At 42.8% G+C, this 72,089-nt stretch overlaps 3 protein-coding genes across 4 annotated transcripts; 1 reads left to right on the top strand and 2 right to left on the bottom strand.

Annotated features, from left to right (window-relative positions):
- Positions 1-5,371: 5,371 nt before the first annotated feature.
- On the bottom strand, positions 5,372-11,499 carry PIGX (phosphatidylinositol glycan anchor biosynthesis class X). Of its 2 annotated transcripts, none has more exons than XM_072142954.1 (7): positions 11,346-11,499; positions 10,039-10,114; positions 8,356-8,419; positions 7,434-7,575; positions 7,040-7,250; positions 6,209-6,309; positions 5,372-5,617 (listed from the first exon to the last, which is right to left on the bottom strand). In XM_072142954.1, exons 2-7 carry the CDS (start codon positions 10,106-10,108, stop codon positions 5,483-5,485), a joined length of 723 nt encoding a protein of 240 aa, XP_071999055.1. In that variant the 5' UTR covers positions 10,109-10,114; positions 11,346-11,499; the 3' UTR covers positions 5,372-5,482. The 2 variants fall into 2 exon arrangements, with proteins under 2 accessions (XP_071999055.1, XP_071999057.1); XM_072142956.1 differs by having other exon boundaries at positions 11,308-11,481.
- A 16,718-nt stretch (positions 11,500-28,217) lies between these two features.
- On the bottom strand, positions 28,218-43,018 carry SLC33A1 (solute carrier family 33 member 1). Its single transcript, XM_072142953.1, has 7 exons — positions 42,828-43,018; positions 40,521-41,285; positions 35,305-35,495; positions 31,333-31,517; positions 31,074-31,191; positions 30,066-30,281; positions 28,218-29,010 (listed from the first exon to the last, which is right to left on the bottom strand). Exons 2-7 carry the CDS (start codon positions 41,239-41,241, stop codon positions 28,837-28,839), a joined length of 1,605 nt encoding a protein of 534 aa, XP_071999054.1. The 5' UTR covers positions 41,242-41,285; positions 42,828-43,018; the 3' UTR covers positions 28,218-28,836.
- Positions 43,019-43,248: 230 nt separating this feature from the next.
- On the top strand, positions 43,249-63,944 carry GMPS (guanine monophosphate synthase). Its single transcript, XM_072142952.1, has 16 exons — positions 43,249-43,443; positions 47,983-48,164; positions 48,937-49,051; positions 49,366-49,463; positions 49,655-49,758; positions 53,345-53,538; positions 53,630-53,795; positions 55,733-55,884; positions 56,811-56,984; positions 57,072-57,177; positions 57,482-57,597; positions 59,249-59,374; positions 60,459-60,574; positions 60,733-60,863; positions 62,020-62,192; positions 63,387-63,944. Exons 1-16 carry the CDS (start codon positions 43,417-43,419, stop codon positions 63,486-63,488), a joined length of 2,082 nt encoding a protein of 693 aa, XP_071999053.1. The 5' UTR covers positions 43,249-43,416; the 3' UTR covers positions 63,489-63,944.
- Positions 63,945-72,089: the final 8,145 nt, after the last annotated feature.

Below are 72,089 nucleotides of genomic sequence, written 5' to 3'. Positions count from 1 at the left end.
CAAATCATTCTGAAGGCACCGTTCGGTTTTTTTATTAAGAAGAGGGGGGAGTAGTGTCCCTCTCTTAACTGTTTTTGAGCTACCGGGATGATGACGTCCAGTCGAATTAGTTTTTGTATCTCCAACCATAATGAGTCTGAGAGATTTTCTGAGGGCTGCTTGGTCAGAACAAATTTTCTGGGAGGAAGAGAAGTCAATTCTAAATGGTAACCTTCCCGAAGAATACTTAGTATCCAGGGGTTTGATGTTATTTGAGTCCATTGAGAGTGGAACTTTAACAGTCTTCCCCCCACCCTGGCGTCATTGTTTTCTATAAGCCGGGGCAGAGTTGCTGGCACTGAGTAGGAAGCCTCTTCCTTTCCCTCCTTTAGGGTAGCTCCATCTACCTTGCTTGCCTTTCCCTCTAAAGGGCTGTTTTCTGTCCTTAGCGTCCCGAAAGGGCTGTTTCCTGGGGTTACTCCTGGACTCCGGGAACCCCTTTTTCCTATCCGCCGCCTTCTCCAAAAGCGTGTCGAGTTCCGAACCGAAAAGATATTCCCCCTCGAATGGAATTCCACATAACTTTGATTTTGACCTGAAATCACCGGTCCATTGGCGAAGCCAGAGTGACCTTCTAACCGAATTTGACAGTGCCCCTTCCTTGGCACTTATCCTTACTCCCTCCGCTGAGGCATCTGCAATGAAGGCTGTAGCTGCTTTTAAGGTGGAGAATGTGCCCAATAACATTTCTCTTGGAGTGCCGTCTCTAACATGACCTTCCAATTCTGAAATCCAATGAAACAGAGTGCGCGCCATGGACGTCGTAGTAATATTAGATTTTAGATTCAACATGGCACATTCCCATGTCTTTTTTAGAAGGCTGTCCGCCTTCCTATCCAGAGGATCCCTTAGCTGAATTGCATCCTCGAATGGAAGATCCGTCTTTTTAGTCATTTTGGTGACTTGAACATCGACTTTGGGGGTAGAGTTCCAAATTTTTGCTTCTGTTTCATCAAAGGAGAGACGGTTTTTAAACTCTCTAGAAATGGAGATTCTACTCTCCGGTTCTCTCCATTCTTCAAGTATCAGCTCCTTAAGAGTGTTATTTATGGGAAACACTCGCCTCTTCTTAACCTTAAGGAGTCCAAATAACTCATCTTGAATGGATTTAGTTTCCTCTATCTCCTCGATCTTGAGGGTATCCCTCATAGCCTTTAGAAGTGGTTCCAGATCTTCTGAAGCTAGTAAATATCTAGATTCCATTTTACATGCTGAATTGGATGGTCCTGGCTCCATATCAATAGATTCCTTGGTCCCTTCCGAGTCCGATGCGGAGTCTGACATGGATTCCATAACTCGTTGTCTTTTATGCAGAGGCTCTTGAGGTATAAGAGCTGTTATAGATGAGGCTATAGATGTTTTAACCTCATCCCTTATAAAACTGCGCATTTCATCCACAAAAGAAGACCTCTCTTCTCTGAGTAGGTTATCCACACAGGTTTTACAGACTGGTTTTTTGTAGTCTGCAGGGAGCTTTTCTGAGCACATGTTGCACTTCCTTGAAGCGGCTCTTTTCGCGCTCGACTGATCTTTAGCTCTCCCTTTATCCTTCTCCTTTTCCCTGGGCTCCTACCAAGGAGAAGGAGAAGTAATTAGTCCTTAACCGGACCCTATGTGATAATACAGGGATATGTGGGTGACCCACCACCCTATCCCTAATTAACCCTACTTACAGGGTTCAAGGATAAGAGATCCAGACTCGCAGCCTCCATGCCATGCGTCTCCATATTCCCAATTGTGGGACCACAGGTATCAGTAAGCCTAAACATTTTAACAGAAAGTGAAATAAATTCTGCTATTAACCAATTGGAATACAAATAAAGGAGTACCTGAGGTATCTTGAAATGAGGGATATACTGCACAGGTCCCTAAGAGAGACACACACATGTATATAGGCCTGGATCTGGATAAGACACATATGAGGCAACAAAACAGCATGTAACCGACCTTGATGGCTGGAAATGCCTAGAATAGCGTCCGATCTCAGGGTATGCTTGAGTCAGGGCTAAAGGAGCGACTGTTAGACCTCAGATCAACATGACTATCTCGCTTTTGAATCTTACCGCTCCACGCTCCTGTTTCCGGGCCGCGCCATCGTGACGTCACATCCGGTCCCGTCATTTCCGGCGGAAGTCGTCACCAGAGTCGGACGGCAGCCGGTTCCACGTGACTTCTGCGATGGACACGCTCCGGGTGTCCTTAGCTGCGCAGAGCTGCGGGCAGAGCCGGAGAAAATGGCGTCTCTGCTTGTGGCAGAGGAAAGGACCGAAGTCCGATCGAGGCCGAGACCGCCTTAGGGTAAGGGACGACTCCCTGCGCCACTTAGGTCCCCCCTCACCGTCCCAACCGCTGGGGATGAGGAGAGACTTCTCTCTACCACCTGCCCTGTGTAGGGACAGGAAGCCACTGGTGTACGGATGCCGGGGTGGGGTATTTAACCTCTCTGCTTCCTGTCCCTACAGAGGTCAAGGGTCATCCTCCAGTTGGGGCCGTCATGGGGGACGCTATGGAAAACCCCTTTAAGTTAGGTGGTGTGAGCTTAGGTAAGACTTGGGAGCAGGAGCAAGTTGATTGAGCAGTGGTAAAAGGTCTGCACAGAGGCAAAAATGTGAGTAAGGTCAAGAGATATTAGGTATGAGGGTCAAGAGGTTATCAGGTATGAGCAGTAGGTAATAGGTGTATGCAAGAGGCCAGTAGGTCACAATTAGGAGAGGGGGTGGGGGATTACTGAGAATCCTGTCCTGGCCAACAAACGGGCCCCAGGCCCCAGAGTAAAAGTTAATTTAGGAAAAAAGGCCCTATAGTGCTGCTAGGGACATAGATTGTTTATTTACAAACTGTCATAAAACAGAAAAGCCCTTGAGGGCGCCAACCCACATTGCTTTTTGGCTGCGTTTTTACAAATGCAAACGCAGCCAAAATGAAACGTGGGACAGAACCCTTATAGGGGTTTTCCCACGAACAAAAGTTAGGCCCTATCCACGGGATGAGACCCCCACAGATAACGGGGGGGTCCCACGTACCTCTGTCGGACCCCTCGTTGCTCCGTCAGAGTAATAGAGCAGATGGCCACACATGACCGTTCTGCTCCATTAATCTATATTGAGCTGACGGAAATTGCCGAGCGCCGTGCATCCATTATCAAACACTAATAAGGCTACATGCACACTGACATATGCCGGGCGGGCATACATCAGCCGCGATGGGTGACCTCTCCCCTCTACATAGTGATCCATTACACACATCCCGGATGCCTCGGCCGTACGCAAGTCCCCCATATGGTCATGTGAACGTGGCCTAAATCAGTGGCAGGATAAGGCGGTCTGTCTCTCTTTGCTTGGTTCTGGTGCTGTATCTATGTACTAATCTTCCAGTGCTGTATCTAATTGTTAAATTTGTTACCGATGCTGTTTTTATGTAGTAAGCTTGCCTCTTGTAATGGATCTATGTGGTATTCTTGGTTCTGGTACCACCTCTATGCAGTAAGCTTGTTTATGCTGTATCAGTAAAGTTACAAGTAAGTTTTATCCCAGGACCCAGAATGGTCTAAAACTTGTGTTTACAATTTAGTGTAGAAAGGCAAGATGAGAAAATAATTTGAATAGGAGGAGGTCCACTAAATTAGCCACCCCAGAGTCACAAAATTCCTATTTGCAGCCCTAGTAGGTAAATAGTTCAGTAGGTATGAGCAGGTGGGGTCAGGAGAAGAGGTGTCAAAAGGTATGAAAGCACTAAGCAGGCACAGGAGGGAGTAAAGAAAGCTAGATGTTGTCAGCCAGTCCAGGGTTTACAATGTGCAATATACTGATAACACATTAGACTGACGGCAGACAAACGGTATCTTTATAATGTACTTAAGGAGGATTTTAGTATCAGCCTATTGGAAAAACCTCCTCAAGTACACTATAAAGATACTGTTTGTCTGCCATTAGTCTAACGTGTTATCAGTATATTGTACATTGTAAACCCTATGATTACGACTCATGTCATAATTACACATGTACAAGAATTTTTTCACTTGTTCTAATACACTCTGAAATTAGAATCCAAGAGAAACCAGGATCCAGAATCCAGGCCTGACACCTGATGAAGGAGACTGCCCAAACCCATATGAATGTAAGGAACCTTTGATGCTCTCTGTGGTAGCTGTGTACTCTCGGGGCAGGACAGTTTTTCCAGACAATTTGTTAAGTTGAACCACTGCCTGGGGCTCCTCCTTTCGGTTTCTCTATCTCACACTACATCAATACTTACTGGAAATTAGCCCAAGGCATCTCATAAGTGAGAAAAATCAGTACAGGCGGTCCCCTACTTAAGGACGCACATACAGAGGACCCATAGTTAAAGACGGACCCCTCTGCCCACTGTGACCTCTGGTGAAGCTCTCTGGATGCTTTACTTTAGTACCAGGCTGCAAAGATCAGCTTGTAAGGTGTCTGTAATGAGGTTTTAATGATAATCTTTGGTTCGCATTACAGAAAAAAATTTTGAAACTCCAATTGTCACTGGGACCAAAAAATAATTTTGTATAAACCCAAGGAACATACCTTGTATGTAACCTGGAGACTGCCTGTACTTAAAGGAAATCTACCACCAGGATAAAAAATTGTAAACCAAGCACACTGACATACTGGTGAGTGCCCCCTCTGGCAGGTTCTGCTTTTCTTTTAACTTCTCAGGACCTTGTTTTTACAATAAAAATAGTTCACACATTATGCAAATGAGCCTCAGGGGCTCCAGACTCTATAGATGTCAATAGAGCTTGGAGCCCCAAAGGCTCAGCTGCATTATTTTTAAAACCTCTTTTTCTTAAAGATGAAGGCATATAAAGCGACAAGAAGAGCAGATCCTGCCAGAGGGGGGCACACACCAGTATGTCACTGTGCTTGGTTTACAATCCTTCATCCTGGTGGTAAATTTCCTTTAACAAGTATGACTTCTACTACATGTCATATTCATTTTCTTTCTATCGCAAAGTGCCCCTAAGTGGTCTACAAGTGGGGTCATACTTAGGTATAATCATCATTCATAGTGGGCACTGCGTGAGGCTACATATAAATATACACTTACCTGCAGAGTGTCTTATACACGTTTGGTCTTTCCAATCTTTCCTGCCATCATCTTAGCACTGGTGGATATTATTTATTTATAGCTCCCTATAGTTCAACTTGTGACTTTGAAAAAGCCTTGGAACATGACATCGGAAAATACCAAACCAAGTCCATCTATCATTCTGTGCTAATGAAAACACATCTACCTCCTGCAAAGAGCCGTCTATCCTCATGTGAATGAGCCCCAGTGTATTTTTGCAGTTAAAAAAAAAAAAGAAGTCTGAGGATGCAACTTTGATTTTTATATATAAACTCTTATAAAACCCCAATAACCTTTTCCGTTCTTTCTGTAATTCAGCAGTAAATACAGTACATGGTGCAGATGTTACACGCTACGTGTGAGCCTTGATAACTGATATGAGGATCAATCCAGTGCAGAGCAGCGTGACTGCTACAGTAGTGATGCACACGGCGGGTCCATGCTGTATTATACCTACTGGCACCTGAAGAGCAAGATTCTCATCAACCTGTGAAGAGGATAAAGTATCATAAGTCTTTGGAACAATTCATCAGAAACACAATCTAGCTCACATACAGAAACTTTAAGATCCTATTAGCAGTGAGCCCAAATTTGAATCCAATATGGCTTAAAGGCTTAGAAACGAGGGTGGACCCTATTTCAAAGAGCACACGATAATTGTTAATAGAGTTAATTGTTCGTAGTGTCCTATCTGCAGACAACATGTTATAGACATAAATCCAATTTCTTACTGTTTCTTCAGAGATGACAGCATAATGTGATGACAGACAAGGCAAATGTTGTATTTTTTTAAACTTCAATCAGACCACTTTCCTTTTGGTGTAGGCGAAACGCGCATCAAAAATTGATCTAGCCAGTTAAAAATGTGTCGGAGAGATGGACAAGCCACGCCCACATTTCAGTTCGCAGCTCCACCAAATCGGAAGAGGTGAAAACATCTTTTCTTTTCAGTCCAAAATGTAAATAAATCTGAGGGTTTTGTTGCCCACTGAAACACGCCGACACAAGTCATAAAATAGAGGCTTGAGTGCGATATTAAATGTCCCCCAATATGTGGGACACAAATGATAACACTCACCTCAGTATAAGGTATATCCATCCACTGACATTTTATTCCACCAGAAGGTCCACATGGAGCTTCTACTGAAGGGGAATTGAAGCAGCCTCCAAAAAGAAAGTCTATAGGTGTAAAAGACAATAACAATAGTAAAAACACATTAAATACAACATTTCCTGTTGCAATGGCAAAGCCTAGCCTCTCACATTTAAGGGGAACCAGTCAGCAGAAAGTGACCTATTATACCATTAGTATGTTTTCAAGCAGCTAAACACCTTCCAGATTGGGTTTCTTTCATGACCCAGTGTGATGCCATCATCCAGAAAATCAACTTTGAAGTGAGGTGTACAATGGTTGTATACAGTCATGCAGGTGGATAATTAAGAACTAAAGTCAAACTCTCCTTGCTTCAGAAACCTGCTGTGATTGACATCATGTTCCAGACTTCTGGAGACTTTGAGGCGGGAGAGCTTGACTTCATCGCTATACTCTCTCCTTTCATGACCTTATAGACCCAATTGTACATCTCACGTCAAAACTGTTATTTTAGGATGATACTAAAACACTGAGTCAAGAAATAAATAATATCTGGAAGGTCTGAAGCTGCTGGACAGTAAACTGGTAGTGTCCATTTCTGCTGACAGGTTCCTTTTAAAAGCTCCAGTTAAATGTATATTTCTCACTGGGGTTTCTACAGGTTGCAGTTTAAGAAGTTAGCTAAAGGGCTTTCACACTAGAAAACTCTCCTAGGGCACAGGAATTAAAATACTGCATGTGACCAGCCTATCATACAGGGGGTCTATGTGCTGGTTTACACCTTATAAATAGCATAGCCTTTAGAAGTGACTATACCTCTGCTGCAGTGGACAAGCAGTTGAGGCTTCTGTAGAACAATGGAGACTTCAGTGACTTGTGTAGACGGACGGTGGTATCTGGCATGGACTGGCACAGAGGAAATAAAGCAACTATCGCATGTCTCGTCTGGTCTTGTATAAACCAGTGCTTTCGATTCTGTGGACAGATACTCCGGAGCTTCTAAATCCACTGGACTCAGCAGAACAACCTTTATACAACAAAAATAATTCACAATCATAAATCTTTATTTACAATTTTAGCAGCCATCTCATGCCGCTCCTATATATGACGGACACATCTGATCACTGGCCTCAGCGATCATGTGCTGATGCTCCACCGATGATACAGGCATGAGAACAAATGCTGGTGATGAGAAGACATGAGAAGTTACCTCTGTTAGATTGTGCTGCCTCAGAGAGGAGAGCTGGTAGGGATCCAGATATAGGCCAGATGGGATAGTCTCCAGGAGCAATATGCTGCAGCTGTCTATCTGCTCTGCAGAACCGTGAATCTTCACTCTGGTTACCAAATCCCTAAAATAAGTTCCAGATACAAAATGTGAGGATGATAAAATAAATGTAAAGGTTTCTAATACTTGTAGCACTTATGTTGTATCACATGTATTTGTTCCTAAAATACAGATAGTGATGTTACAGTACAGGAATACAGGTGACAGCATACTACCACTGGGATAACACGCACAGCGCCGTCACGGCGCAGGGATAGCACACCCAGCGACGTCACGGCGCAGGGATAACACGCACAGCGACAACAAGCACAGCGACGTCGCGGCACAGGGACAACACGCACAGCGACGTCACGGCGCAGGGATAACACGCACAGCGACGTCACGGAGCATGGACAACACACAGCGATATCACAGTACAGGGATAATACACACAGCGATGTCACAGTACAGGGATAATACACATAGGGATGTCACAGTACAGGTATAATACACATAGGGATGTCACAGTACAGGTATAATACACATAGGGATGTCACAGTACAGGTATAATACACATAGGGATGTCACAGTACAGGGATAATACACACAGGGATGTCACAGTACAGGGATAATACACACAGGGATGTCACAGTACAGGGATAACACAAAGCAATGTCACAGTACAATGATAAAAAACAAAGTGATAATATAACATAGAATACTTTGTAATTCATTTCCAGAAGGAATAAACAGAGATTGGCACAACAAAGATTCTTAAAAAGAGTGTTGCTTTTTTTGTTGCCATTTTATATCTAAGGGTTTCTTCTTTCTAAAACTCTTTAAATTTCATAGAATTTCTCTGTACCTGTGAAATCCACTTTTCAGTATCTCTCTCCTAACAGTTACATCTGGACAGAAGCTTCCTGCAGCTGAAAAAAATAAAATAAAATGAAACTTTTGAAGCAACCGGAAACATATTTTAAGTGAAAATGTTCTTTCTATATGAGTTACCATCTCTTGTGATTTAATCTGCAGTGTCTCAATACACTCTAAGGTTAAAGGCGTTGTACTAAGTTTGCAAATGATAACAAAGTGATCATGAGACGTTATCCCAACAATGCAAAGAACAGGGCAGTTTATAGGTCATTTAGCAAATAGGGAGAAGCTCAAAATTAGCACCCCCATCACAACAAACAAACAAACAAAAAAAAAAAGGCCATGAGCTCCAGTGCTGTTTTTATACTTTACAGGACTAGCTTTACATACTAATCGAAAACTGTCCCTTGCCCTCTTCCATTAATAACACTGTGAAAATCATTGAGGTAGCTGTACATACCAATAAGCGCTGCCACACTGTGGCACTGAGGGTGATGCCAGACATGGAGTTTTGAACCCGTTAGAATCTGTTTTTGGCCTGTTTTTAAGCAAAACACATGCTTTTTGCTTAAAAACGGGCCAAAAATGGATTCAAAACACCATGTGTGGCATCACTCTTAGCTGTCCGATTAACGGCCATATCTTGCAGCGGCCCAGCATATTCATGAGGGGGCTACCAGGGAGCAGTGACTGCAGCATCAAGGCTGATGCACACTACAGTCACCGCCAGCACCAAGCCTTGGAGGGGCAGAGAGACAGAAGAAAGACTGCATGCAAATGTAACTGAGGGGCTCCAGGCTCCATGGAGCCCAGAGCCCCTCAGGTACATTTACATACAGACCTTCATCCTGGTGGTAGATGCCCAAGTAACGCTAGTGCAAGGGGGAAGGTGGACAGGCCTCGTTCCGATTGTTTCTGTAGAAATGCATTTGCGATAGGCCATGGCATGCCCCTGTGTGCTTGCGTTGTGTTAGAAAATGTCCTAAAGGTCATATGTTTAGTTATCACTAACTTTTGTTAATTGCAGCACAATAAATCAAGGAGTTTAACCCTTATATTCACTTCCTGAAAAGATAACAGTTTTTTTTAGTGGCAGGGGAGCATTGTGAGGATTAAATCTTCTGCTTTGAGGCTGCAGTTCACAAAAGTCAATAAAGGGGCACTGAGGGTAATAAGTGCTGGGGCTGTGCCAGTGCCCCCACCTCTTTCGGCACTCAAGGCAGTCACACGTCCTGCCCAAAACTGCCCTGAACAGTGGTCCCATCTAAACCAATGGGCGGAGTGGCAGGACAATCTTGCATCCCGTGGCTCCATTAAATAATTGGTCCACCTATGCATTTTCAATAAATTGTGAAGCAGTTTAGTTTGTGCGGACATTTACTTAGTTTATTATTATTTAGTTAAGTTGAGCTTTTAAGAATTAATGAGTAAAAGTTTTGTTTTATGCCTCCTTTACCTGGTTGTAGAAGAATAGACTACCTAATACAAGAGCTATTTGGTTACATTCAGAATCTCTACAGTCCCACAACACAGACCCATAGGTAGGGGCAGATTGATGTATAGGCAATTCTGTGTTTAATTCCCGTAAGATGAGACGTTTACTTCCTATTAGATGAGATGTTTAATTCCATAAAAATTTTATACTTTAGCACCAAAGTTGGTTTATATATACCTGTAATAACTCCAGAACAGAGTAAAAGAGTCAACAATAAGAAAGTGAAAGCATCTGTGGATTTCGTCATGTCAGTCTGTAAAGAACAGAAACAAAATAAGTACCATAAAAATGAAGGAAGATCCAAGAGCCAGATAAAAGTAAGGGTGTGATCACATGTTAAAAAACATTACCCTATCAAAAACACATTTTTACTCAAAGTGCGATAGGTTTGTGACTGCAGCCACAACACAGGTAATAAAACCCATTTGTAAGGGTGGATTCTCACGTGGCATCTTTGTTGCACATCCAAAATGCAAATGATAGGAAATTTGGCCAAAACGCGTATGTGTACCCCATGAAATGCACATGCTTTTTGGCCAACCCCCCCCTTCCACTTGCATTTTGGATGCGTTTAAAAACGCAACAAAAACGCCATGTAGGAAACCTATCAATGTGTCATGTGCTGTTACATGTGGCGTTTTGGATGTGTCAAAACGCATGCATCAGGACGTGTTCATGCATTTTAAACGTTACAATGCGTTTGGCTACTGTGGAAGCATATTTTTTCATTGCAGTCAGTGTAAACAGCTGTGAAAATGTTTGTACAGCTGCTTACACTTACAGCAATGAAGAAAATCACTTCCAGAGTAGGCAAACGCATTGTCACATTTAAAAACGCAGGCTTCCAAAAAGCTGTGTGAGCGCAGCCTTAGGGCCCTGCCGGTTTTCACGGACCAACCACAGAGCATACATGGACTCCCTGCAGTCTCACATAACCAAGACACAATGCTGGGAGTCCTGTTGTCTGCACTGTGGTCTGTCTGAGCAATCCGCGCAACACACGACCCATGATTCACAGATCGAGCGCAGACATTTGTTATCGCCCACATTACCGTGCCAGTGTCCAGTCCGGATTACACGGGGTAACAGCTTTTACATGGGGGAATACATTTCTGGTGCCATTAATATATACTGATTTAACTTGTCAATGGAGTCCACTTGGGCATCCTCTATTCCCCACACATGTGAACAGCGTCTGACAGGAATATTTGGGAATGTGATAAGACCCTGATAAGGTGGAGGGGAGATGCTTGGTGGTCGCATTGTCAATAATATATCAGAGTGCATAGCATTATACATACACTACATAATATCACTGTATGGAATATGCCACCAATCACAGAGCAGCTTTTACTTTTCATTTCAGAAATAAAAACTCTGTTGTGATTGGTTGATACGGTCAGATAAAATCCATCACCAGGTCATTCATACATCTTTACACGTAACTGTATAACTTATTCCGCTCAGTTTATATCTCCGGGTACCTGGCGCTAATACCACATGTTGGATCCAAACGCCGCCAGTCTCCCCCAAAGCGTCTCCTAAATATTTATCACCAACCAATCTGCAGCAGATGTCACTTCCTGGTAGGATACAGGACCTGCGGTGATGTCATGACCACGTGACCACACTATGGGTGGAGCAAGTGCAGAAGGAAAGAACCTGGTGCATATACTGCAGAACGTAATGAGGAGCAAAGAAGCGAACTGTGTGTGAGGAGGGGACATGAAGAAGGGCGCAGGCTGTGTGAGGAGGGGGACATGGGGGGCGCAGGCTGTGTGAGGAGGGGGACATGGGGGGCGCAGGCTGTGTGAGGAGGGGGACATGGGGGGCGCAGGCTGTGTGAGGAGGGGGACATGAGGGGCGCAGGCTGTGTGAGGAGGGGGACATGGGGGGCGCAGGCTGTGTGAGGAGGGGGACATGGGGGGTGCAGGCTGTGTGAGGAGGGGGACACGGGGGTGCACAATTTTTTTTCAGTAGGATATGCTTTCTTATGGCGTTTTTTAAGCCAAAACCAGAGGTGGATAGGAGAGAGTAGAGGAATCCACTGTCCTCTACAGGGCTGGCGGCAGACCCGGGCAAGTGCCGGGGCCCCCAGCTGCTGGGAGGGCCCACACGTGGCTAAACCCCCGTCCCAAGCAGCCTGGCCGCGCCGGGTGCTGGTTCCGTAAAGCGGCGCTCTGTGTGCTGCAAGATGCTGCGTCTCTGCATGGCCGCGGTCACAGGCTCCGCTAGCGGAACGTGTGACCACGGGCTGAAGCGCTATGAGGCTGCCGGATGGAGAAGGAAGACGGAGAGGGGGAAGCTCCGGACCTGAGCAGAAGGCTGAGGTAAGTATTATTCTTTTATTTTGAATGGTCACATTTACTAGTGTTAGAGATTTTTATCTAGGGCCTAACCGCCCTTATCAGTTGTACAGTGACTTTCAAATTAACTCTCTCATGACTGGCCCGGGGCTAGAACAAAAACATTGGTAGGCGTGACAAGGAGATGAGGTGCTTGGATGCTATAGGCTTAATTTAAATGTACTACAACCGCCCTCTAATACATCCTACAAAAAGTTAATTAATTGTGCTCAGTTCTCAGGGACCTTGTACACAGATAAACTGTATTGTTTATATTATCAAAGCTATAAAAAGTACTATAAAAGATGGCGTCCGAAACCAGTGCGACCTCCCTAACAATTCCCCCCTTTGAGCTTTGCTGGCCTGTAACTCCATCCTGAGCAGCCTCCTCAAGCTCCAGGTACCCACAGGTAGGCTAAGCCCCTACCTGCTGGACTTGTTAACTGTTCACCAGATCCTCTGGAGGCCAATCACTCAGGGGTTAGGCCGCGGTCACACGTACCGCTAGACGTCCATTCATAACGCATGCTTAACAATCGCTTGCGTTTCCCTTGAAACACATGTGCGTTTGGGCCGAGGACCTCCCCCTGTGCGCTTGCGTCGCGTTATGACGGGCGCTTAGCGGTACGTGTGACCGCGGCCTTACAGGCCTGCACACTCAAATCACATCACTGAGTTCCCATAGTCCACAGGTTTGTAAACAGGCTGGTTCTCCAACAGGCAGCATCATCCTCCACTCCGGGCTCTTTTCCTGTCGCGGTGCTTACTGCCTGGACGGCCATCTGGGACATGGTGGACTTGATGAGGGGGATCACACAACACGCAATAAGTGACAAGAGCAAAATCACAATCCCCAATACCACTCCCACTTAAAGGGATCTCTTCCAATCCCCCAACTACAAAGTGAAAGACAAAGTGTCCACTCCAGAGTTTCTCTTGAGTTCCCTGGACAGTCCTTCAATCTTTTCACGAGCATGGGTAATGGATCCATACGGGGCGATGTCATCTCGGATGTATATGCGACAAGCCGCTCCCACCATCTTACAGACTCCTCCCTTCTCAGCAAAGATCATGTCCAAAACCATGCGGTTCTGGGAAGCATCTCTGTTGATTACAATAAAAACAGTTAACCCAACCAACATCTTTGCTCATAGCTATCTGGGGAATAATGGACTCTAGACCTGCCCATATCTGATTGTGGGCCTTGTACTCATCTGGGACCCCCCTTGGTGCTCCCACTGTATCTGTATAAATGTTGTCATCTAGGTGCTTCTCTCTTCCAGAATCCTTTGGGATTCTCTACCTTTTCTTATGTGTCTGATCAAACTTATCCCTGGAGATGACGAGGAAGGAATGCACAAACTTTATCGCAGTACACTCGCCTTCTCAGCCTCTAGGCCTGACCTGACTCTCCTATCCCCTGCTAATACAGGGTTACGTGTGCTGTCAATGTTAAAGAAGGTCAATGTCTGCACCAACTGTAGGTAAAGTCTCCTACCCTGGGGGCATCCTGGTCAGCCCTATAGATACAGTGATAGTCATGATTAGGGTGTCCCCGAGCATACAGTTAGTCAGAAGAGACTAGCTAGCAAGAAGAATAAGTTTGCAATAGTAAGCGTGGAAGCATGCTGACTTCCTTCTAGCTTCACAGACGTGGCACTGGTCAGCAGGACTTGAAAAGGACCATCGTAGCAAAGCTCCAGACTCTCTCTCTCTGGTGTCTCTCTCTTTACCACCACAAAGTCTCCAGGCTTCAGGTTATGCGTCCTGAGGTCTCTGTCTGGATCTGAAAAAGGAATCAGAAACACTTTTGCGAACCTTTTCCAAGGCCTGGTTCAACTGTGTGGCATGTTCCACCTGGTTTCCTGCCATTAGCTATAGGGTCTATAGAAAGTATGGGCCTAGACTGGGTGCACAGCCAAAAAGTACTTTAAAAGGGGAACAATCCCATCTTTCTGTTGAAGGTGGTCCTAACTGAATAGTGGGCAGCAGGAAGGCACTCGCACCATGGTTTCCATGTTTCTTCCATGGCCTCCTGGATCTCTAACTTTTAGTTAGTTTCTCAACCCCACCACAAATTTGGGAAAGGTAAGGGGTGCGCAGGGCCTGTTCTACACCCAGGAGGGACAAGGTTTCAGGTCTTTACCTGTCCAGTGAAGTGGGTTCTGTGACCGGACTCTATGGTCTCTTAAAGTCCAAACCTGCAGAAAAATCTCACCAACTTCTTGGCTGCAGCTCTGGCAGTAGCCTTGGTCATGGGAAAAGCTTCTTGCCACCCTGGAAAGAGATCAATGCACACAAGCAAGTATTCCTACGTGCCACCTTTTGGTAGCTGGATAAAATCCATCTGCAATCTCTGGAAGGGATACAGCAGCTTGGGTGTCACCTTCTGTGCGGTCTTTACCACTTTACCTGGGTTGTTGCGGGACCGACTATACAGGCTTTCACTAGTCTAGTGACAGGGGTAGTAATGCCCGGGGCAAACCACTGATGGTTTATGAGCACTAGCATTGCCACCTTGGATGTGTGTGTGTCCATGGGCTACTTGACTTGCTGTCGGGTTTAGGGCTCAGGGCAGGCACACCATCTCTCCCAGCATCGGCATCCAGCTTTCCTCCACACTTCCTTCACTCCTGATGACTCTTGGGCCACCAGGGACTGGATCACCTGTGGATCAAACTTTCCAACTCAGAACTCACAGCTGAGATTTCAGGACGGTCTCTGGGTTCCATCTTTGCAGCTGCCTTCGCCATCCCGTCAGCCACATACTTGCCCTTGGCTTGTGGAGTTACCAAATTGTATGTGCTTTTACTTTTACTATCCCCACCTCTTGTGGAAGTAAGAGAGCATCCATGAGCTCTATAATCAGCATGCCATTGCTTAAAGGGGTTCCTGCAGAGGTGAGAAAATCTCTAACCTTCCAAATGGGTTCATAGTCGTGTTAAGACCCCAAACCTACACCTAGAGTATAGATGTTTGCCCTTTTACCTTCCACCAGCTGTAGTGCTTCCCTGAGTGCCATCACTTCACCTCCTGCGCTGACCTGTGTGGAGGGAGTGGTTCTGCTTGTACCACCTCATGTGCGCCACTGACCACTGTATATCCAGCATAGAACCGTCTGTCTTCTCCTGCAGACCTGGAGCCATCTATGAGAGAAAAACTCAACATCTGAGTTAATCACCATTCTCTTAACCGGTTAAGGACCGGGCCCTTTCCCGTTTTTTCATTTCCATTTTTCACTCCCCACCTTCAAAAATCTATAACGTTTTTATTTTTACACGTAAAAAGCTATGTGATGGCTCGTTTTTTGCGTAACAAATTGCACTTCATCGTGATCGCATTGAATATTCCATGCCATGTACTGGGAAGCGGGAAAAAAATTCCAAATGCAGTGAAAATGGTGAAAAAACGCATTTGTGTCGTATTCTTGTGGGCTTGGATATTACGGCTTTCACTTCATGCCACAAATGACGCATCTAATTTATTCTTTGGGTCAGTACGATTACAGGGATACCAAATTTGTATAGGTTTTATAATGTTTTCATACATTTACAAAAATTAAAACCTTATGAACAAATTTTTTTTTTTTATTTTGCCGTCTTCTTGTGCTTATAACTTTTTCATACTTCGTTGTATGGAGTTGAGGGTGGTGTCATCTTTTGTGACTTTTGATTATGTTTTCAATTATATTATTTTTAGGACTGTACGACCTTTTGATCACTTTTTATAGAATTTTAATTTTTTTTTTTAAATGGCAAAAAAGTGCCAGTTTTGACTTTGGAAGCGATTTTCCGTTACAGGGTTAAACGCAGTGAAAAACCGTTATTATATTTTGATAGATCGGGCATTTTCGGACGCGGCGATACCTAATGTGTTTATGATTTTTACTGTTTATTTATATTTATATCAGTTCTAGGGAAAGGGGGGGGTTGAATTCTTAGGTTTTTTTATTATAATTTTTTTTTAACCTTTTTTTTAATTTTTATCTTTACTATTTTTCAGACTCCCTAGGGTACTTTAACCCTAGGTTGTCTGATCGATCCTACCACATACTGCCATACTACAGTATGGCAGTATATGGGGATTTTACTCCTCATACATTACATTGGGCTGATAGCACATTGTAATGAATGGATTAACCCGAAGTAGCTTCGGGTCTTCGTGAGACCCGAAGCTACCATGGTGAAGGATCGCCGCTCCCCGATGACGTCACGGGGAGCGGCGATCCTCGGAAAGATGGCGGCGCCCATGCGCCACCATCAGTTTGAAGCCGGCAGCGATCAGCAAGAAAACACCCGCGATTGTTTACCGGTAAGTCTTTGCTGCAATATGCAGCAGAGACTTACCGGCTATGGAGAGGGCTCGGCCCGCGAGCCCTCTCCATGCATCGGAACGCGGCGGGTGGTCGCGAACCGGTTAATCATCCTTCTCCCACCCCCGCTGACTCTTGGAAGACTGGCGATAGAATGAAGGATTCAGGGCTTTGTACCTTAATAGTGTGACGCTTTGGGAGTGCACACTGGAGTCTGAGCTGTCTGGTCTTTGCTCAGATGCTTGGGCTGTACTTGGGTGAGGACACTGTGCGAGTCATGTGGGGTTTACACAGTAACTGAGTAATCTATGATCTGGGATCAACTCGCTGGCCTTGCTGAGCAGATTTCTGGCTGCAGCTATTGACACATGCGGGGCTCCCCTCACAACTGAGTCTAACCGGGCCTAAGAGTAGGTCACTGGGGAGGCCACCACGTTCCGGGGCTAAGACACCTGTGGCTTAGATACTCTGTGAAAATAAAACAAAAGGTCTGGTTCAGTGGGGTGTGCCTAGGGCCGGGGCAGACAGGATTTGCCAGCTTAAGGCTATGGAATGCAGTGGAAACGCAATGTAACCTTAGCATATGATTAAGGCTGAAGCCTTTGGAATGCATCAAAAAACGCAACGCAAAGTGTGAACGCACCCTCAGGATGCAGTCAAACGTGGTGCTTGAGTTGCTTTTAAAAACGCTGTGCAAGCACCCAATTGGTAACCAGTACCTGATGTCTTGCATTTAAACAACGCAATACAATGGGGCACATTTACTTACCTGGTCCCTGCGCGATCCCCAAGTGTGTTGTCCGACAAGGATGAAGTCTTCTGCAATTCAACAAGATTGTGCGCCTGAGATCCTGCATGTGTCGCTTCCACGGTCAGGTCTGCTGGAGTTTACTTTCTTCTTCCTGGTGCATGTAAGTGCATGTCTTGCGACCCAATCTGACTTGTTAAATCCTGCGCTTTGTGTCGCGTGAAAGCCGGCATGATTGCAACACAATCCGATCGCGTGCGATGCGTTCACATGATGCATTGCATCACATTTTTTGATGCATTTTTCACCCTTTTCAAAGGCTTCAGCCTTGATGACATGCTAAGGTTGCATTGCATTTCCACTGCAATTGCTAAATACGCATTGAGCAAAATGCATTATGAAATGTAGATGTAATTTCTAAGAACAATGTGGGTGGTGGGTGACATTGTTAATCAACACAATTGAAGTTAAAAAGCTAAAGACAGGTTTCTCCTTAAAAAACACAATTGCATTTGGTGGTATCTTCTTTCTAATGTATTTGCATTACAAACGCATCATCAGAACTCAGCAGAATTTATGTCGGTTACACACAGCTCTGCTACATCCATTCCCTTAAAAACGCACATAGCCCTGCTACATCTGAGGGAATAGAAGTAACAGGTTTGTGTGTTTGAGGGAATGGATAAAGCAGAGCTATGTGTGTTTGACAGATTGGCTGTAGGTTACATCCATTCCCTCAAACACACACAGCCCTGCTACATCTTTTACATCAAACACACTTATGTGTGTAGCAGATGTGCAGAGATGTAGAAGGTTTGTACGTGTTTGAGGGAATGGAGCTAATTTCATTCCCTCAAATACACCCAGCACTGCTACATCTTATGGAAAAGATGTAGCCGAGCTGTGTGCGTTTGAAGGAATGAATGTAACATACACCCATTCCCTCAAATACATACAGCACTGCTATATTTTTAAACACACAGCTGTGTATAGCAGATAAAGAAGATTGTGTTGGCTTGAGGTATAGATGTAGGTTCCATCTATTCTCTCAAACACACATAGCTCTGCTAAAATTCCCTCAAACACATACAGCACTGCTACAACATGAGCTGTGTGTGTTTGAGGGAAAGGATATAACCTACGCAGTCTCACGTGGCGTTTGCGATGCGTTTTTACACACATTGCAGAAATGCCTGCGTTTTACATGTTCCCATGCATTTGGCTGGTATGAAAGCATTTTTCTTCATTGCTGGAAGTGTAAAAAGCTGTGTTAACATTTTTATAGCTGCTTACACTTCAATTAAAAGTGGTTGGCCACTTATAACAAACTTTGACAGGGTAAGTATAAGATCCCAGGAGGGTTACCCTTGTCATATTGTAATGAATCCATTTTCCCCTCCATCCACCAGAATCCAGCAGGACAAAGAATGTCACAGGAAGCCCTGAGTCCTGCTGCCCAGTGAACAGCAAACTTCATCAGGCTGAGTATAATACGGGTGACCCTATTAGGGTCTTACCCTGTTAAAGTTTTTTATAACAACCATTAATGAAATAACTTTTTTTTTATTAAAAAGGAAAGTACAAAAAAGTAAGACACAAAAGGTATAAATGTATAACTGCAATAAATAAATACTTTATTTCTAGTTAATATTATTATTATTTTATATTACTAATCCTACTTTAATAATTAGATTCCTAACCCTACAGCTGTTGATCCAGAAGAAGGCAAAAAACCTGTCACAGGGAAAAATTCCTTCTTGACCCCGGGAAAAGGTGATCAGTCCTAGAACCCTGGATCACAGCCACTTACATGTTATTAATTATTATTAACAGCAATAAGCTACTAACTATAATAGTCTCATTGTTTTTTTTTAATTGCTACTATTAAGCAACTATTGCTAATATTAAACTATAATTGCAATTTTAGAGTATTAGTTTTAGACTATTACACTACTTTATTTAAATGATTGTTAGAATTTGATAATATTACTAATACAATTATGAATAATGGGGTCCCTAATATTAAACTATATTTGCAATTTTAGAACATTTTTACTAATGATTGCACTAACCTAGAATTGTGTTATTTTTGTAATTCTTTTGTTCCTATTACTAATATTAAATTATTGTTAGAATTTAACAATATTATTAATACAATTATCAATAAAGGGGTCCCTAACATTAAACTATAATTCTACTTTCAGACTATCACTAACTTTTAATGATATGGTCCCTAACCCTACAGCAGTTGATCCAGAAGAAGGCAAAAAAAAAACATGGCCACAAAAATTGGGAAAAAATCCTTCTTGACCCCGGCAAAAGGCGATTGGTTCTGGAACGCTGGATCAAACCCCTAAAATTTTTAATAAAGTTTTAATGAATTATTACTAATATTAAACATTTACTTTACTAAATGTGACTTTTTCCTAATTTTGAAACAATATTACTTTAAGTATTAGTTATAATTACTGTTCTATTATTTTTTAATCATCATTAGTGTTACGTTTATTAGGCTATTTATCTAAGTATAATTAATTTATATCTATATATTATAATTTTTAGAGACAATCAGGAGGATTGTCCTTAGTATGTCCCTCTTGCTCCAGATGCTGCAGTTGGCAGAATGGTAGATTATCACTTATACCAAGGCACTGGACATAAGCTTTTCCTTTCACAGAAGCCTTGGCCTTTTGCTGGATCCAATACACAATGAACTTGGTCAGAACCCAATAGAACAAACTGAATTATAATGGGATCTGGAAAGGTCCTGTTGAGGTTTTAGCCATATAAACAGCAATGTGCAACATCCCCCACCGGGGCCTAGCCTTTTATTGGGGGGCCTGGAGACAGCCGGGGCCCGGAATACCTGAGTGGCTGGCGGTTGCGGCCTAGGCACGCTAGTGTCACGGTGCTTGGTATGGGGACCGGAGGGCTGTCCTACAGCCTGGCAGGTCTCCAGCAGGTGGTGTTGGCAAGAAATGATGAGGGAGAGACTGTTACAGTGGTTCTCCCTGGGGCAACCCTTTGGGGTCTGGAGTATGAGTCCCTGTGTGGTGGATAGGGTGCTCGTGATGGTGACAGCCATAGTAGCAGGGACCAGACAGAGGCAGACGTTGAACAAAAGTAACTTACAGTTCTTTATTGGAACCGACAGGAACAGTAGGTAACGGGCCTTGACAAAAGGTAGAATGCTGGGGTTGCAGTTGGAGATGGAACCACAGGGATTGATCACCAGCCTGGATGCAAGGGCAGGCTGGGAGATAGATGTGTCCTAGTAGGATGCTTCAGCTTGTCCTGGGTTGCTTCAGATATCACCCTTAAAGGTAGGATGATATCCCTTTCCTCACTCACTAACTCTGCAGAGCTGCTCAGGCAATGAGCTGAGCTCTGGCTGCTCTCTGACTAACTGGTCAAATCTGGTCTGGTGTGCTAGCTGTACTGAGTCCAGCCTAAGGCTACATTCACACTACAGTATGGGGGACGTATATGCGGCCGATATACGTCCCCCATACACTCCTATGGGCTCACGGCCCTGTACGGGAGCGGTACGGTGCAGCACACGTGCGGCACCGTACCGCTCCGTAGCCCGGGGAAAGATAGGACAGGTCCTATCTTTCCCCATATTACGGCGCCGTGCGCCATTAGTTTCTATGGAGAGGGGCGGGGGTGAGCTGCGCTCACCTCCTCCTCCTCTCCCCGCGCTGCCGTGAGCCCGCCGTACTACGGTGCGGCGGGCTCACGGCAGTGTGAATTTAGCCTAAGACTGACTCAATTGATCTGTTCAGACTCCCTGGTCTGACTGAACTCTAGAACTTTCCTCACCAGGGGTTTTATTACTCCCACTGGTCAGGTGGTGGTTCCTCCTCTAATCGCATCCCAGCTCACAAATACAATCTATAACACATGTGATTGGTCAACACAGATTACATCACATAAAGAATTAACTCCTGCCTTACCAGGCAGACTCTACCCCTGCAGTGTTCCCCTGTGTTATGTAGTGTCCTGCTGTGGGGTTGAACATACCCTACACAGGCTGCAAGCTACATGGTGGGGCGCATTTGCAACAACCCCTCTGCCTTGCATCGGCAGGGGTGTTGCAAATGTTACTAAATATTGAACCTGGCTGCTAGATGAAGGTGTGAACATGGCCTTAAGTAATAGATGTACACGAAGAACTTTACCTAATCCGAAGCCGCTTGCTTGTCCAGTCGTATCCATAATATTCATCTTGTGTATAGTATCCAAAAATGAGCATTATTATTAAATAAGTTACTGTAAAACCCTTTCTTACGTCCTTTATATGAAAATAATAATAGAAGAGTTTCTCATTAGCCCCATAACAAGAGATTCTCCTACTCTGCTGAGACTATTTATAACAGTGCCCCCATTCCTCTGTATGGCCGCCAGGTAGTGCTACCTTGTACCTGTAGTGGCCTCAACAGGTAACATAGCGCCACCCGCTGCTTCCATTGGTGAAGACAGGTTTTACTGCTGACCTTCAGCAATGAAGTGTTTGGCTGCAGGTGTCTAGTATAGAGTGGAAGGATATGATAGGGGGCGCTCTCCTCATTACACTAATCTCCCAGCACATACCCAGGGCCCCACCTGCTACAGCTCCAGTTATATTTAGATACTCAGAAAATCCCATCTAGATGGAAGCTATGGAGCAGAGAATCATATCAGGTCACTGGAATACAGAGGCCCATGTAAATAACCTTATGTTACAAATTAGGTAAAATAATAAAATATTACGGGGAAATCCCTAGATATCATAATGACAAATCTATGAATATGGGATGCAGTGGGTTGCGTCACATTACCTGAAATCGCGCAGAGTCTCGCGGTTGTCTGTCTTCGCTCATCAATGAGCTCCAACAGACTGAAGACCACTGGTCAGTTATTTTTTTTTCAAAGAAAAATCCTGCAATCGTATTGGCCGTTCATCAGTATTTTTACTATGGTGACAGATGCACCAGCCAAGGGACAGGATGCTTTATCATATAACTGCTTGAAAGGTAGGGTGATGGCACATGTGACATTTTTGGGCTGTTTTTAAGCAGTCCGTCAAAAAACATGTGCGTTTTTGACAGGTTTGACCAATTATCTTAATTGAAACTTGTCAAAAACGCATGTGTTTTCAAAAAACGCATGCATCCCTGCTTAAAAACGGGCCAAAAATGTGTTCAAAACGCCACTTGTGCCATCACCCTAAAGCTCTAGGTGGATTATATTGTGATCACACAGCTGCTGGCATCACATACATGGACAGTAGAGATGATTGGATGTGCTTAGGGAAGTCTAAATAATAAGGGTTCCAAAAATATTATCATACATCCAGTGAAGAAAACCACCTCAATTTGCACATATCATTTGATGGGATAGGCCCTCTCACAGAATAAATATACAGAATACAGATTCAAGTGTCCAATGGAGACAGAAAATACATAAAAACCTCCTAAAAACACAAATAATGTTAGAAGGGACAAAAATCATGTATTTTATATCTGATAGCAAAAAAACAACACTGGGAGGTGATCCTAGACCCACACATCCATAGGCAACACCCTGTCATTCATAGCTGGATTATAATATGAGCCGCAGACTGGGGACCATTGACCACCCAAACCCTGTAGTGATACATAGACACTGCGAACCTATATTGTACTCTCTCAGGTGCCAGCAATTCATATTTAATACTGAATGCCTCTTTGGGATTTGGTATAATGAATGCCATTTCGTTTTTTCAGTTTCCATGATTACAGTGACAAAATAGGGGCTACTGGCATGTGTACTTGGCACCTCCATTGTAGATTGCGCTCCCCATTATTCAGCAGTCATGTGTTTTCTGGGGCTTTAAAAAACAGTTGTTTATTTCTAAAAACAGCTCCACTCCTGACCATGGTAGCAAGTAACCGCTATTAATTTCTAGGCAGCTGAGCTGTGATACCAGCAAAACCATGACCAGGTGAGGAGCTGTTTTTGAAAGATAGCAGTCATGTTTTCAGACAACCCCTCTAAGCATGACCCGTACTCAGCTCCAGTGTGATGCGTGCCAAAATCTACCTCCCGTTGTTATCGTGAGTTGTAAAAATTTAGGTAGATTTTCCAGTGTCTTGAAAAAAAGGTTCTATTATTGAACTGAAATTTGACAGTGATATTGACTAATACATCGCTATATATTTTTCACTGGTTTTTCTGCAACTATGTATTGGCACCACGTCATATGTAAAATGAATGTGATGTAAGGCCAATCCAGGGTCCATCAAAATCCATCATAATAAACCAGGGACACATACTCCTAGATCCAGGCACTGTGACTGTGGTAATCTTGTTATCCATGGCTTCCTTTCTACTCAAATAAACTTTTAAAATTATGCTAATGAGCCTGAGGGGCTCTGGGGGTTGTTTCCTGAGCTCCTCAGTGATGTCTTATTACAATTAGGGGACATGTTCTGCTCATTGTAACAACATGTGAAAAGCCCTGAGAGGCCCTGGAAACACCTTCCACCTCAGAGTCTCTCAGGGTGTGTTCACACGGTACGTTTTGGTTGCGTTTTCATTGCGTTTAAAACGCATTACAACAGCTGTGGAGAGGTGATTTGCCTAATTACTATTTACATTTGCAAATCATCTCTCCCCAGCTGTTGTAATGCGTTTTAAAACGCAAACAAAAGCGCAACGAGTGAACGCGCCCTCATTGGTACAATTTTAAGTTTATTTAAGAAGGAATGAGGCCATTGGTAACAAATAAAACAACATTACCACAGTCACAGTGCCTGGATATATTAGTAAGTTTCAATGGTTTATCATGATGGATTTTGATGGTGGTTTTTCTATAAGGGCACATCTTCTGACGAAACATCCTTTCTGTGACTCGGTGTCAGAATGTGTTTGCACATACACTCACCGGCCACTTTATTAGGTACACCTGTCCAACTGCTCGTTAACACTTAATTTCTAATCAGCCAATCACATGGCGGAAACTCCGTGCATTTAGGCATGTAGACATGGTCAAGACAATCTCCTGCAGTTCAAACCGAGCATCAGTATGGGGAAGAAAGGTGATTTGAGGCCTTTGAACGTGGCATGGTTGTTGGTGCCAGGAGGGCTGGTCTGAGTATTTCAGAAACTGCTGATCTACTGGGATTTTCACGCACAACCATCTCTAGGGTTTACAGAGAATGGTCCGAAAAAGAAAAAACATCCAGTGAGCGGCAGTTCTGTGGGTGGAAATGCCTTGTTGATGCCAGAGGTCAGAGGAGAATGGGCCCGGGGGCTGGTTCGAGCTGATAGAAAGGCAACAGTGACTCGCCACCCGTTACAACCAAGGTAGGCAGAAGAGCATCTCTGAACGCACAGTACGTCGAACTTTGAGGCAGATAGGCTACAGCAGCAGAAGACCACACCGGGTGCCACTCCTTTCAGCTAAGAACAGGAAACTGAGGCTACAATTTGCACAAGCTCAACGAAATTGGACAGTAGAAGATTGGAAAAACGTTGCCTGGTCTGATGAGTCTCGATTTCTGCTGCGACATTCGGATGGTAGGGTCAGAATTTGGCGTCAACAACATGAAAGCATGGATCCATCCTGCCTTGTATCAACGTTTCAGGCTGGTGGTGGTGGTGTCATGGTGTGGGGAATATTTTCTTGGCACTCTTTGGGCCCCTTGGTACCAATTGAGCATCGTTGCAACGCCACAGCCTACCTGAGTATTGTTGCTGACCATGTCCATCCCTTTATGACCACAATGTACCCAACATCTGATGGCTACTTTCAGCAGGATAATGCGCCAGTCCTAAAGCTGGAATCATCTCAGACTGGTTTCTTGAACATGACAATGAGTTCACTGTACTCAAATGGCCTCCACAGTCACCAGATCTCAATCCAATAGAGCATCTTTGGGATGTGGTGGAACGGGAGATTCACATCATGCAGCCGACAAATCTGCGGCAACTGTGTGATGCCATCATGTCAATATGGACCAAAATCTCTGAGGAATGCTTCCAGCACCTTGTTGAATCTATGCCACGAAGAATTGAGGCAGTTCTGAAGGCAAAAGGGGGTCCAACCCGTTACTAGCATGGTGTACCTAATAAAGTGGCCGGTGAGTGGATGTTATCACAGCCCAGCCCCTTCACAAACACCCAGGATCCTAAAAGCTCCAATCTCAGTTGCTCAACCCCTTGGGCACCGCAGTCAAGCATGGGGAGAGCACCTCTGCTACTCTGCCAATCGCAGGGTGCTGATAGTGTTGCATGGCAGCGTGGGGTCCATTGAAGGACTTTATGATGTGTACACATACATTATAAAGATAGTTAAGAATCACCCCTCTGACTAAATGTGCTTATAGATGATGATCTTAGCGTCAAAAATCATCACTGCCAGTAAAAAACAAAACAAAAAACACTGTATTGTGAAGAAATAAAAATCCTATTTTTTTTTTAGAAAATTCTAAATTAACTTATAAAATAAACACACAAGACTTATAATTTTTGTTTTCTTTAATATCGATATAACCATTTTAACAAAGATTCACCCCTTTGGATTTCCAGTTTAAGATCAATCAAGTATTTTAGGAAAATAGATCATTTATCTAATGATTCAGGTTGATACAAAAGGCTTCCTCCGATAGATTATTTCAACATAAATCATATCCTGCTTTATGTCCGATTAAAGATAATTATTTTTTTCTTACAAACATTTAAAAGCATAGAAAAAACAACAACACAGAAATGATAGTAAAATAAGCTTTGGATTTTCTGGTCCCAGCCCGTAGATATGTACGGAAGAGTAAAATATTACAATCTAGTAGTGATGTATAACCATAGGAACGTTTCAGTTCTTATAAATTCATGTTCTGAAATACTAAGTTATTGAGAGCTGTCAATATGACAGCACTGTATATCCTGCTATGCATGTTGTGTATACCAGCACATGTATATGGGCCGGAGCACCTGAACAGCAGCGCTAGAGGGCTACACAGTCTACATTACCTTCCTTCAATGGGAAGATCATTTTAGACAAGAAAGAAATAACTAACTATAACATGTAATGATTCATACGACTTGTATGTAAAGCTAGTTATACATATGAGAATTGTATAACCTTCCTTCTAGAGAAAATAAGGATTGGGCAGATAAATTTCAACTTTCTGATCCTTCTGTTCTTAGCCAAGCCTGGTGTGACCTGTAAGATTATTTTACAGCATTCTTTAAATGTTCAGCCGAACCAATTCCATAGATATTAGATTGGTGTTTGTTAAACCAAAATCAACTGGTATTGTGCACATACACATCAGGGCCATTGCACATGTAAACTACAAGAAACCCATTCTGTATGTCAGTGAGCAGGACCCACATAGGTCACAGTAAAGCCCACAGCCTTACAATGCTGTCTAGTAGCGAGTCCTAACCTTTCAGCGGTCAATATGGGCACTATGCCACATAGACCTTGCTCCTAGGACCAACAAGTGTGTAGCCCGCTAATGTCTACATCTTTTATATGCAATTTAGTTTTATAAAGCTTCCGTAGAAATGTTATTAAGGCTTTATGTAGACAAACAGTTTTTTTATGTCCACCTGCTATAGGTTGCTTCAATGGATAGCACATGGACACATACAGTTCTATGGACTCATGCACACGTACTTGTCAAAGCTGAAAACTCGGAGCAGGTCCTACCAGTTTTGAGACTCTAACAGTCTTCAACTTGCCATTGACTTTTGAGCAAACTTCACACGTCAATGTCTCAAGGGTCTCAAAGATCCATCGTCCGTGGCACAAGAAAGTACACATCCACGTGGAGGGAGCCTTACAAGAAGATGTTACAGTAGCTTTTACATTTACAGTACTGAAGGTGAAAAATATGGCAAATCTGTAGCAGAATGGAGTCTGCTGTTGAGAACTTGCACCATACTCCCTAATCTTTTCTAAACCTCATTGCCTTGGATCTGACTGTACCTTTCATAAAACACAAAATAATAGCAATAAATATTCCACATGTGAATATTCCTATATGGTACCATGACAAAGTTATAATAATAATCATCTTTATATAGAGCCATCATATTCCGCAGCGCTTTACAAATCAAGTTATAAGAAAATTAGCAACAGAAGCAACTAAAAAGATAATATTAATGAATGGAAGATATGTCACAATTAATAACATGCCTAAAGTTAGAATGAAAGGGTTTGGCTAGTTTTTATTCAGTGTGAGGCTACATTCACATCACATTGTAGCATATAAAAACATGCCTCTGCAGTGGGATATATGGTGTCCTGTTCTTTTCCCTCATGATGTCATTGTCCTTATATGGGCAGTGACATCACCAGGGACCTCCCAGAGCGTATGCTCAGCAAATGCCAGCGATGCAATACTGCGGCATCCGTCCCCATAGGCTCCCATGAGAGGATATTGTGCTGTTGTGTTTCCTGTATGATGTGACATAAACTGTACAGATGGAGGCCTAAAGAAAACTTCCTTCTGCCACTATAGGTCTATAGATATGCTCAGTTTTCCTTGCGTTTACACATATTCAATAAACAAGATGTGAATGGAGCTGTAATAGTGGATGAATGGGATATATGCCACATACAAATGTACAGTGCATGCAGTTTATGCATTTGCACGTCACAAAACTAGTGCAGATACAGATGTTCATTTCCAGGGTCTACTATTAGTAGCCATTTACTAGATGAGAAAGAAGATCTGAAGAACCATAGGTCCAATAAAAGAGCACAAAACTTTATGGCATTATATATTAGCAAGTGACAAATATCTTCCTTCATTCTCAAGGTAGGAAAAAAAGTCATAGATTGATGACCAACTGCTTTGTTGATGACAGCTTGGTGCTCCAGTTTTGCGGGTAAGCACAATCTCTTTGTATCATACATCACTATGATGCATGGAGTCCCGTGCTATCATCCATGAAATCTGGCCGTAATTCACAGACGCTAAAGTTGCAGATTTAGCTAGATTGACTATGAAGTACCAAATCTTTAAATTAACCGTCTTATGTCAAATAAATTCCATTTACCTCTAATTGAGAAGGTTTAACTGCAGTAAGGCCTCTTTCACACAGACATTGTGGGGATATATATCCTACAGCCCCATAGAAGGCTTTGGCGTCTGGCGGCAGTACAGTGACCACTCAGGGCTCCGTACCGTGCATGGGAAAATCATAGAGCATTCTCTATCTTTTCCCTTGTTTACAGTCGGTGCCATGCATTTCTATGGAGAGGGGAGGGGTGAGAAGCCATCATCTCTACACCTCTCCAGTACTGTATACCTGGTGAGCATACAGCAGTGTGAAAGAAGCCTAATACATATATACTCTTTTCTCTGCAACCTATATATGCAATGTCCATCGGGAATGTAATGCATAGAAAAGCTATAAAAATGAGTCAAATCTTTAGATAAAGAAAGTGATAAAATATCCAAATGAACTGCTGCAGCAGATTTCGGATTGTAATGTAGAAGGTAGCTCTGATTGTAGCCTCTCTGAAAATAGAAGGAAACACTAACATCCACCATAAAGTGGCAGAAATCTGTTCACAATGTGTTGTTCAGTCTTTAGTAGTAACTCCTCCGCCGGCATTTCCATGAGGATGGACCTTCATCTTGTAACTTCTTAAAAGCAGGTCCCAGAAATAGCCACCAGCAGAATCCAATGACGACACAGATAATGGACTCTACAAAGTAACCATCTAGTACAGTCACACAGGAGCCACCCAACTTTGCACACAACTGAAAAAAAGAAATAAAGAAACTTAATAAACTCTTTGATATTACAGGTTTACAAAACCTTACTCATTACAGAACTGGAGAGCAAATTGAGCAGATTGTATCACTAATTGTGGGAATACAATAACAATAGCTGGAAGACAACAAAAAGTAGGGTTTTTTTTCTCTGCGCAGAATTTGAGGCACACGGATCAGCCTCCTACAATGGGGCTAATAGCAGCATTAGGTCCACTGCAGAACCGTGGCAAGATATTATCCACAGCCATATCATTTATACTAGTATGTTGTAGAACAATTCACTATGGTTTTTTGGTCTCTAGGACAACTGGATTTTAAAAATGTTGGGATTGTCATGAGAACCAGGATTAACAATAAAGCTTCATTGCAGACACCTGTAATAACTGTTATAGCTGTTTATTGTAGCCCAAGGCTAAAGTACAATAAATTACCAACATCTAGAGGTCTGTTTGTTTCTAGGGGTTGTCTGTAAAAGTCGGGTGTTCAAAAATACTGAGGGCTGAGCTGGGGTGGGCTAGTTAAACATAATAAACATCTACTTTCCTCGTCAGGCGCTGCCGATATCCCGCGACGCGGTCAGTCTCTTCTGTGCGCTGGTTTGTATACAGGGGCGCACAGGGAGCTTCAGGCCATCCAACACCATCTCCCAGCACTTATAATGCTGAGAGATGGGGACGGATGGGAGGAGCCGGCCACATCGCGGACCGGAAGCTCCGTGTGCGCAGCTTCTGTGCCCCTGTAAACAAACAGGGGCACGGATCGAATGTTTAACTAGCCCACCCCAGCCCTAAGTAATTTTTAACAGCCGGATAACCCCTTTAAGTAGGGGACCGCTTCTATACAACTATACAAGGCAGAAAACTCATCCATGAGACATAAAAAAATCTGAAATAGTCTTTATATGCATTTATAGCATCTCATATTTGCATATATTATCTTAAAGTGTCAGAGGACATAAGGCTTAAATGCACTATAATGTTCCAATATTTTGTCAGGGTGCCTGGACAAGGCTACATTCATTTATCCAAAGACAGATTTACCTCCGCAGCGTCATGGTCTACACAGCTCTGTCCCTCTGCTCCAGTACATTCTTTACTTGTTAGATGGTCCACAAGCCAAAGAGCCACGGTAGCCGGCCAGTTTCCTCCAAGATTAGAAACCGTGTTCAAGAGAGTCATATACGTTCCTCCGATGAGGGGGTCACTAACTTTGGCATTAAAAGCCATGATTGCTACAAACATGCTATACAGCGCTACCTGGGAAGCAAGAATGGAAATGCAACTTTATATTTGAGCACATGAACTGCTGAAAGTCATCGCTCCTCCTCCTGTGACAACACAGGTCTCTGTCTGGTTGCAGTGGTCATTTCACCAGCGATGAGACTGGGAGCTGTATAAAAGGCATTTTATTTTTTCATCTTACCCCTGACCCAGTCCCCACAGAGTTTTCTGGGGACACAGGAAAACCCATTTAATGCAGTACAAAATCCTGGGGGTTTACCAGAGCCCCAAAGTTCTGTAACTTTACAGGCTGTTACACTGTGCAGGAGCACTTCCCCCCTCCTACTTTGTGCTGAAACTTCCTCTGCTGCAGTGAAATTAAATCAGCAAGAGGGTGGGGGGAAAGTGTGGAGCAGGAGACAACTTAACATGCTGAATCTTCAGCATAGAGAGGCTCTGGTAACACCCCCAGGAGCCCTTCAGGCTCATTTGTATAATTATTAAAGTTGATTGTAGAAGGAAGGAGGCCATAGATAACACATATAAGAAGATTACCAAAGTCACAGTGCCGGGATCTATGAGTAGGACTGCATTTACACTGACGTATGGTCGCCCGGCTACAGCAGGCTCGCTGGAGAGGAGGAGGGGTGAGTGCAGCCCGGCCGTACAAACAGGGAAATTTAGAGCATGTGTTGTCGTCTATGGGGCCGTATTACGTTATGTGCCCGGATATATATGTCCCCACAACGGTCGTGTGAATGGGGCCTAAGTGGCCCTGGTTTATTATAAATTATAACTGTGAAAAAGGTGATAAAAATGTATAGTCACCTGATGTAAGGCATAGCTCAGCAGGAGAGTAAAGTAGTAGTATAGAGGGAACCCTCCCTCATGGCTTACATGTGGCGTCCACCAAACTAAGAAGGCAAATTCTAGGCCCATAAGTAACCTGCAACACAATCATGGAAGGTATGAAAGGATTATTGCATAGCAAATAGATTTCTTCTGTTCATCAATAATAATTAACTTTGTAGCTGATTGTGGTGGTCAGTTGTTTAGAGGTAATACCGTACTGTTTCTATGCACTGACCTGAAAGGCATGGCTTTGTGGAAGACATTGAGTGGCTTGGGTCCTGCGGTGTATTTGCTGATTATCAATGGCAGTAGTATTTGTAGAGGGACCATAGGGACCGCCAGAAGAGCCAAATGTTCTTTGGGAACTCCCCTTTCTACCAGTTTGAGACCAGTAACCGCATCAGCTGCTGAAAATCCAATCTGGAAGAGACACGGATTTGCTAGTAAAGTCTAATCAAGTGCACTGATACACAGGAATACTGCAGTGTGAAACAAAATACTAAGGATTTTACACTATATTTAGTGATTATAAATTAAATCTACTATATACTGTATGTGCCATGATGACAGGGCAGTAGTATCCATGCTATGTCACGTCACCTAGAACTCCTACCTAGAATACAGGGAGAAACAAGGTCTCCTCAGACACATGTGTCAGGAAAATTAATATCTTTTTGTTTTATAGGGAATTTTGGATCTCTACACCAGGACCCACAAAGATGTCTCTTTCCTAATCTAATGCATCTTGCAGTCCCGTTTTTGTGGTTTTCTGGCCCCAAATACATGCCGTTTGTCAACTGTTTGCAACCCATATGCCACGTAAACTGATTGTATCCACAGAAACCTACCTTCTGGGCAAACAAATGCCAAAATGGTCTGTATACAGTGGACAAAACCGTATGTAGGCTGTTTTTTTTTGTACTCCCATAGACTTCTATGGAGAGACCTACGACAAAACCTTCAAAAAACTAGGACATGTTAGGGTGATGCCACACATGGCGTTTTGAACCCGTTTTTGGTCCGTTTTTAAGCAGTCCGTTAAAAAACGCATCCGTTTTTGACCATTTTCAATCAAGATAATTGGTAAAACCTGTAAAAAAACGGATTCGATTTAAAAAAACTGATGCGTTTTAAACGCATGCAGTTTTTAACGGACTGCTGAAAAATGGACCAAAAACGGGTTCAAAATGCCATGTGTGGCATCACCCTTAGGCTAAAGGCACACTACTGTGTGCGGTGCTGTGATCTGGCCACACGATTTGCAGCCAGATCACGGCGGCCATTGTAATCATTGGAGGCTAGACACATGGTGCATAAGGTAAAGCAAGACCTCCCCTTGCCCAGTTTTGCAGCGTGGCCGCCTAGCTTTCACTTCCTATGGAGAGGGGAGGGGTGAGAGCGGTGACCAGATACAAAAACGTATTTCCTATATTTTTTTTATTTTTTTTTGGGTTAAGTATTTCCTATTAAAGTGAGTGGGGCCGTTCATTAGATGAAAAAAAAAAAAAAAATTGGGGTGGCTGTTTTCACAAAAAGATGGTCGTTTGCATGAGGCCTTAAACCAACAACATGGCAATCCAAATGTCTGTTGACTCTTCTCATATACTTTTATAGCTCAGTTAGAAACAATGGTTGGCATAAGAACACTTCTAGTCCCCTAGCCACAGAAGTGAGCAAACAAGTCCTGCTGCAGACGGTACAAAGAGCACACACCGGGTACATATGATTGCATTTCATAAAACCTGTCAGGAGGTGTTAGCTGGATAAGATACTGCACAGAGAAGGAACATTTATTGCTGGATGTAGACTGGCAGCTTTTGAGCAGTTTTGAGCCAGTTGTGACCACAATGGAGTTTGGTCCATGAAACTCACTTCATGCATTTGTAGGATTCATTGTACAAGCATAGAATCACTGGTTCGGTCTTGAAAATCACAGAAATGCACAGGCTGCGGTCACACATTTGGGCAGATTTATCATGCTGTCTGAAAGTCAGAATATTCCTGGTTGCCCATGGAAACAAATCACAGCTCAGCTTTCATGCTTTTAATACTATGTCACATGCCGGGTGCGGGGGCATGGAGAGGGCTCACGGGCACCGTCATCGGGGAGCGACGATCCATCGCCATTACTGCCTCGGGTCTTCCGAAGACCCGAGGCTGCTTTGTGTTAACGTATTCATTACAATGTGCTGTAGTATGGCAGTATATGATAGATTAAAGTACCCTAGAGAGTCTTAAAAATAGTAAAAAAAAAATGATAATAAAAAAAACCCTAAAAACTTAAATCACCCCCCTTTCCCTAGAACTGATATAAATATAAATAAACAGTAAAAATCATAAACACATTAGGTATCGGCACGTCCGAAAATGCCCGATCTATCAAAATATAACGGTTTTTCACTCGGCTTAACCCCATAATGGAAAATAGCGGCCAAAGTCAAAAATGGCACTTTTTTGCCATTTAAAAAAAAATTTCTATAAAAAGTGATCAAAAGGTCGTACAGTCCTAAAAGAATGATAACATTGTAAACGTCATCAAAAGCCGCCAAAAACGACACCTCCAAAAGCTCTGTATACCAAAGTATAAAAAGTTATTAGTGCCAAAAGATGGCAAAATCCCCAATTTTTAATTTTAATTTTTGTAAATGTATGAAAACATTATAAAACCTATACAAATTTGGTATCCCCGTAATCGTACCGACCTAAAGAAAAGAGTAAACATGTCATTTGGGGCATACAGTGAAATCTGTAAAATCCAAGCCCACAAGAATACAGCAAAAATGCGTTTTTTTACCAATTTCACTGCATTTGCAATTTTTTTTCCCGCTTCCCAGTACACGGCATGGAATATTAAATTTGTTACGCAGAAAATAAGCCATAACACAGCTCTGTACATGGAAAAATAAAAAAAGTTATAGATTTTTGAAGGTGGGGAGTGAAAAATGAAAACCCAAAATCAAAAAAGGGCTCCGGTGGCAAGGGGTTAAAAAACAGAGTGAACTTTTTAAAGTATTAATGTTAAAGGAAATCTACCATTTGATTTGGTGCATTATGAACCAAGCATACCTACAAAGCTACACTGATGCAGAAACATATCTTATTGAATCCCTAAGCCGAGTGGTTTTGCTGAAAAACAATTATTATAATGAAGCTCTGTGGCTCCTGTACCTGGCTCTAGGAGCTTCTCCTCTTACATTAAGTATCTACTGGGTCCGAATCGCATTTTTCTGCCAGGTTTCCCGAATTTTTCCGATTTGCGCCAAATTGCCCCGGATTGTTGCGCATCGGCACTGGCTTTCACGCGAAAGAAATCGGGGGGCGTGGCCCCCGGAAACCTGACGCAGGAGGTGGATTCCGGCAGACTTCAGCGCAGCAGACACCTAGTGGACATCGGGCGCATGACCGTAGTGAATCCCGGCAGAACCCGAATCAGCGTCAGAGAACGCGCCGCTGGATTGCGACTGGACCGGGTAAGTAAATCTGCCCCAATGACTTTTGGCTTTTCCTTGGCTGTAGCTATAATCATCAACATTAACATAAATAAACACAAAAAGTTCAGTCTGTTTGTAATGACTATATAATATATACAAGTTTCACTTTTTGAATAGAATTACTGAAAAAAAAAAACTTTTGCTTATACCCTAACTTATTGAGAGGCACTTGTATGTGGCCAGAAATCTGCATGTCTGTGGTGCAGAATTCTGGTGCAAGAAATAAGTCAGAACGCGGCTGGTAAAGAATGGTCGACGAGCTGTGGGAGATTTTTTGCACTCAAATTTTTTTTAACCAAGAAATAAGTCAGCATCTAGATAAATAATAATCTTCATATATATAGCGCCATCATATTCTGTAGCGCTTTATAACTTATAGGAGTCATATACAAATAATATTACATTACAGAGTGAAAACACAATCATATGGAACAATAGGACTGAGGGTCCTGATCACAAGAGCTTACAGTCTAAGAGGAGGAAGTGGTGACAAGAGGTACAAGTGCTTGTATAATGGTCCAGCCATTCTTCATAAAGGAACAGAATAAAAATAAAATCTGGTTAATCATATTCCATATTTGCAAACCTTGTAGAACGCCAGAGCCTTTCCGAATAAAGTCTAGATCTTTGGAGACAATATTTCAGGCTGCCATTGAGTAGGACAGCATGAATCTGACAGTGTACAGCAATGATTACAGGCCATATCCTCTACTCACTTTAGCTGTAAGGATCATGAGGCAGAATTTCAGGACAGCGGGCATCTTGACAATGCTGAGCAGTAAGCCGTACGCCTCCTTGACACTTTGTGTCTCTTCTCTGTTAACCCTCGCATTCGTGTGTTCCTTCTTCAGCAGAGCCACTAAAGTCGTGGTCACAAGAAATACTGCTCCCCAGAAGAACAAGAAGTCTGCAAGATCAGAACAAATGTTATACATATAAGCTGATATCACAGCGAGAAGGAAAACGTATATCTATATGAAGTGGCGCGGTCACTGCTGTGGACAAGATGCCTCCAGCAAACAACTGGATCATATATTACTTTCTGTAATCTGCATTAGATAAATGGCTTGTAATGGGCAATTGGACATTAATTTTTAATGCAGGAGGACAATTTATGTAAATGACCTGTAGGCTTAAGGCAAACCATCTCTAATGTGGATGAAGTGTCAGCAACTAAAACAATGTAAGCTGTGGTCAGGAGAAGCCGCCTTATACACAGATTTCTTACATATTCCTGTAACACTATTACCCCTGTATTGTAATATATTAGAAGCGATGGTGAAATCACACCGCCTCACGTATCTTACACCACACACCTCAGGCGCTTGTCTAGTAATATTTATCATATGGTGCAGTCTAACCTCTAATGTTTAACCCCTTCTTACATACTGTATCTTAGGTCCCTATTCATCTTAATTGTCCTTTCATTCACTTGATCACGGCTAAAAGTATCTACTATTCCGGTGGTATTTGTAGGGAATTCAGATTTTTTTATTTTTTTACTGCACGAAATAAAACAACATACTGAGGAATACCAGGAATACCATGCAATGGAAACTAGAAAAATACAAAAATTATACCGCACACACTACATTTTTTTTTTTACCCATTTATAGGAGACTGATACACTCATTTTTTAAGAGCTGTCCTGCTCCACTCCCCATCCACCTAGCATGGAGGTGTTGTAGTGGGGAAATAAATTGCGATTGGAAGTGTAAGGCTGCGTTCACACGTTGCATTTAAAATGTGTTCCTATTGAGGATAAACTCCTGAAGGCAGATGTGTTTAATCATAAACCCTTGCACGCAGGAACTAGCGAGGCCGCAGTCACCTGTTCCGCTAGCGTTGAGTTCATAATTCAATGCTAGTGCACAGGGGACGGGCCTCGGGCCAATCGCATATGCGTTTCTAGGAAATACATGCGATTGTTACCCACCCCTGGTGTCTTGCATTTAAACAATACAAGACACCGGGGTCTGGTTACTGATTGCACGTGTTTTCGTGGAAACACATATGCGATCGGGCCGTGTCGCGCACCCCCAACTAGCATTGTGCTATGAACATGATGCTAACGGAACATGCGACGTGTTTGTAAACACAATTCAAAAGCAATGTGTGAATGCTGCCCGAGTTTTCTAGATGACATTGGACTGATCGAGTTAAGCTGCCAAATGTACCTGTAAGGACCCGTTCACATCTCTGTTAGGCCTTCGGTCATTTTCTTCTGTTATTTTGAACACGCAGAACATGTGCAGGTCTTCCCATTACCTCTGGACAGCCTTGTCCCTGCTCTGGGTTTTACCAATCCTGGTTTTGGCTCAACATAATCGAACATAAATGAAGACTGAACTGATGTGAACTGATGTGAACTGACCCTAGGCTATGCGCTGCGTGCAGTTTATAACCTGAAAAAAGTCGCGGTCATGTGAATAAAGCCTAAACTCTTATCTCTGACTACATTTTGTTATTTTTTAAAGTCAGCCCTGGAGGCAATTGGACAGCTCAGGAAAATGACATTGTAATGGACATCTGCCAGTACCATCTGAACTCAGCTTGTTCTCCATGTGAAACTGACTTTTCAGGTTTGACCAGTGATGAGCTCTACGGTATTACGAGTGTTGGGTAAATAAGGATTAAAGGGGTGTTACAGTTAAATGGGTCCCACCACGCTGCAAATGGTTAAAAAAACAAACAAAACAAAAGACCTTGTGGGAGAGCAGCATCAAGCACCAGCGCATGGTAAAAGCCCTGCACCTCTGCCACCCTGGAGGCTCCTGTCTCCCGATATAACTGATGGGTGGCTGCGTGGTCATACTATTTTATGTCAGGCCCTGAGCTATCTGTGTCATCTGTTCTATAAACGGTGCCTGAACAGATGTAGTTGCGGTTCAGGAACACCCCGCGCCAATCAGCATGGCTTCCTTCATACCCATCTACACCCACCTAGCATGGAGGTGGTGTAAGAGGAGAAATGAAGGGGTTGCAATTATTTCAGGGCTTGGACACCAGAATACTGCTCTACAAGCCCTGATAAATCTCCCCACCTCCAAAAACTCTATTGCTACTGCTTCTTTCACTGCCCCTTCCCTACACAGCAGACAATGGCTGACAATTCCCTCTCAGAGAATCATTCGCCACAACTGTGACTTACCTCAACCACTGTGGCACCGTACCGTCCCGTAGCCTGGAGAAAGATAGCACATGTCCTATCTTTCCCTGGAGTACGGTGCCGCGCGCCATATATCCCTATGGAGAGGGGCGGGGGCGAGTAGCACTCTCCTCTTCTCCCCGGCGCCAACGTGTGCCTGCCGTGCTACACACGTGTGTGCGTGAATTAAGCCTTAGGACTGGAAAACCCTTTTAACTATCACATAAAGCAATGTTATGCAACTTCTTATTCTAAATTGTATTTCTGTTTAGAAGAGCTGCACTTCTAGCCATCAAGTAGATTTATAACATGATAACATGTGGCGTTTACTTTGCTTTTTTTAAACCCAATACAAGTGGAGTGGAGAATTGTCTTATTAAATTGCTGTTAACATTTGCCTTTACAAAATGCAATGTTAACACTGTTTTGTTAACAAATGCATCAAATAAAAAAAAAATGCCGCACCATGGCATTCCCCAATGGCACCACACAGGCCAAGCCGTTTTCATACACAATGGGTGTACCCATGATCGGTGGGATCACGGATGTTAACCATTCAAATGCACCTGCATGGGCGCCACCATTTTGGGCCGGATCGCTGCCACCTGTGAGGGGGGCCATGGCGATCTTTTCCTATGACAGCTGGCAGTGAGACTCTCTATGTCAGACTCTCGGGGTGCATTCACATGTGGCATTTCGGTTACACTGAAACGCATGCGTCAAAATGCTTGCATTTTCAAATGTTACTATGTGTTTGGGAGCTTTTTCTTTATTGTGTTAGTGTAAGCAGCTGTGAAAATGTTTACAAAGCTGCTTACACTTCCAGAAATGAAGACAAACAGGTTTAAATGCATAGTAACATTTGAAAACACATGTGTTTCAATGCGACCCGAAACGCCACATGTGAACGCACCCTCATGTCACTGAGCACGATCTATGACAGTATGCCGGAGGCTAGAAAATCCCTACATACTGCAATACAGGCAGTACCGGGGGGGTAATGTGCAGGTTTGTTTTAAGTTGGAACTGTACACTTTATAATTGTAGCTCCAGACAAAATTTTTTGGGTCTCTGTGACGATTGGATTTTAAAAATGTTGGGTTGTCATAAGTACCAGGATTAACACTAAAGCTTCATTGCAGACACCTTTAATATAGCTATTTATTGTAGCCTAGGGAGAAAAGTACAGTAAATTACCAACATTCAGAGGTCCGTTTGTAACTAGCGGTCGTCTGTAAGTCGGGTGTTCTTAAGTAGGGAACCACCTGTACTACAGTATTGCAGTATATGGCAAGATACATCAGACCACCTAAGGTTCAAGCACCCTAAGGGTCTAAAATTACGTATAAATTTGTACACAAGTACAAACATATAAAAACGGTTATTCCGGCAGTGAACCTGTAATGGAAAAGGGTGCCAAAATGCCACCAATTGCCATTTTGCAACACAAAGATTTGAATAGAAAATCATGAAATTGTCGTACAGTCCCCATAATGGCAGCAATGAAAACGTCATCTCATTCTCAACTCACACCTTTCACAGCTGCATGCACCAACACATGAAAAAGTTATTGGCCTCAGAATGTCAAAGTGAGGCCAATAAGTGAGGTTTTATTACAAAAACTTAATAAAACCTATATAAATTTGGTATCTCCATTTTTGTAGTGACCCAAAGAATAAAGGGGAGGTGTCATTTGGAGCCCACAGTAAGAGCTGTATATACAGAGCCCAAAAGAAAATGGAAAAAGTATCCAGCACTCACGATTTAGGTGAAGAAATCCTTTTCTTTATTGGTTAAAATCCGACATAGCGATCACAAATTCAGATAAATCGTAATGTTAGCAATCAACACGTTTAGGAATATAGCCTTAGTCATGAGATCATGGCAAAGGCTATATGCCGAAAAGCGTCGATCGCTAACACTACGATGTACCTGAACGGATTTTAACCAATAAAGAAAAGGATTTCTTCACCTAAATCCTGAGTGCTGGATCCTTTATCCATTTGAAGTTGCTGTAGCAGCCCGAAGCAGCCTTGGGCTTTCCCTGTGCTCCAGGTGAAGATAATCATTAACCTCTGTGGAGGTCAACCACGGATGTTAAAGTTTGGACCCCAAAAGAAAATGGCGCAAACTGTTTTTTTTTTGTCAATTTCTTTTCCAGCTTCCCAGTACACAGTATGGAATATTAAAGGAAACCTGTCATCAGGAGCAGTTTTTCAGGCTCCTCCATGTCCCCATAGAGAATAATGTGCCAAATTGATTGTATATTAAAATTGTCTTTTTCCGATAAAAAGAAAAAAGTTAGATGAAAGTTTACCATATTCTCTGCAGAGCTGTCTCCCAAGGTAGTGGCCAGTGAAAAGCTGTCCTCCCTCCAACCCTTGGGAAACCGCTCTGACATGCGTCTATTTGAAATAGAAGGAAAATGGGAGTTTTTCAAAATAAATTGAAATAGACGAATGACGGAGCAGTTTCCGGGTGAAGGGAGTACTGTTTCTCACTGGCCACTCCCATGGGACACAGATGAAAAAAAAAACCTCTCTTTGCAAAGCTAACTTTTCTTTTTATCGGAAAAGACAATTTTATTATAAACACACTTTGGCAATGTGCACCCAGCAATCCTGAGAATGAGGGTCCCATTCTCATTTAAAGGTGGAGCAGTGGGATGAGAATGCGCCTTGCTAGGCCCATTGATTGTAGGGTAGTATCGGAAATTCATAGCCATCACTGAGAGGATGCCTATTAGGCAGGTGCTATGGGTATAAGCAGGAATAAATGTCATACCTGGAAGGGTCACCATTCCCTTAGGCTGTGGTGTAGATCTTAGGTATTTGTTGCAAAAGTCTGCAGATTCAAGAGCTAGGAACAGAACATTCCCCATGAAATATCCAGCCGTCTGGCCAACAGAGTTACATGTAGATGCATAACCTACATTTTCCCTAGAGAGCATGGTCAGCGCCCAGCCATCCACAGCAATGTCCTGCGTGGCAGCCAGAAATTCGAACAGGAAAAAAGTTGCGGTAAGAGCCAACATATCTGGTCCATGTTCTCCAGCGAGGAGGTCATCCACTGTCAGAGACAGGTACATCATAAATAATCCTATTAAATACTGTGTAGGAACCAACCAGGATTTTCTGCGGCCAAACCTCTTGATGTACAGAGAGTCCACTAGTGGTGCCCAGAGCAGCTTCAGGCTGAAAGGCCAGAATACAAAGCTGAAAATAGCTTGGTCCGTATAACTTACACTTTTACCCTGGAGAATTAACGGAATACTACCAGCCAGTCCTAAAGGAATCCCCTGCAAAATGTACAGGAAGAGCAGTAGGAGGATATTCCCCAGCTCTCCCTTCAGGCCTGCGAGTCCTCTATGTACAGGCGCTTCTGAGTCCTGTAATAATGTCTCCCTGTCTCCTTCCTCCTCATCCTGACAGTTCTGGTCGTTACTGTTCATCGCAGAAAACTGGTAATTCTGTCGGCGCTGTCTGCTGTCCTTAGTCTGAGTCATGTCTTATTCTTTTCTTAAGGTGTTTCTGTTCTGGAATTTTAGACCTAAGGAGAGAAGAAATAAGTCAGAAGATAATTATATATCTAAGTGTCTTTGAGGTTCTACCAACAGGCAGAGCTCCCAAACCACATTTAATTGTGCCAAGAAGATGTCCAGAATAGTGGGGCAGATTTATCACTAGGCAGGATCAGACGCCAGTTTTCTAGAGTGTCTTAGGGGCTCAATGGATGTCCTTTGCACATTAGATGTATTATAGTGGCTTACACATCTGGAGAATATATGTGACTTTGGCTTAAAACTTAAAATTTGGCACAAGTAGTCCCTTGTCCTATGCCAGAAAGGGGCTGAAATGGACCTGTGAATTTGTGCTCTACATACATCGAACACATTAGGATCCGTATGGTAAATTTGGATTAAGCTGCCTAAATAAAATGTAGGGTGGGTTGGCTCAATCTCACAAAAGTGGCATATTTGGCAAAAATCAGCAGATTTCACAATTTTAGTTCAATTTGAAAACTGAGGTAATTTTAACACATCCCACTAAACAGCTTTTGATTTTAATTACTAAAAACATGATCTTGCATCTAGATGTGGATACATACACATTATTGTGCCCCCTGATGTTCCTTTAATTACCTGGTATATCATCCATATCAGTTTACATAAAATCTGTATTGCTTGTTGAATACATCCAATGACAGGCTGGAACATTTACCAGTGTGTAGGTATATCATTGGTTACAATGTAAATAAGCATTAAAAATACTGACACAAAATAACAGGAGGACTTTTTTTTTTTTGTTTAACATTCCTATATTGGAGGTTCAAAAAAATACAGCGTAAACCACCATCCATAGCAGCTTGGAGTGAAATGCAAGCACATAGGAATTCCCAAAATCTCCATAACAAACAAAGAAAGACAAAAGGAAACAGAGAAGTTGGGTCATGTACAAACAGATTGCTTAATCAACGGCAATACGTCTCTGTGAGCATCATGCAGCCGAAAACAGCTTCTATAACTATCAGCTCATCTGATGGTAGAATCTTTACAAAGTTCATAAAGGGGTATCTGTATATATAGCAGAACTGTATAACCTGAATGGCTCAGAACTGATGAGAGTGATAGTCCTGGGGATGATGGAGCCCTGCCAGGGTCTTTCTATGCCCATCTACAGCATATGTCAGGCATGTAGGTGATTAGTTGGTAGATGCCAGTGTTCATGGCACTGGTGTGAGTTCTGCCATCAGAGTACAGGCTGCTGCAGCTGCTTCGTGCAGAATATTAATGGTTGTAGTTCCTGCAGTCCTCATTATGGTCAGCTAACACTTTCCACAAAACCTGTTTCTCATTGAGGGAGGAAGAACCTTGCAAATATTTGCAAAATTCACCCCAGAGGTCACTATATATGACACACAGACTACTAGTACATAGGCAGATAGTACATCCGTATATATCGTGGTATATTCAGTGCTAGGAGTCCTGATGGGAGTGCTACTCCTGCTATTGGGGGCCCGGGGTATGTAGGCAATGCAGGTGATAAGACAGTAGATGGAGAGGTAGTTCAGGTTCTCAGCCCGGTCTCTTACCTTGTACTGACAGCTCATCACTACCATCTCTCGCCGGCCAGCCTGCTAAACTCGTCCGGCCTAGAACAATTTCTTATCCTGGAAACCCTTCCGGAACCAAGTGTTCAGTATTTTGCTTCCAGGGGAAGTCATTTCTAAGAACACATACTCTCCCAATCCGATTTTGCTGTACCTACAGAGAGGTCTGGTTCTCGCGTATGGTCTACACGTGACAAGATGTAGAGGACGCCATGATTAGTGTGGGCAGGGACTTCTTGGTATAAAATTATGTTGACTGGACTCTCAGAAACTCTGTAGTATGAAGCGTATTAGTGACAGTATATATTGTTCCACTGTATTTTATAGGCTACGACTTGACCTACACAAAGCGGCAGAATGGCAAAGTGGGTTCTAGCCCATACGTAATATGGCGTCCTGAGCGTCAGTCTTGTGTCTTCTGGCTGGTGCTCTAGAGCTCCACCTGGCGGAGGATGAGCAGGAGGCGGAGAGACTGCGGATCACACACTCTCTCTACCACCATTCTATCCGGCGCCAAAGCCGAGCTCTCTGAGAGACATCCCCCGACCTGCCGCTCACCCCGCGGCTACTCATGGCTCTATGTAACGGAGACTCCAAGGTCAGTGATGAACCGGGGCGGTGTAGACAATGGGCTCCACCGAGGGGGGCAGCAGCGAGCAGGGGGTCAGGAGCCCCCTAGACAAGGCCTGGTCTTGTGTCTGGTCACAGTACGGAGGGTGACGGGTGGGTATAAGGGCACGGGTGGGGTGATGCGCCCCTCTGCGGCGGGATCTGGAGCTGCCCCTACCCCCGCAGTCAGGCACAGGAGCCTGGCACACGTGGGCAGCACATTGTACACAGGGCTATGCTCATACATGAGGAGGCTGTGTGCCAGCACCTTACTATTGTCCTCCTGGTGTCATATTTGTGTTCATCTGCAAGTGTGTGGCAAGAGCAGCCATTATTTTCTCTATGAACAATCCTGCCAAATTTTTTAATTATTTTTTTTTGTCTCTTGCCCTTCCCAATCCAACAGTGTTAGAGAATGTTTTTAAATGTGAAATCTCACCTATTTACCTGCCCATAAATCATGAAAAGAAGAGTTATATTTTGCTAGAGGTGAGTCAAGTTTAGAGGCTACAGGTGAAGTGACACATGGTAGTGGTGTCATATTAAATAGATACAGGCAGTTAGGAATGAGCTGTGACCATCATCCTGTAGCCTCTAAATGTGAATGATCTAAAGCAAAAAGTGACATTTCCACATGATTTAGTGAGGAAATCATTATCTGCTATAAGTCACCCACCAGTCCCCTGTCACTTCTTAGTCCACACGTCTAAGGCTTTCTTTGGTAACCAGACTGTCATGGCTTGAGCAGAGCCCTGCAGGGGATGGATAAGATGAATATTCAATCCAAAAGATATTGGCAGGATGATTAGATTGTGAGCCCCATTGGGCAAGCTCTGTGCAGCGCTGCGTAATGATGCTGCCCTGTTAGTGCACACAGTAATCCCCCTGTGAGATCAGATGTGGCAGGAGTGCTGACCTGAAAGCAGGGTTATCTCTGCTGAGCAGTGCTCCTCCAACATGCTGGCAGGCGTCCAATCTAGGGTGACAGACATTATACCAGGCTCACTTAAAAAAGTTTTGGTTGGCATCTATCTCTTTTTGGACTGTAAAATATGCTACGCTGAGGGTGCACATTTCGGGTTAGGGCTCTTCTCAGTCTCTGTAGGATTAAATGGGTTGTAGAAAAGTACACACAACTCCCTTCCACCTGAGAGTTTGAGACCTTCAATTCCCCCTCCCCCACTCCAGGTTGTCTGGAGTAGACTTGGGATATCTTCCAGGCTCTCATCATTTTACTAGACTGAATTATTTCCTGTAATGTATTGTACCTCCTGCCTCCTGTAATGTGAGTATATTATGCTGTTAGCATCTTTAGATACAGTAGTCTCCTGTGAAGACTAAAGTTAGTCCACAATTTATTACCATAAAAGACGATAAAGATCCCTTTAACTGCTCGACACTTTTATAGTGTTTTTCTTTTGTGTTCCGCTTGGCCTATTTCACCCTTTTCTGTACAGCATTAGGTTAAAGGAACCTGACACCAGATTTTACCGTATAAAACTTCTTGCCCTCTCGGGTGGGGTATGAAATGGCCTTTCTAGAGTTCCCTCTTTTGTGTAATCTCATCCATTCCTTTGAATTCAGGCAAATCTGACTCTTCTCACATCATTTTTACATGAGATGAGTCAAGTTTAGTGGCACTTTAGATCCCCTATCTTCTGTTCTAGAGAAACATTAAAGATCCCATCAGGCTTAGGCTACATGCACACTGCCTTTGCCCACCGGGGAGAGGAGGAGGTGAGCGCTGTTCACCCCTTCCCCTCTCCATAGGGATTTATGACGCAAGGCGCCGTAATACACGTGTGCGGCACTGTACCGCTCCCGTGGGGTGCCTTGCGTCCATTGCCGTCTATGGGGGACGTATATCGGCCGTAAATGCATCCCCCATGCGGCAGTGTGAATGTTGTCTTATGGTTCTGTAACTACAGTACTGGACAAACGGACAGTTAAAAAATAGGCGAGAACTGCACCTTTATTTGCAGCTTGCATTGCATGTTAGCTGTCTCCATCCAGTTCTGCGGCTCACAAAGCCATAAGCCTTATGTGATCTGAAAGAAATCTTTAATATGACACACAAAACATGTTTCTAGGTACTATAGTACAAAATATAGGGGGTTATGAGGTGACACTTCCCCTACATCCACTAAATTTGACTCCTCTAATGTGAAAATGAAGAGTCATATTTTTTCCTCACTGTGGGGAGATATTTTTATAGGTAAATGGGTGAAATTTCACATAAGATGGAATTCTAGAATTTCCATTTCATTCCATACCTCACCAGCTAGTAGTTTAGTGGGGTAAAATCTGCTGACAGATAACTTCTGCGGGTGTTGTGTAGAGAAGTCTCTCCTATACTTCAGGCTGGGGCTCTTTGCTGACATCCTAAGATGTGATCTTGTGCCATAAACTCATAAATTGTCAGGTATAATTGTTTAGACATTAATGTCTTTAAGAGGATTTCTGCATGGAATCCAACACTAGATATGTTTTTTGTGGTCACATGACCCTCCATATCTCAGCAAATGTAATGGTATCATTCACTTTTCAATACCATGAAGCTTTGGCCTTTAACACTCTTGGGATGTGGTCATGCGGTGCGTTTACATTTTCACAGCTTACACTTTTTTTTTTACACTTCCAGAAATAAAGTAAAATGACTTTAAACCACCCAAACGCTTGGTAAACATGCAAAAACGCTCCATGCAGGTAGTTAATGTACATGTGAAAGAAAGGGATGAAAAAACTGCTCTAATAATAATAATTCCTTTATTTATATAGTGCACACGCAGCGCTGCACAGAGCTTGCCCAATGGGGCTCATAATCTAATCAACCTACCAATATGTTTTGGAGTGTGGGAGGAAACCCACCCAAACATGGAGAGAACATACAAACTCTTTGCAGATGTTTACCTAGATGTGACTTGAACCCAGGACCCCATTGACGCAAGGCTGTAGTGCTAATCACTGAGACACCGTGCTGCCCAAATACAGGCAGTATTTTATAGAGGAGGAGGAGAATGTTGTACATGGTGTCCTATCTGCAGGCAGCATGTTATGGAGCAGGAGGAACTGAGCAGATTGTACATGGTGTCCTATCTGCAGGCAGCATGTTATGGAGCAGGAGGAACTGAGCAGATTGTACATGGTGTCCTATCTGCAGGCAGCATGTTATGGAGCAGGAGGAACTGAGCAGATTGTACATGGTGTCCTATCTGCAGGCAGCATGTTATGGAGCAGGAGGAACTGAGCAGATTGTACATGGTGTCCTATCTGCAGGCAGCATGTACTTCTGATAAAGTTCCTCTTTCTCCACATACATGGCTGCTATTATGCTCCCTGCACTCCTGGATTAAATTTATTTCCGCTCTAAATTCTCTCTTGTTATCAAGACAGACAACCCCTCTCTAGTGTCTCTAGCCTCATAGGCTCCTTTGTAGGAGGTAAAGGGTCATTGCAGCTATACCTCCACCTACCTGCTCCAAGACAACTGCACAGGGACAAATTTCTAACAGATGAGAATTACATGACTTGTAGTGCCCAGAATTTTGGGTCCTCCTCGAGTATTCACCACCCTGCTGATGTATTCACAGGTGAAGGTGAGGGACGCTTGAAGGTTTAGAGAATTCAATGTCAATGTTTAACCCATTTAACAAGATGATGTGGTAGGAGCGGGCACTGACGGATAGATTTATCATAGTTACTTGGTGGTTGCGATCATTTTCCAAGGGAAAGGCAGACTGTAATGTGGTGCTGCAGGCCGCCTGACACGCACATCTTTTATGTGGTGTGCAATACTTTCATTTTCAGACTTGCTTGTAACAGATTAAAGCTGCAATCTCATTGGCTGCCGTAGAAAAACTTTATGTAGTTAGAACTGTATTTTCTGAGTAGGACCAGAAGTATTTCATCATGTTGGTGCACACATTACATGATCCAGATCACACATAATCGAGTCACACACTTCAGATATCGGTCACCCTGGAGTCCAGACAGTTGTGACTGCGTGTGTTAGTAGTAAGAGGGGTCTAAGTAACTAGCGGACATTGAGTAAATCCATCATCCACATACACAGGTTATCTAATGTTTATGTTTGAGTATAAGACTTATGAAGACAGAGAATATTGAAATCTTGTGATTCTCCTCCGTGAATCCTATTTAGATAATGATGTTAGGACATTCGGGAGCCGTCACGCTCTCACATGGTCCAGGCATGGCTGCTCATTCCCCTTCCTGCTTATAATTGGATTACTCCACACTACAACTTGTCCTACACACTTTTTGGATTCATTGATGGCCTTATGTGTCTGACAGTCACGTGTCTACATTGCGCCCTCTGTTCATTGATTTCATAGGGGGTAGTGTCTACACCCATCTATCAGCCCCTCCTTCCGTAGTACCTCCTTATTCATTCTTGCAGCTCACTGTATTCCTACACAGTCATGGCCAAGGTATAACATGTCGGGTGTGTAATATTGTGTCATCCTGTCCATAGGGGGAATTATAATTTTAGTATTTTCTATTTCGTTAGCTTGCCAAGTCTGGAGCAGAAGTAAAGGATGGGCAGCATCACTACGAGGGGGCGGTGGTGATTCTGGATGCTGGCGCACAGTATGGGAAAGTCATCGACCGCCGGGTCCGAGAGTTCTTTGTGCAGTCAGAAATCTATCCACTGGAGACCCCGGCGTTTGCTATACGAGAGCAGGGATTCCGGTAAGGGGCCTGTGTGAATCTCTGTGACCTTCTCCAGTGTCGAGTGGCTATGCTTTATAACTGTCTATAATTCAGGGGGTTCTCACAACCTTGAAATGTTTCTGTGTTAGGGTTTTGCAGGATGGAGAGATATCTTTATCTCTTTCCCACACACTTTATGTTGTGGCTATAAGCTTTTGGAAGATTAAAGTAAGGAAAAGTTCTGATCCATCTTCTGACCTTGGTTATGACAGTCAGCAAGGATTCCGGAAAAACGTAATTTCCCACTGCTTTATCACATGTTTTTCACTTATTTATGGGGTTGACTGATTAAAGTTCTTCCATGTCTTAAAGGGAAATTCCCTGAAGGTGTATCATATTTTTTTTTTTTTCATAGTATATGAAAAGAGATTTGGACACCCCTATAGAGATGATGGAGCTGGGTACAGGACTTAACTATCCCCCACAGTCCCTTAGAACTGATTAGAGTTTCAGTACTTCTTCATATAGTTGGGGGGACTCAAGAATCCTGATCTCCCGATTGGTGGGGACCCCAGGAGTCAGACATAGGGACACAGAATTTGGTAAAAGTTTATTTCATGACAAAGCTGTACTGAGGTGTATGTCTTATTACACTTATCTGATCAAAGCTCTAAGTCTATTAAATAATTATGTGTCTATTAAGAGTTTTATAACCTTAATGGTCCCAAGTGTTTAACTTATGCAATGGATATTTAGTGTAGATTATTAGTGTGTGTGTTTTTTTTTTTTTAATTCATTTTTATTCTTGCAGAGCAATCATTATATCAGGAGGACCAAACTCGGTATATGCTGAAGATGCTCCATGGTTTGACTCTGCTATCTTCACCATTGGAAAGCCGGTGCTTGGGATCTGTTATGGCATGCAGGTATGTTCATATAGAACTTGTTTCACAATTGTTGAGGGTGAATGCTCTCTCACAACCTACCTATAAATGTGGAGTGGGAAAAGGGGGTTTAAGCCACTACTGCAACAAATGGTGGTGGATTCTCCCACCTTGCGCATCTGCCTTTTTAGGATATCCCCATACACATTGGAAGGTTGAATGATTACCTTGTTAGATAATGGTCAGGGCAGTAATCTGGAGTTTTACTGCCTGTGTCTTGGGAAAGACCATTGGCAGTAAAATAAGGTTTTCCTTCAAACATCCATGCTGATTTTTTTTCCTGTTTCTCCCCACAGATGATGAATAAAGTGTTTGGAGGAACCGTACATAAGAAGAATGTAAGGGAGGATGGAGTGTTCAGCATCGGCATTGACAACACTTGTTCTCTATTCAGGTAGGAGATGATCTGACATTAGGGCAGTATTTATTCTGATGTTCTATATGGTGATAATCCTAACCTGCCTCATTAGTGAGCCTGTACTTGGTGTTAGATGGCCTCTCCAGGTTCTCACCATCTGAGATGTTATCTCTCTGCCCATTAGGTTTCATGGATGCTCCTGTTATAGTTGTAATATTTGCTTTCAGGGGCCTGCAGAAAGAGGAGGTTGTGTTGCTGACCCATGGGGACAGCGTGGACAAGGTAGCGGATGGTTTTAAGGTTGTTGCACAATCTGGAAACATAGTAGCAGGTATGTGTCTTCAATTCTACATGTGGTTATTTGTAGCCTTAAACTAAACCTCTTGCTTGTACATTCATGTCTATAAATAGAGACCTCTCATGCTCTTTATTCCTTCTGCCTGTATAAAGAGTATCCGTAACAAGATCATGAGATTTTCCTGGTGTAAATGAACATTACCCCCTTCCCATCGCAACCATCACATATTTTTTTTTTTTTTTATATTGGCTCATACAAGTATACACCCTATACTTGCCCATCTTAACCTACCCACCAATGGCTGTTTTACGTGTGCATATGCACTGCAGTGACTAAGCGTTGACAGCATGCACCCACTACAGCAGAATACAGGCCGTATCTGCAGCCTGTAGTGGGTACATATTGTGCTGAGTCTATGTATACACAGAAAGGCCAGCAGTAACTGATGGCACCACACTGGAAAGGGGCAAATATAAGTAAGTTTGTATTCACTAATCCGGTCTTTATTTCTTATACACAGCAACCAAGTGCTTTTTTTGAGGGGGGGGGGGGTTAGGTTACTGTGATCTGTATAAATCATAATTGTTTATCTACAATATCTGCTTCTAAGCCTAAGTAAGTTTAATTTGCATGACCTGCCAGTGTGGGGTGAGTCCCAGGCAGAGGAGGCAGCTGCAGCCTGTGTGTGTATGTGTCTCCTTATGCATTCTTTCTATACATCCCCCAATCCCCCCCCCCCCACCTGCTTAATGCACATGGCCGGAAGTAAGAAGGAAAATGCATTAGTGTGGAGGAGAGGAGACTGACAGAAAATGCGGACAAAAACTAGACTAGAACTGTAGAATTGCACTTTAGAACAGCTATTTCACTACTCGGGATAAATCATCCAGCATAAGACTGTGGAGTCGAAATCAGCACTGGTGTATTCACCAGCTTTTTTACATCTATCTCATTGTGTCTGGTCCTGAAGTGGCAAATGACCCTTGTTCTAAACCGGTAAAAATAACTTCCTAGAAGTTACATTTTTTTTTTATCAAGTTTATGTTAAAGGAAATCTACCGACATGAAGATAAACTAAACTAGGAACACTTATTCATAGACCCAGGCACTGTGACTGTAATCTTCTTATATTTGTTATCCATGGCCTCCTTCCTTCTAAATTATCTTTGAAGTGCCCAGGCGGAGCGAGGGGTGGGGGGGGGGGGCGGCTGTGGAACAGTTCTGGAAACTGCCCCTATAGCCTTTCAGGCTCATTAGCATAATTTTAAAAGTTGATTTAGAAGGAAAGAGTCCATGGATAACACATAAGAAGGTTACCATAGTCACTGTGATGGCATCAATGAGTAAGTGTCCCTGGTTTATCATGATGGATTTTGATGGTAGATTTTCTTATTATATTATGTTATAAATGTGCCTTAGCGCTGTGCGCCGTAGCTGTACTGCGCTGAGTCCCGCGAATAGCGCTCAGCGCATAACAGCTACTGCGCAGACACGATGCCGGTTCAGCTTTGCACAGCAGCTCAACCGGCATCAGGGGTCGCGGGATTTCAGCAGTAATCTATCGCTGACATCCCTGGCTAACACCCGCGGTCAGAGTGGGCTCTGATCGCGGGTGTTTAACCCGTTAAATGCCGCGGTCAACGCGACTGCGGCATTTAACATGCCTTCCTGGGGTCTTTACCCCACGCGCCAATCGCTGCTATGGCACCTCTGGGGTCCGATCGGGACCCCAGAGAAGCCTGAAGGCAGTGCCTTTAAGATGGCGTCTGTGACGTCATCTTAAAGGCAAAGTGTCAGCCTATGCATCTGCATAGGCTGACACTGCTAATACCCTGCAATACATGAGTATTGCAGAGTATTATCATGAACAAGCAATCAGATGGTTGCTTGTTCATATCCCATGGTAAATGTAAAAAAAAAAAAAAAAAATTTCAATAAAAAATAACTTTATAAATCACTAAAAATGCCCATAAGCCCCAAAACATATAAAGAGACATATAACGCTCAAAAAAGTCTAAATCATAACACAAACCCCACATATATAGTATCATCGCGTCCGCAACAATCCGTAGAATAAAACTAAATAACTATTGAACCCATATGATGAATGCCGTAAAAAAAAACTTTAAAACCCGCCAAAAATTGATTTTTACCTATTATATCCCACTAAAAATGCAATAAAAAGTGATCTACAAAACATATGTACTCCAGAATGATACCTTTGCAAAGAACAACATGTCCCGCAAAAAACAAGCCATCAACCAGCTCTGTAGCCAAAAACGTAACAATGTTATGCCACTTGGAAGACGGCAATGCAAAAATGATAGATTTTTCCCCACATTAGGGTTTTATTTGGCAAATTTAGTAAAACATAAGAAAAAATATTCATGTCTGGTATTCTCGTAATCGTATAGACCCATAGAATAAAGATAACATGATTATTAGGATATACGGTGAAAACGAAAAAAAAGTAAAAAATCCAGTACAGAATTGATGCTTTTCTACTCATGACCTCAAAAAAAGTTCCTAAATTTTCAACAATAGGTGATACCAACCCCAAAATGGTAACACTGGAAAAAGCATCTCATCCCGCAAAAAAATGCCGTCACATGGCCCAAATAACGGAAAAGTGAAAATTTTATAGCCTTCAAAAGGGGGCAACGAGAAAACTAAAATCCTTGCAGCTGCAGGTCCCTCCTTCCCTTCTGCGCCTCGCTGTGCCCCCATAAAACAAGTAACGGTCACATGTTGGGGGTCTTTGTACTCAGGAGAAATTGTAGAACAAATTTTATGGTGGGTTTTCTCTTTTTATCTTTTGGAAATGTGTAAATTTTAGGGCTTAATGAACGTATAACCGGCACAATTTGACCATTCTAAATTTCACCGCCATTTTGATTCAATTACTATGAAGATCTCAAGGGGTTAACAATCTTCGTAAAAGCGGTTTCTGATAGCTTGAGGGGTGCAGATTTGAAAATGGGTTGGTTATATAGGGGGTTTTAATGCTAAATATGTAAAATTTAATTTCAGAGTATTTATCCCCAAAATAGTCAATACTGAAAATAGCTATTCGATTTGTAAGCCGCGTAACGTAAAAATAAATTATTCAGACATTTCAAAAATTATGAAAAAGTAAAGTAGACATATGTTATTCGGCAAGTTATTTAGGTGGTAAATCGATCTGCCCGGAAACTCGGTGATTTCGAATTACGAAAATGGCAAATTTTTCTAAAAATTCATCTTTTTATTTTTCTTTGTAAATAAACGCAAAACTTATCAGCCAAAATTTACCACTAAAATGAAGTACAACATGTGGGGAAACAACAATCTCAGAATCGTTTTGATAAGTAACAGTGTTCAAAAGTTATAACCATATAAAGAGACGCAGGTCAGAATCCAAAAAATGGGACTGAGCCTTAAGCTACAAAATGGCTGCGTCCTTAAGGGGTTAAACACTTCCTAGCTCTGTAGAGATTGTCTTAACCGCAGTCACCTCTTTCCATCAGTGTTGGGAAGACAATAGTGGAAAACTCTTATCATGTGCATCCACATGTATTAGCCCCAGCTTATATATCTATTTATTTAATATGTCATTTTGTTTCTTGCTGTCATTTTAAAGCCATTGCAAATGAATCCAAAAAGCTGTATGGTGTACAGTTCCACCCAGAAGTTGGCCTTACTGAGAATGGCAAAGTCATGTTGAAGAATTTCTTGTACGACGTGGCCGGGTGCAGCGGCACCTTCACAGTTCAGAATAGAGAGGTTGAATGTATACGGGAGATTAAGGAGAAAGTTGGTTCATCCAAGGTCTTGGTGAGTAATAAATGAATGTGTGTAAAGATCATAAAGACCTGATCTCCTGGTTATATCATACACATACTGATGCAAAGGTTCTCCCTTTCAGGTACTGTTGAGTGGGGGAGTGGACTCCACAGTCTGCACAGCTCTGCTGAACAAAGCCTTAAACCAAGATCAAGTCATTGCAGTTCATATAGACAATGGATTTATGCGCAAAAGGGAGAGTCAGTCTGTGGAGGAAGCACTGAAAAAGTTGGGCATCCAAGTAAAAGGTCTGTTTTTTTTTACCATATTAAACTCTGTTCTTGTTAGGAGGTCTAGTCACACAAAAAAACCGCTGATGCTTTACTGTTACATTTAGGATCCATACATTTCTTGATATTATTTGATATATTAAATGGGTATTCTTAGACATACTCTGGATGAAAAAATAACACATTCTTTAATTCACTGTTATTAAAAAAAAAAAAAAAAAACAGCATTTCACAGATATAGTTCCAACATGTGTATCTGTCCTGGTGTATACAATTTTTGTTGTCCCTGGATACGACTGTAAATCTTCTAACTATGGTCGGATTCTTCCCTTGTCTGGGTGATGCAGTGCTATCTGCCTCCTGCCCCTCCACCTGTATTACAAGACAGCTCAGACACGGGTACTCCCTGCCAGCAAGAGACTTAATCTACAGACAGATAAGGTCTTTAAAGCAGAGCTGAGAGTGTCATTGTGTCTTATATCCATCTGGTGACTCTGATCTCTTTTTTTTTTTTTTTTTTTGTGTCAGATGCTAGTATAATATTAAGAAGCTAAATAAAATTGTAGATAAACCCTGTCCCTGATAAACTAAGCACATTGTCAGCACACAGCATCTCATAGGACAAAGCTATCTTCTAGTGTCTTTAAGAGTCCCCACCCACACTGTTTAGAATTACACCTAGGGTCGCCCTACTAGTACCCGATTACATTAAAGGGAACCTGTCCCCAGGGACCTCATTTTCACTAAAGACAGGTTGCAGAAGCCCATTACAGCGACATTGCAAATATGTCTTTCTGCCTTCTGTAAGCATTTGCATTACAATATAATTGTGTATTTTAAAGGGGTATCCCCACGAAGGCAAGTTAGGCCCTTTCCACGGTATAGGGCCTTACTTGCTGATCATTGGGGGTCTCAGTGCTGAGAACCCCGCAGATCGCGAGAACTGGCCTAACTTGCCTTCGTGGGAAAACCCCACTTGATTTAGCTTTGGTTTAGATGCATTTCTAAAAAAAATGCTCAATCCTCAGCTCTCAGCCCCCACCTCAGTGCTCTTATACAGCTCCTCTCTCCCCTACTCATGTCAACTCGCCACACTGTGAGCTCTGTTACAGTAAAGAAGCACACAGGTGGTTGAGAGCTGAGGAGTCTGCAGTACAGACAAGTCATGTGTTGTTTTTTTGAAATGCATCAAAACCAAAGCTCAACCCCTAGGAATACACAGAGGATTTTGTCAGGGGGCAAGGTAAGTTATAACACACAATTATATTGTAATGCAAATGCTTAGAGAAGGCAGTAAGATATTTTTGTAATGTAGGAGTAATGGGCTTCTGCAACCTGTCTTTAGTGAAAATGAGGTCCCTGGTGACAGGTTCCTTTTATATTTACACAGTCCTAGGTTTGATATTGAATAGGATGCCCAACCTTCTGTTGTGTTGCCTTACACCAATTTAAAAACTCTGATTGCGTAACGCTATAACTCCATTCTTTAATGTCCTAAACCAATATTCTGCCAGTTCTGAGATTTAGAAAGCTGAGAGAGTGGTAATGCTTCCTCTTAAAGGGGTAGGCCCTACCCACAGGATATGGCCTAACTTGCTGATCGGTGGGGGTCTCAGTGATGAGACTTCCACAGATCACGAAAATGAGGGGTCCGATGGTGTCCCATGTACCACCTTCGGACTCCTCATTGCTCTGTCAGACTAATGGAGCAGACAGCCGTGTATGACCGTTCTGCTCCATTAATCTCTATGGAGTTGACGGAGAGCGCAAAGCGCCGAGATGATTTGTGTTAACTTTACTACAACAAAGTGTGATTAAGTGCTAACCAACAGACCCACTTAGTTTTCTCTATGTTAAGTGTTTCATGATGGCATGTTCGTTATTACTTGATATGCTCTTACCCTGCCCTTTATATGAACATATAAGCAGTGATCTCTCATCCATTCCCTACGCAGTTGTGAATGCAGCACATTCATTTTATAACGGTACAACAACATTGCCAATATCTGATGAGGACAGAACTCCACGTAAAAGAATCAGCAAGACTCTTAATATGACCACAAATCCAGAGGAGAAGAGGAAAATTATTGGTGACACCTTTGTAAAGGTATTGATATTTTGCAAGGCCTTGCTTTCAAGTGCAGAAGATATTCTGATGGATATCTTTACTCTACATGCACAAGGGATTTAATTCAATGCTTGTTATAAAAGTAACCTGCCACCGGATTACATTAAACAACCAGCCCCATCGGGTAGGGAATGAAATGTCCTTTCTAGAGATTCTTCATTTATTTGAAATCTCGCAATAAAAAAATCTTCAAAATAATGTGAAAATGAGCAGAGAAGAGTCATATTTTGTCTGAGGTGTTACAAATTAGGAGGCTGCAGGGGGAGTGTTACTTCAGTTTCCCCTCTGTTAATTTCTATAGTTCCAGTGCTTTTAGTAGTGTTGTTAAGAATCTGATCTCTCAGATAACATAAGGCCTTATGGCCTCCCAGTTCTCCCAGTTCTGGATCTCCCAGAACCACAAGCCGGATTCCTATCTCTAACAAGACACTATTAAAAGCATGTTTCTAGGAACTCTAGAAGTGAAGGTAGCTTGAAGTGACACTCCTCCTGCAGCTACAAAAAGGGAATTGTAGAAAGTATATTTCATACCCTGCATGAAGGGGCTAGTATTTAAGTGATAAAATATGGTGCCTGGATCCCTTTAACTGAACATTTTGCACTATTGCAAAGGATGTTATCTACTAAAAGATTTGGCATGCTGCAGGGTTTAAAATCTATTCCACATGGTATTTGCCTTGGGATATTTTGTAAATGTGTTGATGAGTTCCCAGAGATCTTTGTTGTGACGCTTTTATACAGCACCATATAGAAATCTGCATAAGAAGAGACCCGTTATTTCAATGTTCCAGCACCATTACTCCTCACTTGTCAATTTTAGGCCACTATTGTTCATGTAATGAGAATGTCAGACTTTTATTTGAAAGCTTTGCATTACTAACCTACAGATGTTACTTTGCCTATAGATTGCCAATGAAGTTATTGGTGAAATGAACCTTAACCCTGAAGAAGTTTTCCTTGCACAAGGCACATTACGACCGGATCTTATTGAAAGTGCGTCTCTTCTTGTTAGTGTCAAAGCTGAAGTTATCAAAACTCATCACAACGATACAGAACTCATCAGGAAGCTGAGACAAGAGGTAAAGTCTGTAGATGTGTGTACCTGAGCAGGTAATTGGCCTCCGCGTACACACTCCTAAAATTTGGCGCCTTGTTATTTCCATTAGGGAAAAGTAATAGAACCTTTAAAAGATTTTCACAAGGATGAAGTCCGCATATTAGGAAGAGAACTTGGCCTTCCTGAGGAACTTGTGAGCAGACACCCCTTCCCAGGTATCACTGTGCAATATTCCAAACCCGTTTTCTCTTCTCTAATGTAGTGATACAATCTTGTTGTCTAGCAATGGGTTATGATGATGATATCCAACTTCCGGAATGTGACTCATATGGCTTATGTTTATCCTGGAGAGCTGAAGCCTCATTACAGAAACCTACTGTCAAGGAGACTGTCTCTCCTCCTACCACCCCCTCCAATGTGCAGGCACTTTCTTGTTTCTATTAGCTTTTCTTATATTGCTTTAATTGACAGATCAGTTTTTACTTAATAGTAATTATTCGGACGCTTGTTTTTCTTTAGGTCCAGGCTTAGCGATTCGTGTTATATGTGCCGAGGAGCCTTACATCTGCAAAGACTTTGCGGAAACAAACAACATATTAAAAATAGTTGCAGATTATTCAGCAAGTGTTAAAAAGGTATGTGTGTTTTATGCTTATGTATTTCCTTTGTGTTTTTTTAAGCTACATATTAGTTATATAGTTTCTAATCCAGCAGTAAAATTTAAACCGGCTTTTCATGAAATCTAATTGTGGGTATTTTTAGTGCATCCATGTGTATCCGCAAAAATTTGCAACACAGGTTTATTAGCTTTTTGGGCCGCTTTTTCTGGAAAAAAAAATTATAACTGTGCTTATATTTATGGCACTTATTCCACTTTTTAAAAAAAAAAACTCTGTACTATCCTAATAGTCATCCTGTACATATATATACTAAGTTTAATCTATAAAGGTGGACTTATTAGACATCCGATTTTATGATTTTTTAAAAAACGAGAGATCTTAAATGTCACTGCCACTTAAAGGACACCTGTCATCCGGTCTCTGTCACTAGTCCTGTCACCACTACCTGTTGGAGCAGCTCACAAGGATCCCATCCCAGGCTTTATCTAGTCAATTCATACATTAATCATTGCAAAATCATCATTTCTTTATTATGCAAATGAGGTGGATCACATTGTCAGAGACAGTGATGTCACTCCTGTCCTCCTTCCTCTCTCCTCCCACTGCTCATGTCTGTGTGTAATGTATAGTAAAGCATTGCTAGTGTCTGTGCTGCATCTGCTGACATGCTGCATCCTCCTAATATACAGAGACACAGACATCAGCTACACAAGTACCTGACTTGTTCTGAGCTGTTATATATACATGCTGTCAGTCAAGCACTGTGGGTGTGGTTGTGCCTCCCACTCATGAATGAGCTGGACAGCTTGAATATGCTAATGACTCATTGGACATTTCACAGGTCATTTGCATACAGCTTTAGGACATCATTGCTTAGGTTTACAGGTATGTATAGAGGCAATGCTTTCTAATGGCAGTTTATGAAAATATATTTAGTTTAGGGGGGTTATTTTGCCTGACGGGTTCTCTTTTTAATTGTTAATTCAATTATCCCAACTAAATAGACAAATAAAGAATAACCCATTAATACTATTACCGAGTGTCAATGAGTACTGTTGATGCCCTATCATAAAGGCATTTTCTCCTTGAATAATCAACCCATGTACTACATTCTAGGACTCCCATTATTTCTGTATATTGTATATCAGTGTATGATTATGTCATTATCTTGAGCGTGCTTGTTTTATACTATGTGGTGTATGGATTTTCCTCCATTTTTTTGCATCCGTAAATGGGTTGCTACTTTTCCCAATTTAGTATCCCAATTGGCAGTGGCAGCTTAAGCTGCTATCCAGTGGGTGGTCCGTGAATCCCAGGACTGTAGTGATCAGATTTCACGGATTGACCACAATGCTGGGAACTGGACTCGGAGCATCATAGTGAATGCAAGTAGTCGTATATCACTATGACGCTTATATTCTGATCCTTTGCACTGTGGGTTGGTCCTTGAAAACCTAGCCAGTTCACTATGGTTGTCTGAAAGGACCCTAAGTCATAGCTCCATGAAGTGTTCAGTATGCCAAGTGTGTTTAGATTTTAATGACTTATCCCAAAGTTTTGTTTATAAACAGCAGTGCACATCATATGATATATATGATGTGATATATAACATTTTATTGTATGAAAATTGCCTGAGTGATGAGGAACGCTCCATTATGCCTTGCAGCCTCACACCCTCCTTCAAAGAGTGAAGTCATGTACAACAGAGGAGGACCAGGAGAAGCTGATGCACATCACAAGTCTACATTCACTGAATGCCTTCTTGTTACCTATTAAAACTGTTGGTGTGCAGGTAAGATGGGGTACATGTGACACAATTGTACACAGATGTATTTATTAATCCACTGTATCCCTTGCACCATGTTCATAGAGACTTTTAGACACTTTTTTGACTAGTCCGACTAATAGGGTTTGGCTGTATGGAAAATAGTACAATCTGTAAATACAACAAACTGCGTGCAGGTTAGAGCAGCTATTATATAGTGACACATTGATGTTCTTTTTTTTTAACAGCTCAGTGATTGTAATGAACAATTATATCAGCAAATGCAATGCAGTGTTATTAGGGAATAGTGGTTTTTTTAGTGCAATACAAGTTACCTATTATAGGAGAATAAATACTTGACTATTCCTATTGCCCACAATGTCCAATTCTAGGACTTTATAGAAACCTCCTTAATATGGGAATGGCTCTTCAGTTGAGCATAACATCAAATACACATTTATATTAAATGTATTGGTATTTATGATCTTTTGTATTCAAAGTGGTGGGATCTTCACTTCCCATTTTGCTGAATATAATAGTCACTATTTATTTAAAAAGTATCACATTGGTCTATAGCTGTAACTTTTTCGCATAGTGGAACAATAGTGACCTCTGAAGTTCTTGTTATCCTGAAAATTATTCACAATAAATAGTTTTTAGAAGTGTTAATTATCTTTATCCCCACACTGTATCAAGAGAAGTATAAGATGTATGTATGTATGTATGTATATTTATTTTCTCACTAGAGCTGTAGATTTTTAATTCTAATCTTGTGTTTATTGATTGGTGTTGTACATTTTTCATAAATAACACAATAAAGATTTCATTTAATTTTGGAAGAATGGGTTTCAGTGAGGTACCTAGTAGATTTTTTTTTTTGTGACTAGATCGGCCCATATACTTGGCACATTTGTTTATAGATGGCCTAACTGGGTTGGCTAAATATTTTAGAGCACTCGGAGGTTAACAAGTAACGTGTGATTAAACAGTGTGATTTTTGGCTTTTATTACAAAAGAGATTTGTCTGGTGAGCGAATGAGCAGCACTGAGTTTATATTGTTGTATAGGTTCTTGTCTCCACGGGCTAGAAATGTTTTCTGTTTTCTTGTAGGGTGACTGTCGCTCTTACAGCTATGTATGTGGTATCTCCAGTAAAGACGCCCCACACTGGGAGTCTCTCATGTACTTAGCCAGACTAATTCCCCGAATGTGTCACAACATTAACAGGTATGTCACATGTCATGTAACCTCCATATTGCTTGGCTTACAATTAATTCTGTTGTTCCACTGTGAATCAGGTGGAAGGCTTTATGGCTTTATTTAGTTATTCTGTAATATTTCTGAAATGGGTTTTAACACAATTTTGCTTATGTTATATCTTTTAGAGTTGTCTATGTGTTTGGACCACCAGTGAAAGAACCCCCCACTGATGTTACTCCTACCTTTTTAACAACAGGCGTGCTCAGCACATTGCGACAAGCTGACTTTGAGGCACATAATATCCTAAGAGAGTCTGGTAAGGATCTGCATGAACATATGGCCAGGACGACAGTCTATGTGTACATTTCAGACTCCTTTATATATACCCTGTAAACACATTCTGTATTTTTACAATAGAAGGACCGGAGTTGCTTGTTTTAGGGCACCTTTCGGTTTTATTTAGGAATAAGTTTGTGATATGTTGTGTCTTTTCGTTATTTTGCTGAAATAACATACAAATTCCCTTTAAAAACGTATGAGGTTTGTTCACTTTCTCGAAAACTTCTCTATCTCATTTTTTTTAAAAGGTTTGTCCGTAGGTCGAAAAACATGTTGTGGACATGTATCTTTATTTCACCTTGTTAAATTGTCTCACTTTTGTCGTTTTTGTGACTTTTCACAGTGACTTTTGGTGTCGTTTTTTTCAAGTACACCTTGGTCTGCAACTTGTGCAGTGCCTTATATCTTCCCGAATATCTTAAATATTCCTGATGTTCCGTGCGACTTTTCACTTATGTATCACCTTTTTTTTTTTGCTTATTTTTGCGACTTTTTAGGCGCAAATCTGCACCTGGTCCAGGGCAGGTGCAAAGGAAGGATATTTTTCGTGGATCTTGTTTTAACATGTAAATTGTGAATTGTGTGACCGCAGCCTCCTATGTCGTCATCTCCCTGGGGTGTGACTAGAGTACTTAATAATGCAGGACTCAGCCTCAAACCAAAAATTTACAGTAGTGTCCACTCCTGCACATGGTTTATGTCCATGTGGATTTGAGACATTTGCAACAAAGTCTCAAAAAAGTGAAAATTTGCACCTGCCAGGACAGGCAAAACTGAACATTCATCAAAAGTAAAAAAAACATGATCATACATAAGGCGCAAAAAAAGCCGGCAAATGTCTCAAAAATTCATCATAGAGAAAAACTGATACATTGTCCCCCATTGTCTTTTTTTCTCAAAACTGCTCCCTTCCTTACCATGGGTAGTGTATGCTATTGCAGCTCAGCTCTGTTCATCTCTATACACCTGAGTATACACCAGTACTGACACAAACCCTGGTCAGGCGTGGCGCTGTTTTTGGAAGAATAACGCCATATTTTTAAAATTCAAGACAACCCTTTTAAGGTTAACCCAATTTCTTGTACAACCCTGCACCTTTGATACTATTTTGCTTCTTTTTTTCTCTCACACAGGTTATGCCAGCAAGATAAGCCAGATGCCTGTCATATTGACACCATTACATTTTGATCGAGATCCTTTACAAAAACAGCCGTCATGTCAGAGGTCCGTGGTTATCCGCACTTTTATCACCAGTGATTTTATGACTGGCATTGCTGCTACACCAGGCAATGAGATCCCGGAGGAGGTATAGTTTTATTTTTTTTTTCCTTGCTGTTTTCAATGGTGTTAATAGTTAAATGTGTGTATGAAAGTGTTTTCTTTTTTTTTATGGTTTGCAAAACATTGTTGAGCATCAGGCAGTCATCTCATGGCATTAATGTCCTTCATATGACGATGCTGACTGTCATTGATGCAACATGCACCCATGGCTCCCAGCAGTGTGGTGGCCGTGGACGCAGCATTATAAATTAAGTTTTATCTTTTTACATCGGCAAAGGGCATTGTGTAATCTTAAAACACATTTTTCTCACAAAATAAGCTATTAGAAGAAAAAAAGAATGGATAATTTTCCAGGAGGCATACCCCAGCATGTGCTTGATTTAGTAGCGCTGCATCCATGTAATTTACTTTTACATGCCATCACTATGTTATGTCACCATAGGAAACATGCTTATTCCTTGCTAGTTACTGTAGCGTCTAACAGCATACATGACCTTAAAGGAAACCAACCACCTAAACATTAAAAAAAACACCTATTAAAACTCACCCCCGTTGCTCTTCACCTTGATCCAGGCGCTGTCCTTCTCTATAATTAGCAGCACGGAGCGCTGGGACAAGATGTCCGGTGCACTGGGTTGCTAGTTATGCATGTTCCCGCACCTCCCTCTACCATGTGCAAAAATAGTAAACATAAAAAACTGAATCATATTTGCGATCTGTTATACACCCACATAAAATTGTTTATATCATACACTGAGCGACACAAGTTTTTTTTTTTTTTAACCTAAAAGCCAATGAAACACTGCATTTTTGTTTCAATCACCTCCCAAGAAAGAGAATATAAATGTTTACATAAGATTTTATTATTACTAATCGTTTATTGCTATAAATTTACCCTAAATTTGCTTAATTGAAAGCACAACTCTTGCTACTAAAATATGCCCACATATGATAAGAGGACAGAAAAAAAGTTAAAGGGCATCTACCACCAGGGTGGACTGTATGCAAATGAGACTGAGGGGCTCCAGGCTCCATAGGCTCATTTGCATACAGTCTTTCATCCTGGTGGTAGATGTCCTTTAACTCTTCTGCAAAAGAAATAAAGGGAAAAAATGGACTTCTGAATGTGGAGGACAAAAATAAATGCTAGGTTTGTGAGGCCTAAAATGGCCGAGGTTCTTGAAGGGTTAATTGTTTACGTTGTTCTTTTTCATTGTAGGTTGTTTTGAAAATGGTGACTGAAATTAAGAAAATCCCAGGAATTTCTCGAGTCATGTATGATTTGACATCAAAGCCCCCTGGAACTACTGAATGGGAGTAATGTTGTGTGTTTGGTGTATAAAGTACTGTGTGCAGCTTGAAATTCTATCAGAAACCATTCCCAGTGTTGACATGCAGTACTGTTGTTCTGGAGCTGCTGTGCTGTACATGACATCTGATTCCGTTCTCAGAGCCTGCACCTAAACTAAAGTCTTGTTGCATTATCGGTGCAGAGGACTTGTACGGGTAACAATAATGGCAGCGATTGCCTGAGTGCAAACAACACGTCCTGCTTTGCCTTTCGTCTTTTACGGAATCCGCCTGTTCTTTTTTCCATGTGTTTCTGTTGTTGACTTTTTTTTTTCTGTTATTTTCTTTTGTAAAATGTACAAAAAGGCAGTTCATTTATATACGTTTATCAATAGCATTGTAATAGCCCAATAATGTAAAATGAAGAACTGATGTGACCAACTGCTTTTGAACAGATTTATTATAAATAAATATTTTGCCAAATTGAGTCGCACATGTCTGGGAATTGTTGGCAGCTTGCAGATTTGATAACATTTTTCTATTTTATTAATTAATTTTAGAAAAAAATACATCTTTGGCAACACCTTGCACATGAACGTATAGAGGCCCTTTCTATGGCTGCATCACAGTCCTCGTAGACCTCTATGGCACCTCACGACACTCGTGTGAGCCCATGTGGTCTCACTGAACTGGGCCGATCTCTGCGTTTAATGGAGTGGGGGGGGGGCAAGCCCTCTTCACCCCCTCCCTTCTCCATTTTACGCCAAGAATAGTGGTGAAGAGGGCTTCCCCTCTGTCCTGCACACGGAAGAATGCAATCAACAGAACAAGGAATTGAGAGGTCCCCTTATCTGATTTATAGTTTCTGGTTTCATACGTCCTGTTTACTGACCAGAAGTCCCCTAGAAGTCAAAGGCACACAGGATTGAGCTCCATCCATGCTCCATTGACTTACATAGGACTTTAAGGTTTTTGGCTGCACTGTATTGCGATCTGGAAGATCCTCTGTTCTTCTCATAGGGGAATAACTATAATTAACGCATCACCTTTAACCCCTTCATGATTGCCATACGGCCTTGTGGAGAAAGGACATTTATAAACGTCATGACAGTGGCCAACTTCAAACGGCCATATCTCCTGAACCATTGCACCCAGAAACACACAATAAACAGGAGAATATTCCCTCTAATATAATATTGATGTACGCTTCACAATTTATGAGTGCTCTGATTTTAAGAGTAGATATCTTTATATGGTTCTGTGAAGCATCCATATACAATGCAGATATCGTATTAAAGGGGAGATTCTTCTTTTTAAAATGACACTTGTGTTTCTAGGTGCCGGAGATCAGGCAATATAGGCCCCCCTCCTGGCTGTCAGCTGAAGTCAGGATGTAGAAGGAGCTGCAGGAAAGACTTGGCTTACAGTTCGAGGAATTGTAGAAGTACATGCATCTCTGTAGCTTAACATGTGGAAAGGGTGATGGAATGATTCTGTGCATATTTATAACATATTTTGGTAAAAGTTTATTCAGTTTACTACTTATTTTAAAAAAACAAATAATCGAAAATATGGAAACGGCTTATTTTTTTACATTTTGTAGTAATTTATTGTTTCGTTTTAAATTTTGAAAATAATATTTTATGAAGTTAATCTCGCATGTCATGAAAAAGGAGAATTATTCTCACCGTTAATTCGGTTTCCATTAGTCCACCATGACGGCCCCAACTGGAGGATGGCCCTTGACCTCTGTAGGGACAGGAAGCAGAGAGGTTAAATGCCTCTCCCCCGCACCCACACTCCAGTGGCTACCAAATAACTACACCGGCCGTGGATGCAACCCATTTATTGTATGTTATAGTCGCACACAGATACAACAGGTTAAATAATAAAAACTAAGACTACTCTGTCTTATAAAAATAAAAGGGGACGGGAAAAATATATGGGCCGTCATGGTGGACTAATGGAAACCGAATTAACGGTGAGAATAATTCTCCTTTTCCATGGCGTCCCCCATGACGGCCCCAACTGGAGATTACCAGTACCTTTTAGGGTGGGACAACTGCCTGCAAGACTTTCCTACCGAAGGCTTGGTCCCTGGCGCTTTGGATATCTAATCTGTAGTGTCTAGCGAATGTTAACTGGCTAGACCAGGTAGCTGCTTTACAGATATCGACTAGAGAGGCCCCACGTTTTTCAGCCCATGAGGCTGCCACCCCCCTGGTTGAGTGGGCCCTGACAGTCCCAGGAATGTCCATATTTTCGGCATCATATGCCTCTTTGATGGTAGTCCGGATCTAACGGGCAATAGATGCTTTGGAAGCTTTCTTCCCCTTATTCTTCCCTGTATACTGCAGCAGGATGTTGTCGTCCTTTCTCCAAGGTCTAGAGATGTCCAGGTAGTGGAGAAGACATCTCCTCACATCCAGAGTATGCCATGCTGACTCCTTACTGTTCTTAGGGTTCTGGCAAAAAGAAGGTAACACAATTTCTTGATTGCGAATAAAACTGGAAGACACTTTGGGAGCGACGGTCTTATCTAGAGTTAGAATTACTCTATCTTCCAGAACTCTAAGGTAAGGTTCTCTAAGGGAGAGAGCCTGGATTTCTCCTAACCGTCTAGCTGAGGTTATGGCTATAAGGAAGGTCAGCTTGAGGGTTAGGCTTCTAAGGTCCGTAGTCTCTAAGGGCTCAAATGGAGGACCTGTCGGGTAATTCAACACCAGAGACAAATCCCAGTTTAGGATATTTTGTTTTAAGTGAGGTCTCAATCTGGAGGTAGCTTTTACGAACCTCTGGATCCACTTGTGCTCCGCCAAGGAAGTATCAAAGAAGGCACTAAGGGCTGATACGTGGACCTTGAGTGTACTCGTCTTCAGCCCTTTATCAAACCCTGCTTGCAGGAAATCCAGTATCTGCGAGATGTTGGGAGACAACTGGTTAGGAGGGACTGAGCCACAGAAAGACACAAATTTCTTCCATATTCTGGAGTAAATTCTGTGGGTGACCACCTTACGACTAGCCTTCATCGTGGAGATTACTTTGTCGGATAGCCCCTGGGCTGTCAGTATCTTCCTTTCAGGATCCATGCAGCGAGCTGGAGAGCCTGCGGATTGGGATGAAGGACTGGACCCTGGAACAGGAAATCTGGACGAGGTGGTAACAGGAATGGATCCGCCATTGCCATCTTTTTTAGCCAAGGAAACCTTTTTGGCCACCAAGGCACTACGAGTATAGCTTCCGCCTGGTCTTCCCTGATCTTTTGTATGACCCGGGACACAAGAGGTATTGGAGGAAAGGCATACAGTAACAGCCCCCCCAGGACTGGCTGAATGCGTCCCTTTGGTTGAAAGGAACTGTAGGTTCCAGGGAAAAGAAACGCGGGAGCTTCGCGTTCTTGCTGGAGGCAAACAGGTCTATTGACGGTTGTCCCCACCTCCTTGTTAACTGAAGGCAGACATCTTCGTGAAGACTCCACTCGTTTTGATCTATCCGACTGAGGAAGTCTGCTGCCTGATTTTCTTCCCCCTTGAGGTTGATGGAGGAGAGAGATTGAATGTTGTCTTCTGACCAGGCGAAGATTTTGTTTGAGAGTGCCAGGAGACTCGGGTTTTTGGTTCCCCCCTGGTGACGTAGGTAGGCCACCGTAGTGACGTTGTCCGAAAAAATCCTGACATGCTTTCCTCTCAGCATTTGTGTGCTGGACCTCAGGGTTTCCAGAACAGCTCTTAACTCCCGATGATTTGAGGAACGGGTTTTCACTGAATCCGGCCACAGGCCTTGGACAGGATGACCTGCGACAATCGCTCCCCAACCCGACTGACTTGCATCCGTCTGTATAGGTGTCACTGGCCAAGGATGCCAGGGTACTCCTTTTTCCAGGTTTGCTGGATCTGTCCACCAGTCTATGGATCATAAGACTGAGAGGAGAATTTCCACCTTTTGGTTTAGGTGACGAGGATCTTTGTCCCAAGAGGACAGCACCCAGTTCTGTAGTGTCCTTGTATGACTTTGGCTCCATTGCACGCACTGGATACATGCAGTCATGAGCCCAAGGATCCTCATTGCTTCTCTTATGGAGCAGCACTTCTTTCCAATACGTCCCCCATGAGGGCCCACTTGGAGGATGCCCCTTGACCTCTGTAGGGATAGGAAGCAGAGAGGTTAAAAGCCTCCCACCCGCATCCTCCCGCCAGTGTCTTCCTGTCCCTACAGGGGATAGGTCAGAGAGGCTCCTCTCCTCCAAGGGGGGGGGGGGACGCTTGGTTTTTTCAAAGAAACTTACCGGGGTTACGCCAGCCTATTGCAGGTCGTAGTTCCCCTCCAGATCGGGTCCGCGGCCGGGTCCTTCCCTCCCTGGTCCCTCGATGATCCGGAGAGCGGTCCTCTCCAGCAGCCGAATGGGGCCTACGCGAGGACGCGCGAGAAGCTCCGTTCCCAGGAGTTCTTTGCGGCCGATGGCGACTTCCGTCCGCGACCGGAAGTGACGTCAGGCACATCTCGTAGCGCCAGAACGGGCGTGGAAGAGCCACCGGCTAGGGGGATGGGCTCCCCGATAAGGTATAAAATACAGCACCATTAGAGGAGCGGTGTCTTGTATTTGGGGCATATACTGTTCGGTGGCCTTGCCGTCCCAGACATTCCGACATGGCTGATGAGGCAGACTTGGGCCTACTCCACCCTCCTGGTTACGTAAGTGGTGCTGTATGGCATGTTCTAGTAGTGAATCACATTAGAACCCCAAGTTAGTTATTCCTTACCTTTCTCCCTTAGGACAAGGATCAAGGGACTAAGGGGAAAGGTAAAGAGGACAGACCTGAAAAGTCTGAAAAAGCTAGCAAACCTGCAAAGAGCAGAAGCACTGCTAAAAAATGCAATATGTGTTTTCGCACTATGCCCGAGGTGTACCAAAAGCCCATTTGCAAAACCTGTATAGAAGAGTTTATGCGAGAGGAAAAAACATAATTCATGGATGAATTAAAATCCTTTATTGAGGAGAAATTGGTGGCTTCAGTGGCTTCGGCAACACAGAAGGAACCCCCTCCAAAAAAAACAAGATTAGCGGACATCTCCTCCTCTGAGGAGGAAAATTATGATTCAGAAGTTCCTTCCTGTTCCATGGTTCGATTCCCAGGATATAGGTCAAAAGACTGACCCTCGTCACCTTTTTCAGCTGGATGAGTTAGATAACCTATTGAAGGCCATACGCGAAACTCTAGACATTGAAGAAGAAGTTCCCTGCACATCTAGAGAGGACGAATTGTTTGGAGGACTGAGAGCCAAAAAACAACGCGTCTTCCCAGTTAACGATACCCTCTTGGGGTTAATTACAGAAGAATGGAAGGACCCAGAAAAGAAGATCACAACTTCTAAGGGGTTTAGACGACGTCTAGTCTTTGATCAAGAAGTCTCCAAGGTTTGGGACTCTGTTCCTAAAATGGATGTGCAGGTGACAAAGGTTGTCAAGAAAACAGACTTACCGTTTGAAGACTCGGCACAACTTAAGGACCCTATGGACCGAAAGGCAGATGCCCTTCTTAAAAAGGCCTGGGAAACATCTATGACCAGCCTAAAATCAAATTTATCGGCTACCTCAGTTGCCAGAACCCTCTTCTTCTGGCTAAACCAACTAGACTCCCACATCAGAGAAGGCACCCCTAGGGCTTCTCTGTTGGAAAGTATTCCTCTTCTTAAATCTGCCACTGCTTTTCTAGCTGATGCTTCAGCCGAAGGCGTCCGTTTTGCGGCCAAAGAAGGGGCTCTAACAAATGCCACAAGGAGAGCCTTGTGGTTAAAACAATGGGGCGGTGATATTCGTTCAAAAACGAAGCTATGCAGTATCCCGTTTACTGGAGATTTCGTCTTCGGTCCAGAGTTGGACGCCATATTAGAAAGAGCCTCAGGCAAGAAGAAGGGGTTTCCGGAGAACAAAGCACCTTCAGGCAAGAAACCTTCATTTCGTCCCTTCAGGAACACCAAGGATACCTTTCGGGGCAAAAGTAAACAAGGTCGCTGGAGTTACCCTAAAGGGGGCAGAGGTCGGGGGTTTCTATTCTCAAATTCCCCTGACAACTCCGGAGGGAAGAGACAGTGACGCCAGAGTGGGGGGGCGTCTTCTAGGGTTTGTCAATCAATGGTCTCGTATTACTTCAAACCCTTGGGTCCTGAATATTATCAATGCAGGATACAGGATAGAATTCAGTACCCCCCCACCGTCAAGATTTATGCCTCCCTTATCGTCTACCTCTTCCTCTACCCATTATCTCATCTGGCAGGAAGTCTCATCTCTCATTCTCTCAGGAGTGATCTCCCGGGTTCCTCAAGATCAAGAAAAGACGGGCTTCTACTCTCCCCTCTTCCTGGTCAATAAACCAAACGGGTCAAAGCGGATGATAATAAACTTAAAGGCCTTGAACAAATTCATCACCTACAGACGTTTCCACATGGAATCGGTAAGATCTGCTACCCAAATCATTTACACCGATTATTGCATGTGCACAATAGATCTGCAAGACGCCTATTATCACATCCCAATTCACCCCTCATCTCAAAGATTCTTAAGATTCTCTGTCCTCTCTCCAGGGGGTTCTGTCCTACACTTTCAGTTTCGGGCTCTTCCTTTTGGGATTTCGTCAGCTCCAAGAGTGTTTACAAAGATCATGGTGGAGGTGGTTGCTTCTCTGAGACTACAGGGAGTATCTATCATCCCTTATTTAGACGACCTGCTGATTGTGGGAAAAGACAGTTCAGATCTCATTATAGCAAGAGATCTTACGATGAACAGACTCTCAGATCTGGGATGGTTAATAAATACCCAAAAGTCAGATCTTTCTCCCTCCACCCTCAAAAAATTCCTTGGTGTAATGTTAGATTCCACTCACCTGATGTCCTTTCTTCCTCAGGGGAAAGCGGAAGATCTGAGACATCACGTTTACTCCTTCAGAAGGAAGATTTCTATCTCAATCCGAGGAGCCATGAAGATCCTAGGGCTCCTTACAGCCTGTCTCCCATCAGTGGCCTGGAGTCAAAATCATTCTCGTACCCTACAGAATTGGATTCTGAGCAGTTGGGATCGAAGGCCCTCAGGTTTGGACAAGAAGGTCATCATTCCATCCTCAGTAAAAAGAAATTTACAGTGGTGGTTACAGAGGAAGAATCTGGAGAACGGAGTCCACTGGCACTGTCTTCCGTGTCTCACAATTACGACCGATGCAAGCAGTGTGGGCTGGGGAGCGGTCTTCCCTTCCCACTACGCCCAAGGTCTATGGACACCTTCTCAATCCAGGAAGCCATCAAATTATCGAGAGCTACGGGCCGTCTGGGAAGCCCTAAGGCTAAATACACCTCTCCTAAAGAACCACCATGTACACATATTATCAGACACCACAACGGTGTCTTACTTAAGACGACAAGGGGGGACAAGATCGACAACTCTTTCCACCTTAACACACACCATCTTCTCCTGGGCAGAGGAGAACGTGCTCTCCCTCTCTGCAACTCACCTGAGAGGAATTCTAAACTTGGAGGCAGACTACCTCAGCAGGGAACAAATCTCTCCCAACGAATGGAGCATCAATCCAGAAGTCTTCATCCATTTGACAAATCTGTGGGGAATTCCTCAAATCGATCTCTTCGCCGCAAAGAAGAATACGGTATGCCATCAATACTACACTCTGGAAGCAGGAGCACCGAAAGATCGATTGGATGCTTTCAGCCACAAATGGGTCGAACCTCTTTCCTATGCCTTTCCCCCTATTCCCTTAGTGGCAATGGTCCTCAGAAAAATCCTTACGGACCAGGCAAAGGTGATACTGATCTGTCCAAATTGGCCAAAGAGGAACTGGTACCCCCTGTTGACATCCCTGGCCCAGCAGCAACCAGTAACACTGCCTTCACGGAGAGACCTTTTACATCAGGGACCGATTCTCCATCCCGACCCAGGACGACTTCAGTTAACTGCTTGGATCCTGAGTCCGAATTCCTGACATCACGGGGTCTTTCCATGGCTGTAGTAACCACTCTTAAGGCAAGTAGGAAGAAGGTTACGTTCGCAATTTATCACAAAATCTGGAAAAAATTTGTAACATTTTGTGGGGATAATCCTCCATCTCAATCTAACCCCAATATCTTACAGATTCTGGACTTCCTACAGAAAGGCCTGAAACAGGGTCTTTCTACTAGCACCTTAAAGGTCCAGGTCTCGGCCCTTGGCGCCTTCTGCGATCGTCCACTGGCGGAGCACAGGTGGGTCAAAAGATTTATCCTAGCCTCCTCCAGAATCAGACCCCAGATTCTCAGGAGAGTTCCTACATGGGACCTAAAACTGGTCCTAGACGCGCTTTCCGGACCACCATTTGAACCTCTGGATAGCGCTAACATAAAGAACTTAACGTTAAAAACTACCCTTCTTGTCGCTGTCACTACAGCTAGAAGATTGGGTGAGCTTCAGGCTATTTCGATCAAAGAGCCTTATATGCGAGTTTTGTCTGATCGTATAATTCTTACTCTAGATCCAGGCTTCATTCCCAAAGTGGCATCCAGATTTCACAGGACTCAAGAAATCACTCTGCCATCCTTTTGCGAAAACCCCTCTTCTAGTAGGGAAGCTTCGTGGCATCTTTTGGATGTAAGA

Source organism: Engystomops pustulosus, chromosome 3, assembly GCF_040894005.1.
Source record: "Engystomops pustulosus chromosome 3, aEngPut4.maternal, whole genome shotgun sequence".
Classification (NCBI taxonomy): Eukaryota; Metazoa; Chordata; class Amphibia; order Anura; family Leptodactylidae; genus Engystomops; species Engystomops pustulosus.
Note: the sequence above shows the minus strand (reverse complement) of the source record. Positions and strands in the feature narration are given on the sequence as shown.

Bases quoted from the DNA above. Each gene is read 5' to 3' on its own strand.
- SLC33A1 (XM_072142953.1), bottom strand. From the start codon at position 41,241: ATGACTCAGACTAAGGACAGCAGACAGCGCCGACAGAATTACCAGTTT. The intron at 35,496-40,520 runs GTATGACATTTA...CTGATCTTGCAG, and splicing joins GGGAATGGTGACCCTTCCAG to ACTTCTTGTTCTTCTGGGGA. The intron at 29,011-30,065 runs GTAAATCTGTCT...TCTTTTTTTCAG, and splicing joins TAGACCATGACGCTGCGGAG to TTGTGTGCAAAGTTGGGTGG.
- PIGX (XM_072142954.1), bottom strand. From the start codon at position 10,108: ATGACGAAATCCACAGATGCTTTCACTTTCTTATTGTTGACTCTTTTA. The intron at 7,251-7,433 runs GTAACTTCTCAT...TGTTGTATAAAG, and splicing joins GGCAGCACAATCTAACAGAG to GTTGTTCTGCTGAGTCCAGT. The intron at 5,618-6,208 runs GTGAGTGTTATC...TCCTCTTCACAG, and splicing joins TGGATATACCTTATACTGAG to GTTGATGAGAATCTTGCTCT.
- GMPS (XM_072142952.1), top strand. From the start codon at position 43,417: ATGGCTCTATGTAACGGAGACTCCAAG. The intron at 53,796-55,732 runs GTCTGTTTTTTT...TTCCCTACGCAG, and splicing joins GTTGGGCATCCAAGTAAAAG to TTGTGAATGCAGCACATTCA. The intron at 62,193-63,386 runs GTATAGTTTTAT...TTTTCATTGTAG, and splicing joins GCAATGAGATCCCGGAGGAG to GTTGTTTTGAAAATGGTGAC.